We start from the raw sequence: 60948 nt of genomic DNA, 5'->3' as shown, positions 1-60948 counted from the left end.
TTTTCAACATTTAAAGTTATTTACAATAATTTGAGCTTTAACTTTTTTTGAAAGTTTAACAGCGAAAACCGATTTCTATTAACTACCGTCCAAAACTATCATCCATAATTTTGTTTTAAAGTAGCATACATAAAATTATAAACTATAATTAATTAATTAAACATTCCTCACATTATATGTAAACACGATGTTCCACTCTGCTAGGAAAGTGATTAGAAAGGTCGATTGGTATAGCCTATGGTGCTGGCAACTTGTTCTATCTGAATATTTGTCGCGAGAGACACTCTATATGACACTTTCGTAACTAATTGCACGGAATCTGGTAAATTTTCTTCTATTTATAGGTACAATTCATTAGTAATACTTTAACTGTCGTTTTAGTGTCATTGTACGTTGAACAACTTTGGATAAAGCAACGAGTGAAAAAAATGCACAAAGGAAAGTTAAATGAAATCACCGTGTTAAACAAAATGCATATGGAATTTCGGGGTGATAAGATGCTATTTAATTCATATGTCTCATTGTACACTTATCTGCACTAAATGATTCTACAGTAGGTTGTTCTAATGAGACTGTTAAGCTTTTTATGAGTGAAGATAACAAATCTTTTTAGGACTGCGTTAATACATACTACAGGAGGAAATAGTGCTTAGTGAAACCACAATGGCAGTGGATAGCCCGAACAGTGATCATAGGTAAAGTATAATTTTCTATATCCTTGGGCAAGTGTAACACAACTCAGGTATGTTTTTTTTATAAGAAAAGGCGTCTATGAGTACATATGAGATCGCTTCAAACGCTAGTATAAGCTGGGAATTTTTAACAAGTGCCAGATTCCCCGGAGAAGACAGTTGTTGTGGGGTCACGATACTAATATAGGCGCAGAACATAATTACCATTGTGAAAAAAGTATAAAATATATGTTAGCAATTTCACACATACATAGCACAGTTTCCCACGGAGGTCGAAAACTTGGATGTTATAAGTTAATATACAAATTCACAAATTCCAACCGTAATAAAGTTCAACAATTGCATGCTTCATGTTGTAAATGCTACATGTTTTTCATATATTTTAGATATTAAAAATCGTTTAAATACAATAAAAGAAACCCATACTATATTCGTTTGTGTATCAATCGGTTGATGACATAATATACTCGTCGAAGAAGTAAAACTCTCATTTAATAAATTACCATTTTAGAGCTGCTATAATTATTCCCAATTGCTTTAATCTCGACAGGTACACCATTCAGTAATCCCTAACAAAGATAGAAAGCGATCACCAAGCTCTATTGATTATAAACTCTTATATTTATCTTGTGCACTCATGTTGTATATTTAACGCCCTGTAAGACGACAGATATTTAACGTAACACGTCAGATTGCAAATTCAGCAGGTTAAGCTTTAACAAATCATTACGTAATTCTGGAATTTTTAAAACGTATTTAATAAAGGTAAAACGTCATTGAATGGTAAATTAGAATAATTCCCCTACATAATGATTTCATAGGACAAATAGGAAGGAAGATCAACTAAAGGTATGGATTTTTAATATCGATTTTGTAAAAGAAATATAAATTGTTCTTAAATCATAAACATATGATTAAACTTGATCTAGATGAATGTTCCAGGTTTAACCACTGTCTCAGCATATCTCAGAAAATGCTTTCTTTATACTTTTTGGTCTCTTCTTTATTTGAAATCAAAGTTGAGGTGTTTTAGTGTGCGAATGTTGATGGTTATGTAATTGTGGTTCCAATAATTTAGATTTGAGACTTAGTGAAAACATTGACGCGATTGTTAGTTCATTATGTTGATTCTCTATTAAATTTTGTTTTCAATGTAAAATAAATTAGGTCTCATCAGCTAATTTTACATTGGTTCCTGTATTTATTTGCTGGTGGGGCTTAACGTTATTGAACCAGAGTAAAAAAGTGTTTGTGAATTTATCCCTGCAGATCTTGACACCTCAAAACAGCCGGTCGCGAAAACATACCAGAAATATACATATTTATGAAGCAATTATCAGAGTACGACCGCAATAAAAGAAGTACGCTTCTGTAATGATTTTATTTGTGAGTTAGAATATGGTTGTATAGTGGTAGGAATGTGGCGAAGGCTTTATAGAGATCTTAAATATTTATAGAGAAACAGTCAAGGGCGGATCCAGGATTTTTGTGAGGGGGGGGCGGTCTGAGATTTTGGGAGATTTTTTACACATATGATTCATGTTGGTAGTCAAAGCTCTGTAATTTGACATATAATGTTATTATTGTATACTAATGAAAAAAAGGGCTAAAGTGATAAATGAAAACAATGTAATATTTCCAATAAACTGTATATAATCTGACAAAAGTTGTAAAAATACAAAATTTTATCTTTAAAGTACAAAATCGAGTCTTCTGTTTTTTTGGCTTGCAAATCTGTTAATGACTTTTTCGGGGCATACTTCGATGTCCCTGTGCACGTTTAGCAGAGCGAGTCCAGTCAACCTATCCTCTGCCATCCTTGTTCTGATCCATGACTTCAATTTTCTCAGAGTTGAAAAAGATCGTTCTGCCGTTGCTGTTGGAAAAAACAATAAATTCTAACAGATTGGCAAAAAAGGTCAAATGTTTCATACCAATGAAAAAAATACTTTTTACTAACAACCACACGATTTAAGAAAATACTATTAGTTTTACTGGTTTTAGAAATTATCTGCTAATAAATAATTTTGAAAAAATAGTATAAACAAAAATTACTTACCTATTGAAATTGGAAGAGTAAGCAGAATTTGTACCAAAGCCCTTAGAAGAGGGTAGCTGTTTTCATTTAATGCTTCAAAACATTTCATTGCTTTAGTTATAGTCTTAAATTCATTATAATTAGGAATGTTCTTGAGGGAGCATACTTCGTTCATAAGTTTCAGTAGCATCGTGTTTTTGTTCAATGACACTAAACTGCAATACTTCATACATATGGGCTCAAAACTAGATTTCATATCCACTATTTTGTCCAAGTTTGTCGGAACGGTTAGGTTCAGCATATAACACTCCAGTGAATCGCTTGAAAATCTATCTGTCATATCTGCAATAATGTTATCCAGGATTGTTATGTATGCGGATTTTTTCCAATGTTGTATTGTACATTCCCGACTGTCACTGGACGTTGAGGGGTAGTTTGGTCTATTTACTTGCTGTCCCACAATTCTTGGAATACGAACTTCTATGCCCATAGACTCCATAGTCTTTTCAGCAGTATTGAAAATCAGAGAAAAGAATTGATCAGGATTTTGCCTTTTATTCTGAAGTACTTTTATTGTGTGCATTACTTTGTCTCTTGCTGAACACAAGTCTATGGTTTCTGACTGAAGATATTTACTAAGAACACAGGTTGCATCCGTTATATCACTAAGACAATGCATAGTTATTATAAACTCGCAAGTGGAGATAGAGCACAATAAGCAATTTGCTTTGCTTGCTGTTGAGCTATCATTCCACTTTGAGACAATTTTAAGTGCCTCGGCTATTTTTGTTAGGTCTTCTGTAAACTCAAAAATTGATTCATGCCGTTCTACCCAACGGGTCTCACAATATCCTCTCATTTGATGTCCCAGTACTTTTTTCAAAATAGAGTTCCGTTTGGCCGAGGAGGTGAAAAATCTAGAAATCTCTTTTACAGTGCCTACTGCATTTCTCACGCTTTGGACTTTATTGCACTTTGAAATAGCCAAATTCAATGCATGATTACTGCAGCCACATAAGGTGCTGTTTATGGCAATTTTTTTAATTTCTGTCACTGCTCCTCGCATGTCAGACATATTGACAGAGCATCCATCACAACCGATCCCTACACAGTTATTCATGTTCAAACCAAGCTGTTGCATGAATTTCAGCACAGACTGTCCTAAAACTTCCCCCGTGATAACAGGTTCAACTTCTTGATCAGAATAGTTCGTACCCGTACCGTGGAGATCAACAAAACCTACAAAGTCTTCTCTTATAGCATTGTTATACAGGTAACGTAAACTAAGGCTTAGCTGAGAAGTATGAGACGCATCTGTTGATTCGTCAAATATTATGCTATAATATTTAGCTTCTGATACTCGTTGAGTTATCACTTCCAAAATTTCATCAGAACAACATTTTATAAGGCAGTTAGCTGTTGTCTTGCTGATGTAAGTGGCGTTTGCTCCTGCAGACTTCAAATGATCTTCAAGCTGAACATCCCCGCTATCTATTCTAAATCGCAAAAGTGCCCTGAAATTGCCGTCATTTTGTACTGGATCATCTCCAACTTCAATCAAACTGCCATCATCCCTATGACCTCTAAGGGGTATGTTCTGCCTACCATGCAACAAAATAGTTTTAATTATTGGCACAAGCCTTGCACGATTCTGCATGGTTTGGGCCTTCCTATTTTCGTTTAACAAATTAAGAATTTCTCCCTCAGGGTTTTCAAAAACAGATATAAAATGTTTGGCGTCAATTTCAGCATCTTTGTGATATTGTGTCGCTGCGTGACTTTCTAAATCTCCGTCCTTGCCTGAGAGTTTAGCATATTTTTGTAGAGGTTCAGTAACTAATTTCTTTAAAGAAACTGTATGCTGTCCTCCAACTAACTTTTGATGGCATAGTACTGCACAAAATTTACAAAATAGCCCTTGCTTAGCTTCTGAAAAAACTAACCATGGATACTTTTCAAAATGGCCAATATTAGCTTTTCTTTGTTCTTCCCGTCCTCGTTTTACATGAGAGGATGTAGGAAACTTAAATTCCTTTTTAGGCTTCCAATGATTAGTAAAAATACTATACTTAGTATGGTCACTCATCTTAGAGATGTTGTTAATGTGAGACCCGATGTCGAAAGAGCACATGTTTTCGGAGATACTAACTTGTGAATTGGAGGATGATGGCGCCGATTGTGGTGGCAGCGGCACGTCTGTAACCTCATGCTGGGTGGAAACCTCAACATTTGAAGAAGGAACTTCACTGTCTAACTTTGGTCTTTTAACAAGATAACGATCCATATTGCACAAAAGTCTGTTAACACTCAAAAAGCTATTAAACACAAGCGAACGGGTACTTCACGATATTCACGAACGTACGCACTGAATCAACTGAGTGGCCGTAGTAGGCGGTGTGGTGTAGGCCTATCGTTGGGGACGAGCTCCTCACGCCTGGAATTTAATGGGGTGATCAGCCGAGGCGGAGAGAAAGAGTGGGGACAGAGCCGAGCAGAGCCGAGCAGTACCGATAAATCCCGAAAATTCCTGACAAACTCTTTACATGCGGCTGATAGCGACCTCAGTTCGGAACGGTTCTGATTTCTATTATCTTACGAATTAATGAGTCGTTTTATATCCGAATTAATGAGTCGTTTTATATCCGAACATATCTGCAAAACATAGAAATTATATCGAATTAATTATATTAATATAGAACTTTCTTTATAACTCCAAAGACACTTTACACGAACATATCTGCAAAACATAGAAATTATATCGAATTAATTATATTAATATTGAACTTTCTTTATAACTCCAAAGACACTTTACAAAATGTGAGATGGTGCACAACGAATAAAATGTCATAATCTTTTTGTGCTATTGGAATATATTCAAATTAATAGGGCAAAAGCAACATATTATAATGTGGAGTCCTTAATTGGCAGTAAATAAATTAATAATTACACTACAAAATCTGTAATAAGAGTTATGTAATAGCTGTAATAAACTAAGGGTATTAAAAAAGATTAAAAAAGAAACTTTTGTGTGTGTGTGTGTGTGTGTGTGTGTGTGTGTGTGTGTGTGTGTGTGTGTGTGTGTGTAGTACACACACCACACCACTGCTACTGTCCGATGAGACGTTCTGAAAATTATTGATTGTTAGTTCTGAGCTATTATAATTTTGGAGGGAAGACCAGTCCAATTTGGGATGAAACGGAAGTGGATGGATAGTTGATAAGTCAAGCCAGCGTTTCTACGCCAGGTGCAGGGTTGCAGTGTTGGTTGACTCATATCTCCTTTCTGTGGCATGTCCTTTGATATCTTATCGTATTTTCTTTTGAGAACTTTAGTATTTGAAACACTTTGTTAAGTATTCATATTTTAGTAACCTCAAATTATTACGATCAAATTTTAACTTATAGCAATAGCAATATATTTCTCTGTCTGTTTTATAGCTACGCCACTGAATGTAACGAGGTTACTTTGTTACATTAGACTTTCTTACGTCTTTTTGGGTCTTTCGATACTCCGTTGTATTGGTTTATTTGTATGTAGACAAGAGTAATTGCCTGCCATTAATTACGTTGTAAAATCAAGGTTTAATGAAATAAATTTAATTGCGCTGAGTCCTGCAGCATCCAGCTTTAAAAATGTAATATATATATATATATATATATATATATATATATATATATAAATTATATATGTTGTTGTACCAAATTACTGAAATGTGTTTAATTCAGAGTAGAAGCTAAAAACACAGTGGTACATTTTAAGAGGCTTGTCACATTGATTGCCTGCAATAATTAAATTGTGCTGCATCCTGCAACATCCAGCTTTGAAAATGTAATTTAAATATATGTATGCTGTACTAAACTACGGAAAGGGGTTTGAAAATACAGTGATACATTTTAATAGGTTTGCCAGGTGCTGAACTAAATTAAATTCAGATGAGTATAGAGCGAGAACGCGCGGACTGCCCATTCCACTATTCTAATACACGGGCTATCTGTAGTTGGCAGGAGGGGCCCCTCCATCCCCACTCTTTCTCTCCGCCTCGGCTGATCACCCCATTAAATTCCAGGCGTGAGGAGCTCGTATCGTTGGGGCGGGCGGACTAGGACGACTCATGCGCACGCACCGCTCCCCCACCCCTTCCGGTGATCATACGCACTGTTACCACCTCCCCTCTCCTCATACACGAATTAAATCTACAATCTTAAGTACAAAATGTATGTTTGAAACACCGACAGTACCAATTACGAATAGTGTGGCCGATGAAAGCACCCTTTACTAACGAACAATATAGTATTACTTTAAGCTTAAATCTTTTATAAACAAACAAAAATTTGAATTTGTGACTACCGAGGGGGGGGGCGCGCGCCCCTCGCGCCCCCCCTCTGGATCCGCCCTTGGAAACAGTGCAACTTCAATTTTTACCTTCAGGTTCTCCAATAGTGTACAATTTACTAACCACTCAAACATGCAACTTCAATGAATAATTTCTGTACAAAACGTTGTACTGTATGGAGTGAGAATGATTTAAATTAGTAATACCAATATAATTTGCTCTTAGTAGATGGCCATGGTATCTGGATTATTAGAGTTTAGTATTATTCAGTAACTCTAGAGTCTTTGTTGTAAATCGAGTTCGTTAATATACTTAATATACTCATTCTGTAAAATTTATGAAAAACAAATTCTTAAAAAATTCAAAAGGTGATCTTTTGTTTTTTTTACGTAACATTACATAAATATTAGCAGTTACCGGCTTTGAACGCGATTCCTATTTCATATTAGGTATGCCTACACCATAGAAATATAATTTTCAAACGCCACAGTAAGCACTTCTGAAAATAAGTAATGGTCACTGGAAAATATTCCAATCGTCTGATCCATTTCAGAATAATTGGACTATGAGTTTAAAGGGAAATGTTTTGAGGCCTCGAATTCGGAGAGTTATCAATGAAATACACAACTTTCTCTACAGTATTCCATAATATTTGAATGAATAGGCCCAACAATATTACAGTAAGGGAAATGTCCTGCTGTCTTTGATTAATACGAGTACTTTAGCAAAGATATTTGAAAGCTTGATAAAAACTCAATTGTTAAATTATTTTATTAGTAGTTCATTAATTTCATATAATCAATTTGGCTTCCTTCCAAAACAAGGATACGGGTAAGGCTATTAAGGAACATATACAATATATTGCTGAATCTGTTTATAAAAGTAAATATACAATGGTAATTTATATCGATTTTTCAGAAGGACTTCAACCTGGTGTTTATTGAATTATTATTAAGATAGTTATATGGGATAGGAAGTGGGTGGGGGAATGGTTAACCTCATTTTGTAAAGACAGGTGACGATGGTAGTAATGTTTTACAACTGAGATTTGAATCAGAGTGGAATGTTTGGACCTCTACGTATATCATTTATATAAATAATTAATTGAAACTAAAACTAAATTCTAAACGTTTTGCACATGCGGATGATACAGGTCTAGTAAAAGCATTTTGAAAAAACTAGTGTGTAGTGACCTAAAGTACATATTAACAATTATATATTGTTGTTTTATATATTATATATATATATATATATATATATATATATATATATATATATATGTATGTATGTATGTATAACATTAGTTTTTAGTCAAAACAGGTGTTGTTGGTGTAGTTATATATATAAAACTGTTTAATAGAGCATAAACTATAAGTAAATACTGTAGTATATGAATAAATAGTAGTGAAATAAAAACTTGATTTTTTCGACAATTTTTATCATCATACGATACATTTAAAGTCATATATACATGGATGATTACAACAAAACAGTTCATATTTATCATGCAGATTACTGAAAGTTCTAGTTCTATTAAAAAAAGTATACATTTGTATATTATACTCTGTATATATTTGTATTTATATTTTGTATTTATATACAAAAGTATACATTTGTATATAAAAAGTATATATTAACAACAACTATATATTTTTGCTCTATATATATATATATATATATATATATATATATATACATAAAACCAGTTATATATATTACAATTGGTGTTTAGTTTGCAACATGTGCTCTACTTAAAAAATATTTACAACTAGTTCTAAAAAAAGAATCATACAGTATATTTGAAGACTTAACATGCGAAATGAGGACTCGGAGTGTAGACTCTGCAATAAGTCTGAAGAGACTGCAAAACACATAATACTGGACTGTGAGAGACTGGGAGCAAGGAGAAGGGCTCTTTTCGGTGATAAACAACCAGGCGACGAACCAGATGCTAGTATCGGGGAAAAGCTTCTTAGCCTAATTAAGGGCACGAAGATAGGCTTACCCCTCTAACATCAAAGGGGCACACAATAAGCTCAGGTTGACGTGTGAGGATCTATGAATCCACCCCAATATCCCAAAGGAAAAAAAAAATAACATGCGAATCAAAAAATATTGTTTACCAAATTCAGTGCAAGTTATGCCCTAAAGATTATATTGGCTCAACGATAAATTCTCTTAGAACAAGGATGACAGGGCACAGGTATGCATATAAACATAAGAAGACAGAGCAACCTCTAGTGGCACATGGTTTAATACATAATTTAAATTTTGAAGAAACATATTCAGTGAAACCAATTAGAAAAATATCAGAAAATTTAAGTACAAACAGTCTAAGAACCATGGAACAAGCCCATCAACTCGTCACTAAATCAAAATTTTCTAGTGGATTAAATTTGAGGTGTCTTAGTCAACAAAGTGAATTTATAAAATTAAATCATATGTTTACCATTCTACATAATTCATTCTTAATTTTCATTTTCTGTGTTGATGTTTTATTTTTATTATGTTCTTATAGCCCTATTTATATGTTTGTAATTTCCTGAAGACGGCTTAAGCCGAATTATAGAAACTGTTAATACATTTGAAGATTTCTTATTGAAGATTTATATATATATATATATATATATATATATATATATATATATATATATATATAATTGGTTAATAGAGCATAAACTATAAGTAAATACCAACAAATAAATGTATACTTTTTTTAATAGAACTAGAACTTTCAGTAATCTGTAGGATAAATATGAACTGTTTTGTTATAATCATCCATGTATATATGACTTTAAATGTATCGTATAATGATAAAAATAGTCGAAAAAATCAAGTATCTTAGGTTAATTATCGATAGAAATTTAAAATGAGACTGTTATGCGATGGATTTAACTGCAAGATTAAACAAAATAAACTATGCCTTACATCATATGAGGAAATTTCTACAAGGAAAATTAAGCAATTTTATTTTTCATGGTTTGAGGGAACTATGAGACATGGTGTTATCCGCTATGGAGGTACATACAGTTCTATCCTGCAAAAGTGTATTATTATTAATGATTTGCAATGAGAAATATTCGTCATCTAAGAAAATTACATAGGGTAACACATATTTTTAAGGAATGTAATATATTTACTTTCAATCAACTATATGCACTGTACTGTTTATTGTATATTAATAAAAATCTGTACAGATATGTATTTAATGAGTATTCCCAAAATACGAGTACACGCTTGTCTTCCAAATTCACAGTTAAAACTGAAAATCTGAACAATGTAATGGCTATAAAACAGTTTGCTTATGGAGGAATATAAATATTTAATAATTTCATTATTCAAGGCAGCGAAGAGCTATTGTTTGAAAGTAAACTAAAATTTAAGATGAAAGCGAAACAGTATATTCGGCAAATGATAATATAATGAAATACTCCATGATGTGGTTCCTGATTATGGCTTTGCAGTTGAAGAGTTTTATACATTTGATTATATTTATTGAGTTGTGTTACTGGATTTTTTCTTAAAAGTGTTACTATTCTGTTATTGAATTTAGAAGTGTATTATTTGTTATTATTGTTGATCTATGTTGTTGTTATTTATTTATTACGCAATAACCTACACATGTATGTGTACACTCGTGGGAGAGCTTACGTGCACTGGGTGTCTCTTACAGTAGCTTTTAGCCAAAACAGGTGTTGTTGGTGTAGTTGTAAACATTATTTATTATTGAAGACTCTTGGAGCAATTGGAAAATTCTTTAAATATGGAAAAAGTATTGTTTCATTAAAATTTAGTACTATTTAAAGTATTTATTATTTTTTATTAGGATATAGTTTTTTTTAATGGTGTATATACTAGTGTTAAATTATTATTTTTATTATTATTAGTTATAAAAAGTAATTTAATTGTAGAGTATTTTTCCTGGGATAAGATGGGAGGAGTATTTTACTTTGTAGTAGCTTAATGAAAGTACTTAAAAATTGTATTAATAATGAATGTGTTTTCTGAATCGCGCACGTGGCGTGTGAGGCACATGTGATCATGTATAAAGTAACGAATTATTAATAAATAAACGTATTTGAACTGTGTACTGTGTGAACTGCAAACACACACACACACACACACACACACACACACGTAACCATATTTCAGCTTATGTGGTCAGTTTATCTTCATGAAAAATATGTCTGTTGAGAACATATTCCACATGTGGATCATTTTTCACCTTTCAAGGACAGTGAGAAGATAAAGAACAAAATATACTTCTTTTACAGAGTCATTAAAGAATTAAGAGAGTGGAGGCCTTATTACTGTTCTTAGTGCGTACAGACAATCACAAAATTTTGTGTACATTTTTGATTTTGTAGTGGATATCACGTATAGGATATGGTGACAGCTTATGCTACATTCTAGGAGCTCCCCAAGATGGATGTTCTGGAAGAAGAGACGTTACCTGGTAGCATGCCTGGCCTTCCTGGGGTTTTGCAACGTCTACATCATGAGGGTGAATTTGAGTGTAGGCATAGTCGCCATGACTACCAGCTACACAGTCGTCTTGGAGAACGGAACAACTATTGAAGTACTCGTACTATGTTTATTATTACATCTCTCTCCCTGCCATTCTCCTTGTTACTACCACACTAATCTACATTATTACTAATCACGCATTGTTAACTCTTGTACATTGTTTATTTCTAGCAATACCTTTTTTGAGATGTATGGAAAACTAAGTGCATACAGTCAGCTTGCATGTTGTATTCTCTGTATATAACATGAAAAGCTCACTCATACATAACTTATATCTCCCGATACCTCAGAAATATGAAATTTGGTTAACTTATGCCTTAAAATATAAATAGAAAAAGTAGAGTATTCTTCTATAGCTCGACATCCATCAGGGTTGAAATAGATTTGAAACTCATAATGTTTGAATGTTTGTTTAACATTCATGACCAATAAAAATTTATAAAGCATGACATGTTTATTAATAATGTTATTTAACTCAGTTTAATTGTTTATCTTCGTCAGAACTTAAATTTCTAGTGCTTAAATAATAATATTAATATATTGTAAAAAACATAAAGTTCAAAGTTGAACTAACTTAAATGTTTTGTAAAAAGAAAATTACTTTTTTATATACGGTGACGAATAATTAACTAAATAAATATTAAAAATTACAAAAATGTGATAACTATTAGGAAAAGTTTATGATAATAGTTATGGTATACCACTTTTATGAATCTTTTAAAATAGTTTTTTCTCGTTTCCAGATAGAATTTTTGTGTGGTCGTAGTCCATAAATGCATAACAACTAGTAATATGTTTGAAATTTTAGGACCTCAAATAGTCCATCAATTTAGGGAACCATCCTAAAATGTTTATTAGAATTACCCCGATCCCCCTATCAAAGAACTCCTTCTGAGTGGGGAGATAAGAAGCTGATGGAGAGGATAACAGCGATAAATTCTTGCTCAAAAGTACAAGGAGTGTTAGAGATCATAGTATGTCTACCAACTGCATGTGAGGATAATTTAACAGTTATTCAGTACTTTTTTCCTCTTTTTCGTAATTTTGGCAAGTTTTTACCTCTATGGCTTAGATAGTTCGATTTTCGTTTTGTCTTCTTTACTCTCGGTATTCTTTGCCAATACGCATTGTATTTGCGTATCTTGTTATTGTTATGTTTTGTCGACGCCATTCGCCATGTTGTATTCAGGTTTTGATGAGTAGTTTTACCTACGGACTATATGTTGGTTTGATTCTGTCAGATTGGAAAGTTCAGATATTTTGTAGTTTTTTAACTTCGTCATGGAATTTTAAGCTCCTTTTCTTTGTGTAACAAATGTAGTGGCCATTGTTCTCTATATACTCCTCTTCATTAAATATTATGCAAATTGGCCGTTATTTTTTATTTATTTATTTATTTATTGAAGTATTTATTTCTTGCCTTCGGCTATATTAGTTACATTTAGTCTTATTTTATTTTAATTATGTGCTTGCTACTTGTGTAGGCCGGTTGGCCCCCGGGTAGGGCAATTTTCCGACGTTACAACATGTTGGATGAAGTGAGCGCTCACGAGATCTGAGCTTCAATTTAAGTACTATCTCGAGGGTGCTTTTTATGCCAGTAGTGCGGGGTGGCACTGAAGGCCATCCCGTACTACTAATCCAACGTTATTATTTAAGCATTCCTCATTTTTATATCTAAATACTTACACAGCCGCATGTGAAACTGCCTCACTGAATCACTTACTCACTCAGTCAGTCACTTACAGTATTTCCATAAGATTTAGACACAGGTAGAAATGCCACAGGTTGTCTGGAAATCTATTTAATTCATGCATGATTTTGACTCGGGTATCCACAAAATGTGGGTGAACGAATATGTTTCGTAATTTCAACTAAGTAATGAACACAAAAGCTAACTACTTAGGGGTTTTGCTGTATATCTTACGACTTTTACAAAATGGCCATAAACTATAGATTAGAGAGGAAATCCGTACACCCTTCATCTACGAGTATATGAAGCCGAAGTATACAGCCGCATGTGAAACTGACTAACTGACTAATTAACTTATATATAGATACAAATTCTAACATACTTCTCAAAGGGCTATAAACTTGAAATTTGGCACGTAGATGCATTTTGTGTATAACCAACAGAGCAAGTCTGAACACCTGAAGTTTTTACTTTTAAACGTCTCAAAAATATTAACGAAAATTAGCCCATATTTAACCCATACAGGCCTTTCTTTTAAGACTGTTAACGGGTGAACCGTTTGAGCTAGGTCAAATCTCATCAAACATTGTCAGTGAGCAATGAAATTAACAACAACAAAAAGTCCAGTGTCTTTTCGTTTCTTACGGTTAAGTGAAAAAAACTATTGGATATTTGAAATTCCTGCGATTTTCACGTTAAAAATAATGATTTCAGCTTGATAATAGCCAAATCTTTAGTCCAATTTATTGTACTTTTTAGAAAATTATATGATCTGCGAAACTGGCCTGATGGTTATAATTTTATATCATAGTACTTATATTTGTTTTAAATTAATTTATTCTAGTTGCCATCTCAGTTACTCTTAATACCAATGTAAAATGGCTCGGTACCCTCAGTCACATCCATGTGAAGGCAATCACCATTATTGAACATAATGTTTCTCATAACGAAATCAAACTTCCTGCATCTCCACCGGTTAACCAGAATAACGCTCACAAAGTCAAATGTTATGCATATTTTGACAATTTCCCCGTGCCTTTCGTAAAAGACCGATAGGGGCCGAACTAAAGATCAAAGTTCAAATCTGATGGAATAATCAAATACCGGAATGAAGCTGTCTACAAAACGATTTCAGTTACTTTTTTGTATCTTTAATGGTTGAGCCACAAAATGTACCTAAAGACAAAATCTGTAGCAAAACATACTAAGTTATTATTTTAAACCCAGTCATGTTGGTGTCATGTATACTCTACTTCTACTTTTTCTCTCGAGCTCTGTACCGAGCAAACCATAGGTCTTAGCTGAAACCTGACATTGACATTCTTAGATAGTGCAAAACGAGAGGTTATATCTCAAATATGAGGGTAGAATTGAATACCAGAACTAATTTTCTACAAACAGGTCCAGTCACTTTTGGTCGTATCGCCAACTGTAGTAAGCGACAATGCGTCCTTAAAGATAAAACTTTGATTAAATCCAGAAAAATAACAAACTACTGTCTACCTTTAACTCCCTGTAACAAAACGTATCACGGAAATTAACCTATTAACAAATTTTTACTTATTCCCTACTTTGGAATTACCTATATCTGGAGCCTGGGGGCGTCGGCCCCAGCGAGCCGGAGGTAAGTCTATTGTACTATTCTCCTATACCTTTATTTTTTAATTTAGGTTGGAATTTTGACAAATAGTGTGAAGTGGCTAAGTAAATAATTATCAATCTGTACCTATTTATGTGGCAAAACTGTATACAATTGCATCTTATTAGATAAACTTTCATATATATGACAACACTGATATAATTTTTGTGGTTTTGTTTTTTTTTTAATACACTATCTAACTCAGACACAGGACTTTGATTGGGACTTCAAGAAGCAAGGAGTGATCCTCAGTTCCTTCTTCTACGGCTACTTGAGCACTCAACTACTAGGGGGATGGTTGGGCGCCCGTCTGGGTGGCAAGTTCGTGTTAGGGGTTGGAGTGCTCGTCACTGCACTGCTCACCACCCTCACACCACCAATCGCCACTACCAGCTTTTACCTATTCGTCTTCGCTCGGATCATCGAGGGATTGTTTGAGGTTTGAGTCATTATACTTTCGTACTTTGCAGAAAGTACTCGTATTAACGTTTTTAGTTTAACATGTACCGTATGACGATAACACATGGGGGTGGTGACTTCTGAGGTCGTAGTAATAAATACTAGAAATACAAAGTGTACTTATAAGTTCAGTTTAATTACGAAAACTTAAAAGCACCACTTTTAGATGGTAAAGGAAAAGTTATGTACTGCCACGTTGCTGCCAATTAGAATATAATAACTAAAAAGTATATCTTCTAGGTGGGCCTAAAATATCCAATGTTCTATTGAATTATGCGTACGACGTTTTACTTTACAAAACAATAATATTTCACTTCCCTTCGCAATAGGTAGACTCACAACCCGGGTGTCGGCGTCTTGGCACGAGACATTGAAGCTGTAGTCTAAGAACGGTTATTTCTAGAAGAGGAGTAGAAGTTGGGAAATGGTAGCCATCTATTCAAACAACACGTGAGATACATCAGCTACGTAAACTCGCCTAAAACAAATTCGCGACGGTATTAGCCATTTAATGATACAAATTACTATTTATAACAACGTGCTCGTCGCCATAAGGACGACGCCACAACCTTTATCTATCTCAATCAAGCAAATAAAAGATCTTCAAGGGTAAGTTACTTTACTATTCACATCTTTACTTTACGTTACATTCATTTTATACGTTTGGCATCAAAGGGCTAATTTAATAATACGAAAAGATAAATTTTACTTACGGACAAAGCGCGCGAGGTCTGATCGGTTACGTAGTTGGGCTGCTACAAAGGGTTAGAAGAAAAAATTCATACGCGTGCCAATTAGGTAGTTACTCCGCCCAATAATTTAGTTCCGGAACATTGGATGTAAAATAATATTATATTATACTGGCTGATTAGGTTGCGAAATTTACATTGTATGAAATTTAATTAACTAATTTACGGTACAAACATATATGTTTAAATTATTAAAATTATTAATAATAGTGTACAACTACAAGATTTAAAGCTAAGCACTCTATCTTATAAGTATAATAAAACAAATATTTATTTCTTCTCAAATATGTAAACATTCAACCATTGTTAAAAGATGACATTTACATCGTTAGTCATTCTTGAACGATTAAAGCAAAGAATTAACTCTATTTCAGAGAGTATTCATGTTTAATTTTTATTCTTTTAGTTTAGTCATGTTTGTTGCTCCCAGTTTGGTGAGATAGCCATTGCAAATCTCATGAATCTCTATTTCCAGGGAGGGACATATCCCGCTGCCCATGCTCTCTGGGCTCGGTGGGCTCCTCTGCAAGAACGAAGCTTTCTAGTAGGGTTATCACTTTGTGGGACTCCCGTGGGAACGGTATTGGGTCTACAGATGTCCGGAGTGTTGGGTAGTGTCTTGGGCTGGCGGGCTATTTTCTACATCACAGGTGACGTATGTACAGATTAATATCAACATCACAGACAAAATAATTACATGGGATAACAGAATTACGGAAATTTGACATAGTTAAGTGTTACAACAAAAGAAACACGACGTAGAGTTTCGAAGCTAACTTCTGTCTCTTCTTCACGTGAAAAATATAACATATAAGTATGCAAATATATACAATTAAAAGAAAGGAATAGTAAAGTTAATTTAAAGGATTTTACGGGTCAAATATGAAATATAATTTTATATTCTTGTCAAGAATTCTACACGTATCTTTTGCAAAATAACAATTTATTAAAAAAATACATAGTTTACAAGCAAGAAACTTTGATAATGTAAATAATCTTCTGGTTATAGTACTCGCCCAATCTCCACAAATGACAAATGAGTGGTGTGTCCTTTCAGATGAAAAAATAAATGTGATTAAGTTATGTATCCTTAAATAAACTTAAGATTTAATTCATGACCAATAAGCTACTTGGTAATATCAACCCTCACGGTAGAGCATTGACAGCTAAAATTTTATGATAAAGGATCTGAATGTTCATAAACGATTTAAGATTTTTTTTAAACCTGACTCTTTGGTGGTGCATTTTATTTTGGATTATGACATGATGTGTCCAATCTGGTCTATCATAACCAAACACATAGTTTTACAAGGCTTAGCTCATTGAGTCTTTGCTCGTGTTGTACAGTACATTTATTTAATTGAATTCTGAATGAATATATATGTATATAAGTCAATTAGTAGGTATCTAATAAATAAACTTATCAAAAAATTTTCAGGTGTAAAAATGATATGGAATACACTTCGGAACTCGACAAAAAAAGCGCTTTACGTGACCTGGGCTATATGCTTAAAAACTTCTCATTCCCTTTTAATAACGTAAAAGAATAATAACAATTATCACTCTTCTTTGATAATAAAGATAAACAAAACCACACTACTACCATTGGAATCGTAGTCAGGTTAGAATAATTTGTTTAACCATATAATTAATAAATTATATATCTATAAATGTAAAGGAAACATTAAACTGTATGGCAGTAAACTATTTAAAGTCCCCCATTGAAATTGATCAATCAACGAGGGCATGCATTTGACGCATAATCGTAATCGGTAGGCAAGTCACGGATTAGATTTTTTAATCAGAGTTTTACGGGGGTGTCTTCGTAAGATATATCCAAACGATGAATTAACGTGTGTTTTATTTTATTTTACAATAATTTATTACTTAAGCAATAGCTTTATTAACAAATATGTCATTTTCTGAAAAAATTTATAAAAAAATATAATTTCATTAAGTCATAAAACATTAAAAACGTGTCACTTCGTGAAGTTATAATATTTTATTGTATTAGTTATATAACTAATACAGTTAAAGGTTTGAATTACATAGCCTACATTCTGAAAAACTTTCAAATTGTTATCCTCAGCAGTTTTTGTTTGAGCCTGGTTACACAGTTGTTTATCACTAGTGATTATCTTGAGGATGACGGGAATTTTATTGTACAGTAATAAAAATTGTTACCCTTTCTATTGGAATAGTATCTTATCTTATATTCTTATCTACTAACCTTATAATGTATAATCGAAGCTAGTACCTGACGTGCTATAATTATTTGGATTGTATCCTTTTTACGTAAAAAAGAGAACTCCACATTACGAGTTCAATCTTCTTTTTCTTTTTTTTTCTTTTTTTTTTTAAAAAAAAGGAGAAGTCGATCCCCTTTTAAGCTTTATTCTGCCCGTCCTCATGGGCCACTGGCCTGTGCGAGTTCAATCTAAATCTGTCTTAAAATATGTACGGTTTAGGAATAAAGATTCCTCCTGGTTAAAGCGAACAGAGTAGATTTTACGCGGGACTACCATCTGTAAGTTAAAACTAAAAGTGAATTTTTAGTTTAGATGGTTAATTTGATCAACACTGATGGTACGATAACTATGAAGTCATAGTACTTGCAACACTTATAAATATTTAAAACTATATCGTATTGAAACCTTACAATACACAATCTAAGACACATTCATTTGTTTTTAAACACGAGAAATTGATTTAGTTACAATCAATCAAAACTAATTTAACTTATTTACGTATAACTATTCAAATACATACTTTGTATACTTCCAAATCTATTGTACAGGTGATGTTACAAATCCTCATGATATATAAAAAATTACACGTTGTTTAAAATGACCTGAATAAGTAGAATACTCGAATAAACAAACCTCGTTTTCGTTTGGGCCTATAATGGATAACAACTGAGGTATGAATATTAATTATCAAAATTTTATATAGCCATCGTATTACAACTTGGAGAAAAAAAGAGTTATTTTGTTGTGTGTAAGAATAATTAAAATAATGCTTGATATTTAAAAAAACAATTTTTTATATACCTTGTGAAATACCCGAGTATTAAATTTCGCACAAATGCGAATAACTGCATCCTAGAATCCTTTTACCTTTAGACTAGACATATTGGTGAAGAATGTATCCAAGAAGAAATTGATACAGTTACGGCAATACAGTTTAACCACTATTTCTGCAACTTTACTGTATATTATTCATTATTGTACTGTTTAACTCATCTATTTTCCAATTTAAAAATAATTACACTATAATAATAGGTCATTATTAACTACGTTCAAGCGATTCATCAACACTTTTTAAGCGGGTAAAATTTGGTTTATTAATTTGATTTTTTTATAGGTCTCTTGAGTCTTGTGTGGTCCATAGTTTGGTTATTAGTGGTCAAAGACCGCCCAGAGGACGACCCGAACATATCTCCTGAGGAGCTGCAGTATATCAAGGACTCCATAGCCAGTGTCCCTCCTGCAAGCAATCAGGTGAGTGAAATATGATGAAAGTTAATTACAAGAAACAATATCATCAACAGTAGCTTTAAATACATATACACTTTCATTTAATACAAAATCTCCTTACCCCTTATTCGTGGGAGAAATGTATGGCTTTAATGCAGTGGTAGTTCTGTTTCTACGAGTATTATGATTTTTTACTTTAATTAAATTTACACCACTGAGAGAAAGTATTAACTTGTTACAGGTGACACATCCGTGGCTAAAGATCTTAACTTCCCTACCGTTTTGGGCTATTGTAGTTGCCGATTTTGCTGTAGGCTGGGCTCATTACACCATGCTTATTTTGCTCCCTACATTTATGAAAGGTAGATAATATATTTTTGAAATATTTTGTACTGTTAGAAATTGAACCAGTAACCGGTAGGGTGCTGTTAGACTTCCTATATAAACCCCTGGCTTTTATGCGTTACTGTATTTTCAAAATGAAAGCTAAGAATACCCGATCGCATATTTTAGTTCTTTATTCAATGCACTTCATGGAATAAAAAATATCACATGTCAAAATCTTATATTATTGATCTCAGTTGTTTACAAATTTATGTTTATATTTTTTCTCGTTGCCATCATGGCTAACCATAAGCCATATTAACAATATTCACTAACGCTCAGCCAAATATAGCCAAATATCGTTAACAATCAGCCAATATACACGATTGATACACACTCAACTTTGATTCAGTGTGGGCGATCGCGTTTCTGTTCCCTTCGCAATCGTAACCATCTCTTTGCTAGATTATTTCCTGACTTCTAAGTTTTATCCTTTATTATACTAGTTACACAATAGATAAATCATTCCTGTGCACGAGGTGTGCTGAGGTTCAAGGGATTAGTTGTGTAGATCAACACTAGAGCTGCGCCACGACGAGCGTTCACGTATCTTAGAAGCTTAAAAAAAAAACCGCCCTATCTGTTAATAGTATTGAAGTGCCATGCCACGTGATATCGATAGCTTCGCAATCGCCTCCCTCATTGGTAACTAAAATTATCAAAGGTTTCATATACTGTGTTTGCACTAATTTATATGATTGTTTAAATTTAACAATATATTAAATTTTTAATAAAAATGCGGTAAATAGAACATAAATCTATTTTTTTGTTGATAAAAGTAAAAATATGTTAATAATAAAGTTTGCTGCTTTCTCGGGGTGACTCAGTACATAGTACATTGGTTTAATTAGCGTTCGGCTTTAATGCATGAGTCAATTTTTTTTATTTATAACATATATGTGAGACTCATTTGTTGAGAACGTATGGTGTAGATATGAAGAAAAATACTGCCAACTTATTATTACATATTTAGATGTATTCGACTATAACCTGGCTGAAGCAGGGATCATATCTTCACTTCCGTATGTGATGATGGGGCTGTCCACTCAGTTCTTTGGAGGCATCAGTGATTGGCTGCAAAATACAAATGTTCTATCCACTACACAGGTGAGTCATATTACTCTATGACTTTGGTCATTCCTCTCGCAATAAAAAATGTCATTTCATGTTACTGTGTGAATTTAAACTATATACATTTCATTTTTAAAGAATAAAACTAAAGAATAGGTAGCTATAACATAGGCCAACGTTAATAGATATTCCATAAATAAAAACTATGTCTGTAAAATCTTGTAAACACATCTATCTGTTTGGCAAATTCAATATTTACAGATACAGAAATGTGAAATCCACATTCTTGGACAAAACATGTGTTGAAACCAAAGAATACCTTTTTAAAATACCTTAGAAATACTTTGTTGCTAGTATTTTAAACATAATATCTAACAATATCAGTCGTTCACCGATCTCCAAATTCCTAACCACCCCTTCCCAAAACCAACCAGTAGCAACCGTTCAGTAACACATATGAGATTTTAATTTACACCCTACACATTTACACGTAAGGGTCCAAGCTATGTTTTATTTCTTGGTTTTTTTATAAATTATATTGACATTTTTGTAATACTTCACTATTAGTACTAAAGTTTGCATAATTAAACATGAAAACACAAATATGGACTTTTAAAACTAGGCCTGTTTATTCCAATAAGATATTAGACAGTAATAACAATAACTCACAGAAAGATGTGTTATAATCTTTGAAGTCTCTCTTTAAATTTAAAAATTGCAAAATCGTCAAATTACAAAACTTAGTTTCTTGTGATGTATCGTTCAATGCAAAGCATTGCCGAACAAACAGATAATATTTAAATATTCTAAGTTTTCTTATATTAAATATAAGAAAACTGCTTCGTAGTGAACAATTAATTTTAAAACATGCAATTATAGAGCCAAATCCGCACGAGAAATGGTCAAATATATTAAAACAGCAGTTATTACGGCTTCTTCTTGCAGTTCTGTACGCGAACGGAACGCGCATGATCGTGGCAACAAAGTCCTGGGCAACTTTATGGGCTCCATAACATAACCAATGCCGAATTTGCCTCTGAACATATTTCTGAGCTATTGTGATATCTCACGGGATTCTATCCGTTTTTTGGTCGTTATTGATTTATAGCATTTGGATCCCTTGAAAGAATATTCCATGTTCCTCCCTACAGTATGAATTGAGGATTACTATTTACAGCACAAGTGGATTTGCTGCAATATAAAAATATTGTTTTTTTAATAATAAAGACCTTTTAATTAAATTTTGCTTTTGGTAAATTACAAATACTCTCATTTATCTATTTACTATTTCAGATACGCAAAATATTTCTGAGCGGGACTCTGCTGGGCCAGGCGGGTTTCCTGTTCCTGGCAGGACACTTGCGGTCCTCTATTGCCGTAGTCCTGTGTCTCATTGTAGATCTCGGACTGGAGGGCATCACTTTCGCCACTTACTAGTATAATTCATAGTTTCTCATGCATACATTATTTTACATTACATAATTAAGAAAATCCATAAAATGTTGAAAGAATGTTTTGCTCAATCAATCTATGCTAGGTGTACTAATCTGTGTCTGGGAAAACCAGTATCCTAAAATTCAAGGCAAAATCCTTCATCTGGGTTTCAAGATCCACTTTGCTCCTATGCTCGGAAAACGTAAGACTTACTGGAATAATGGGTTACGCCAAATATCTAATCAGAAGTTTTTACCCTTTAATAGTAGTAAACGTAGTAGGCTACAGCAGTTTATGTTCTGAACCCCACCTGATTTTCTATATATATATATATCCTTAGAAACAAAGCTGACAAACACTCGGTCTGAAATCTGTCGAACTCGGTTGCTCCACCGTGCTTTAGGATCGTGCCTGAAACATCATAGTGCACTTGAACGTGCACGTTATGATACAATAAAATATTTATTAATCTAAATTACATGTTATTGTATAGTCTAAATATCTTCGATATCAAAAATGCTAAAAAATCGTTTTGAGATTCATCGTCGCCGACTTTTTTTGGATCTCTTCAGATGGACGTAAACTCCAGATTCCAGGAGTCAAGACTATTACGCCTTCAGATTTCATACGCTACACTAGGCGGTAGGTGAAATGGTAGCTCCATTTCACCTACCGCTGAAATGGAGCTAAACTCAACACTCGTATTTTATTAACCCCTCCCCACCATAACTACTTTATGTGTAAAAATCTCGGTTGCTCCGCTGTGCTTTGGTATCTGATGAATCTGTTTTATTAGCGGAGAATATTTTAAACTTTAGACGCACACATTTAACTGAAAGGACTCCTCAGATATTACAGAATAAGTAATAACCAGTTTATCAGCTATTCAGGGCTAATTAGCCGCTGCCAGGGCTTTCCTAAAATTGTTAGTAAGAATTCAAAATCTACCTCTAATTTCCGAAAGTTTTTAACCAAACTAGAGACAGATTCCACACCACGAACTAGAGTGGAACACCATTCAAAGACTTCAGACACTCGGATCACTTTATATACATGGCAATGATTGCTTTAAAATACTCTAATGTTCGGTTTATGCAAATTAATGACATTAAATATGCGATTTATCGTCTTAAAACAACAGACAAGATTCCTTTGACTACCATATACCTTACCCTCACACACGGTACAAGAGTTCGGTAAAGATGTTTTGCCACAGATAAAAGCCCTAATAATAAAATAAAAGGTGAGCCTCGTTAGTAAAAAACAAAGATAAATTACAGAAACTTGCTTTTGAACAAATGAAAGAAATGGGCATTGTTTCTCAGATGTACTAAATATCTTGATAATATACCTATTCATTATATACCTTAATTCTCCTGAGTTAATATAATATAAGAAATCGTGAAATGTTTTGAATCCTGTAATCTTAAATATTATCATTTTATATCTAATTTTTAAAATTACAAATAGAGGATCTTAAGTGCTGCAATCGGGTTTCCAATGTGTTCATATTGTTTTGATTCCTCAAACAATATTTGTAAAAACTCTTTTGAGATACTTTTAAATGCAAAAAATAGAACATTTGTTTGATAATTCCACGAGGTTTGTAAGGATTTTAAGTAAAATGTTAGAAGCTTCTTGTAATCAGATCCAAAGAAAAACTGTTAAAAGGATATTAATTTTGTATAGAAGGTGTATATAATATAATTAAGACAATTACATTTAAAAAAATAATTTCCAAAAGAAATTAAGTTTTTAATGGCATTTAAAAAGTAAATAAAAAAAATTAATATTTTAGTTACAAAAACATTATATACTTTTTCGAGGCTTATGAATTAAAACGATTTATATAACCCAAAAATCTTCCACCTTAAAAATAACTCATCACTCCGCATCCTATCGGTTAAAGAAAATTTGGTGATGGATATTTTGAAGCCCAAATATGTATCGTAACCTTAGAATGGATAAAAATCCAAATTACTTTCCTCATGATGCAAGTAAGACCATTTATGAATTTTGGACCCTTCCTTCAGGAGAGTAGTGTTTTATTTAATCTTCTACGAACATTTTTTATAATTTAAATTTCTTTTAGTTTGTTCGATTTTGACCTGATTTCAAACATAATCATACCGAAGCCAACGCAATTTATTTTATCCTTTCCTATCTTTGTTTTAAATTGATTATTGTAAGTAAATGTATAGTTTATAAATATTATTATTAAATGCCTTATTGTACATACCTGAAATAATAATAGTCATAAAAAAGATTATGCTGCCATGTATTTGTAAACTACCAAAACAATGATAATATTTGTATATTTTTTAACGTCCAACCAGAGGATAATGTTCTAACTTTTGTTAATTTTCCAGTGTCAACTGCCTCGACATCGCGCCCCAGCACGCCAGTGTGTTATTTGGTATCTCAAACACCTTTGGAAGTTCAGCTGGGGTTATCACTCCCCTGCTTACAAGTTTCATTGTCACCGATAAGGTAACTAACTAATACTGTGTAATTACAAGAAACTAAATATATCGGGTTTTAACGATTGTTTTTTTTTTTCATAAAAAGTACGATTTGTTCGTTGAGTACAGTGTAATCCAAGGCTGTAACAATTTGAGCACTTTATTCTTTCTATCAGCGATAATCCACAAACAACACTAATGAAAATGGACTACTTGCCCAGTTGTTACCCCTAGTTATATTTTTCTCTTCAACATAAATTATTGGACCATTTACAACCAATTATCCGACTGAACAAAAAAAAAAAAAAAAAAAAAAAAAAAAAAAAAAACATAAAATCGTCACTGATTTAGAAAAAATTATAATCTCGAAATTTCTGCAAACACTTTGTTTCGCTTTTGCCTAAAACTACGAGGAAAATTCAAACCCTAATGGTGTTTTCATTTCATTAAAATTTGGAGAAAACTTTGTGTTGAATAAACACTAAGCGTAATTTTACTTACAACCCATAAAATCGGCACTTTAGTTTCGTTGTGAATGGGATGAATGGTTATTGTGGAGGGGACAGCAATATATCATTCATTGATGTATAGGTGACCCTCAAAAACATTGTGCGTAATGTTGAACACTTATACCTGCTTTTATTCAACGTAGAAGTAATAAAGTGTATATTTTGTATTAAAAATCAAGTAATCGCGCGGATTAGTTTCTTTGCCAGTCAAACCATGCTTTTTACAATTCCTATTGATCCAGAACTCAGGAAAGAGAATTTAAGTTTTATATTAACTAATATGTAGTATTAAATTTGCAAATAATTCCAAACAGTTCAAATCTCAATTACCTCCTGGTGTCAATGGCGTTTTATTCTGTAGAAGAGTTCTTGATCATTTTGAAATTATAGTTGATATTAAAAGTAAAACCACAGTACTGATATAAAGCACCATCTATAAAACATGTTTTTTTCGTTGTAATTAGTATTATAGTATTATTTATAATATAATTGACGCACATTATAAAATTCTTTGTTTGAAGTTTGTTTTTTAAGACGGAAGTATTGTGAAGGAAACAGAATTCTTTTGTACATTTGTCTTCGTTCAGTGAAAAAATGTCAGTAATACTAAGTTTCGAGATCTGCAATCTGATCTCTTCCTTACGTGAACTAATCTAACATATAACAACAATCTAGGTTAAAATAAACTAATCATTCCAGGGCGTTGTAATTTTCGTAAGTCAGGAATCACAACGACCACGTCAACTACATGTACAAAAACTCTAAAACAAGCACTTAATTAAAAAAATCATTAAAACTGAATTACAAATTACAGACCACAGTAGGTATGTACTTACCGACCAACCACGAACAACTGACCAGAGGTAAATGACGATCGTCACAGCAGAAACAAGATGCTGGTACAAAGGGGAGTGAACCTTTTTTATTATTGCAATGAAATGGTATGATTTGTCTGCAATAAATAATAATATTATCCAGTTGATTTCAACACATTTGTCTAATTGGGACTTTGTAATTTTGTGTACTTCAATTAATATCTCTTTACCTCTATTTTAGCATGGTTCCGAGCAGTTATCATTATTTATCTAATCGAACCAACCAATTAATAATTTGTCAGTGGAGACGAAGATGCACGGGTAAATGTGTGAACTGTACACCACCCTCATTCAGCTAAGAGAGCTCCTAACTAAACAGACTTAGCGCCTACTAGCCGCTTGATTTGGCTGACAAGACGAAATTGAATCTACTAAATGACGATACCAAACACATCATCTAACAATGACAAAATATTCAAATGTTGAAGTTGTGATAGTACAGAAATAAATACTGTTCTGGTACTGGGAAATTACAGTATGAAAAAGAAGGTTTACATTATCATATTAAGATGGACAATGAATATAGGACATTGGGATGATTTTGGGATGACCTTTCTTCGTCACTGGTTTATGATCCTCTGGAGCAAATTTGGGTCATAGAGGAGAGAGTTGAACAGCTCAATAGTAATGGTAATGCAATTCTGTTTTTGGTTGACATTTAGCAATTTGGGTACGATTTTCGCGGGGACCGGTCTCATGTCCAAATTCTTGATAAAAATCGAATGACAGGAGCAAATCGATATGTTCAGGTCCTTGGCAACTTCTCTAGCGGTGATTCGACGACTAGCCAATACTATTTTCTTTACTTCACCAATGTTTTCTTCTGTTCTTGACGTGCTCGGGTGTCTGGCATGCTGTTCGTCGTTCACATCTTCTCGGCCCTCTGAGAACGTTTTGTACCCCCGATAAACGTTGCTTCAGTCTAAGGTAGCTTCTCCATAAGCCACAGTCAACATTTGAAATGCGTCCGCTAACTTAACTTCGTTTTTAAAACCAAATTTAATACAGATTCACACCCACTAAAAACCCAATCGGCTCAGGCATTACTTCCTCTTGGAACACAAAATTTATTGTGACGTCATTGTATTATAACGTCCTAAATCTAACCTAACCATTCTCGCTGACAATGACAAACTCAAACACACATGACGTCATTCAAACTTCACTCTTACAGTTTACAGATCAAGCAATACGATTTTGTGAAATTTTTGTGCTCTTAATTATCCCAGCGATTCATCATAAACTCGTCAACAGAGTAAATGCTTTTGACACCAAAATGGTTTTCAACTGAGCTTTTAATTTTTTTTCATTTTGTTGTTTAATACCTTCAGGGAGATTTTTGATTAGTCTGACACCAACTTAAGAAGGCAAATTTCTGAAAGCATTTGTTCTGTGTTGTTGGATTCAAAAGTTGCCCCTGCCTCCGGTCCCATGATGGTGAACATCCCCGCATCGAACCAAAACGCACTTTTATCTGGAGTAAAGTATAACCTCGAGAATATAGAGGCAGGGCAAACTCTGTATCCTCAACTCCCTAAAAGCATCTCTGCACGACTCTCCGGCTCTCAAACCCAAAATAACTCTCACGGCTTTTTTTGGAGTCTGAAGACCAGTTCCAATTTGTGTTTTGCAAAGCTACTCCAGAGTTTAATACCATACCCTAGATGAGGGTAGATTAGGCCAAAATAGGCCGTCTTCAATACTCCGATGGAGCAATACTGTGCCAAGTTGTGAAGAGCCAAAATATTTTGCACATGCGTGGTCGATGTGATTATCCCAGGTCAGACCCCGATCTAGGTACACTCCAAGGAATTTTGTAGATTGTGTTTCCTGGAGTAGAACATCATCCACAAACGCTGAAGGTTTTGTTTCAGAAACTTGATTCCGCAACACAAATTTTATGAAATTTGATTTTGATTCGTTTGTTTTCAGGTTTATTTCAGAAAAAAAATTGAATACAGGAATTCAGTTCAGAAAACATTATTTCCAGGTCCTGAACTGTTCTGGCTTTGACGCAGAGAGCCGTATCATCCGAATACTGAACCACTTTTCCATTTTGGATTGATTGGTTCAGATCATTTACGTATATCAAAAAGAGAATTTGACCAGAGGATAATATCCCTGCGGGGCTCCATGGGTTATCAATGGGTTTCGATTTTATTTATTCAGTTATGGTTGAAATTTATTGCATAAAATGGGGTTTTCAGAGTGCGGAGCAGTGGGAGGTTATATTCTACATCGCCAGTTCTCTCATGGCGGTGGGAGCCGTGTTCTGTGGTGTGTTTGCGTCTGGAGATAGGCAGCCCTGGGCGGTGGAGCAACAATCTACTCTACCGTGCAAGAATGGCAACACTGGTTGCTTGAACAATGCATTCAGTGATACCCATGAGGATAAATCCTAACTATAATGACTCTAGATCTTTAATTTATATACTCGAATGTGTTGAATTACTTTCAATCAATATTTACTGTGAATATGTAAATAATAACATTAACAATAACATTTATTTTGTTTATTAATAACAATTGTTTTTGGTTACGATCACCAATTTCTAACCATTGCAATCCAAATTCTCAAATCACAGTGTTTAGATTTTTATAATAATGTAGAAAGATTCTTAAATAAGTACAACTAAGAGTAAGCTATAATGCCTTCTATATTATTTTATTCGTGTTGAAAATAGAAAAATAGATTTTAAAAGTGTCTCAACGTTGCTCTTATCTATAACGTAATATCATATTGGCCTATTTAATTATGTTATTAAGATCCAAAATAAACTTATTATACGTACCTAGAAGAGCATAATCTATAATTTTCGGTTTAAATGATGGTTAAAGTTATTATTTGATGTTTATATTAGTTTTGTGCAATATACGAACTATTAGTCTAGGTCCCGAACCCAATTTATATACAATAAGCACACAATCGTGTCTCGTGAAATCGATATGATAATTTGTCCTTAAGAAAATTGCAAATTTAGCTATCGGCTCTTGGACTGGATTTACTCCCGTACATATTTTAATATTTGTTTGTATGCGCTAATGTTATTTATAATTTATATTTAGTATATTATTATTATACATTATTTTTTAAGTATATATCAAATTTCGTAGCTTTCTTAGTGAAAAAACCTTTAATGTAATACGATAGCGCCCTAGGGTAGTTTAAAAAATATAATTAGGCATATATAATTCATCACGCACCAGGTACTCATTTTTCAGGGTTCATTATTAAGAGGACCAGAGGTTAAGGAAACTTGCGAGTAATTGTTATATCAGGTTTTGCACTTCTAATTAAAAATAATTTTGTTTCCAACGTAAAATTTGTGTTTTGTATATTGGCCCAAGAATGAATATATATATATATATATATATATATATATATATATATACATAAATAATGTCTAATGTAATAATGTCAAGTGCAAGTCCCTTGCGCCTACTTTCGGTTCTTTTAATTTACTTTTAGCTCTAAGATTAAATGCCATAGTGATAGTTTTTTTTATGTTGTTGCACTGACTAAGAAAATAAACAAATATGCGGGTTTTGGAATCCAACATGGATTTCCAAAGAGTTTATTTGCGATCTGCGTTGTTTCAGGTATGAGAGGAATAGTGTGGCACCCCTTTGTTTTTCCTTTGATTACAGTAAAATTGTTAAGGGAGACAACCAGTTTCGATAACCTTATGTTACAATTCATAGCTTTGATCATCAAGGTGGGTTCTAGAACATTGTTTACATATTATTTTCAATGCATTAGATGGTTTGTAAGTGTGGTAGGATCGAAAATAAAAATGGATAGTAACTTTATCTTTGTAATCTGCATAACACTACTGATAAAACAATGAATAATTATGCGATATTGTCTCAAATATAAATGTAAGCAAATGGTTCTGCCTCTTTAGTGAAATTCAGCTGAAAGTGTCAACAGCTGTTTAGGTTCAGTTAACTTTGGATTACTTGGCGTAAATGTTATAATGATTTTCCAGAATTATTAAATGTTCTCAGAAACTTTTCCGATGTTTGTCACCTTTTAAACTTTCTTGCACTTCTAAAAATATTTCAAAACCAAAATTAGCGAAAATCGGTCCAGCCGTCAGTCAGTAGTAACAATGAAAGCGCTAAAAATGTAAAATTCGCATATACCAACTTTTTACGATTAAAATATTGATCTATGATACCTAAAAACCTGCCCTAGTTCATAAAAAAGCCGACAGTAAAACAGTATAAACATCCATTGAGTAATTTAGAAAATATCGATGCACAAACATACCAACACAAAAAGTGATTTTAATTTATTCATGTATTGATTTTCAATTTCGTTTACATTTATTGTGTAACACCTCTAAGGATTACCTTTACTTTTCACACTGATTTTATATTTCAGTGATTAGGTAAGTACTCATCTACCTGAAAAACGTCCTAAAATTTATACTCTTCAGTTTATATATATATATATATATATATATATATATATATATATATATATATTATAATATACATATATTAATTTTACAGAACATTTCTAGCAAATATTTAGTATTAGATGTACAAGTCAATGGCCACTATAAATCTAACATGGAACAACAAATACTAAGAACGAAGTAAATTAGAATTACCATAAATATACACTTTTTTACGTATTTTGTGATCGTAGTAACAAGGCAAACTCAACACGAACTTCAACTGGCGTCGGAAATAGAATTCACTATAAGCAGCAGAGGTCATACACACACATGTAACGCCTACTAAATCGGGAGCAAATCAGCGGAAAACGCCAGCAGTGCAAATATAAAATACAAAGTAGTCTAACTTCTACTATACATTTAAAGAGTTATGAAACATATTTTAGTTTTAATTTGACAGAAGTAGGCTTCTCAGAGCTTTGTATGTATATATTTTTCTTGATCGGGAAAAAGACTAAATCAACTATGGGACAAAAGATACTAAGGCTGGAGTAAATTACAATGACATTACATATACGCTTCTTAACATATTTTCTTGATCTTGGCAACAAGGGAAATTCAACAAGCGTTGGAAATATAATTCACTCGAACCAGCATTGCTCACACATGTGCAAAGCCTACGAAATTGCGGGCGAAGCCGCGGGTAACTACTTGTTATAAAAATACAATTAGTTGTGGATGCAGCTAAGAGACAAGTATAAACATTTCAGTTTATGAAAGCGCATTTGTAGGTGCAACCGTGTTTAAGGAATGCACGTAAGGCCTTGTAGTAAATACTTTGTACAATTGTCCATTCATCACATATTTACTGAGCGTCAGCGAAGCCTATCACCAAGGGGACTTGCAGAATGTCTCTTCTAGTCCCACGGTGTCTTATTAATAAACTAACCTAAATATTTGCAATTTCCCATGAAAATATATAAGCAAAATCTATTTAGATGAAGAAGCATTTCACTCATATGGTTTGGCTGTGCGTTAATTAATATTTTTACACTTGTCTTATGGTTAGCCATGATGGTAGTTAGAAAAACACAGAATAAATAAATTTATAAACAAACTGAATACAACCATGGTATTTTAAAATGTTGCAGTGTCACTAATGTACCCTAACTATCGCAAGAAGAAATATTTCATCTGTTGACTTTAAATTTTGCATGGAACTTAACTTCTAGATAGCCAAGAATTAGTTCTTTGATGGTAAATGTCCATCAAAGATTGTCGCTGATTGTCCCATGGGATTGGGCTGAGCGTCATTGAACTCAGTGGGTTGATACAATTTTTTTTATATCTGCGGGGACGATGGAAAAATCATTCTGCATGCTTTGTCTGTCTGCAGGACATGTCAATACTGAAATATGCCACAGACTTAAAATTTTGCAGGCAACCCCAGCGATGCCTGTTTCGCGACACATTATGTGGAATACTAATTTAATGAGTGCGGAGGTGGGGGACTTCTCCCAGTGACCTACCGGTTATATGAGACGCATCTATTGTCGATTTTCGCCTCTCAGGTATAACGCTTAATCAAGGCTATGTCGGAACTTATGGCATAAGGGCTTGTTACACACTCGACATGTTCCGCCCTTATAAACTCTTTAAATTACAGCAATTGACCTCAGTAACGTTCAAGACAGTCCATGAAAAGAAGCCGATGTGGAGGTTGCGAGATCATAGTCTCTGATGCAACTAAACGGAAAGGGGTCCAGAGATACGCCCTTATCTCATAAACACACGGACCTCGAGAGCTGTTAGGACTATCTCGTCATCCATGTAAGGCGAGACGATAACGGCTCTGCCGCAGTCCGTGAGTTGTAATTCCGGCGTTCAAACTGTCTAGAAGGAGTATATGGGAAAACTTTCACATATAACCATCCCGGTTCTCAAGGTTACTTTACGTTCGAGTAAAAGTTATTGATGATACCTGTCTAAGTTTATTTTAAGTCTGCATACTATTTATCATGTACCAGTAAGTTACGTCTTATCGCATATCAGCTAAACTATAAAACAAGTCGGAGTTGTATTTAACTACATCATACAAAATTAGCACTAACGCCTCGAATGAGATTATTAATTAATGTAACAAATATATTATAAAAGTGCTTATACATTGCCGAAGTTAGTATTGCCAACTAACTCGTATGTCAAAGCTTTCATCATTTATCATTATTACTATCACAATACATTTTTTATATTTAAACATTCTTTTTGAAGACCAAAAATAATAGAAGCGAAGGTCTACAATAAATATAACATTTTCAATCTGTTATCAAAATAATTCTGATACCACGATAATACTTTCATTTGCTTTCATACATTTAACAAGTGCTGATAAAATAGAAAAGTTTTGGACACTTTAGTCCGATTCAAACAACAGAATCCTCTGTTAATTAATTAAATTAACAACTTTGAAGGGATCTGAAGCTACTTAACCAACATATTTGAAGAATTGTGATAATGCGTCCTTTAAAGTTTAATTTCTTCAGCGGATGATATTCTCAATATCTCATCAGATGCACAAGGTGCATTGGTCATGTATATAACAATTAAGCTTGGCAATCGGTAGCATTTTTCAAGTTCGAGCTACGTTTTATTAACATGACTTGGGCGTTCGACCTGAATGCCCATCGATGCAAGAAAAACTAATACAAATTCCGAAGTGGAACGTATTAATTTGTATGGATCTAAATACCTTATTCAAAATACATCTAAAAATGAGAAGGATATACAGACCAATTTTTTTTATTGTTTGATTACATTCATTAATGTAGGAACCCCTCCTCTCTCTCCCGTACGTAAACAATGATAAATCACAGAAAAGACAACACATAGGAAACACTCCGTGGGTACCACATTTTGGACTTTCCGAGATACAATATAAATAGATATATAAGTATCATTAAAAGTTAAGTTAGAACTACGATATTAACGGAAAGTTATACAATTACAATCATGAAGGAGTGTTGAATATTTTATCCACGAGAGGTCGGTCACTTCGTTCACCACGAAATTGTTAAGAAAAGCAAACGAATGTACTTAACTACCTGTCGGTGTACAGCGGTAGCGTCCAAGTAGGGCTACCAAGAACTAACGTTTTCTATCTCCGGGAAGTATAAAGTCGGCATAGACCATAATGATAAGCCTCCTAACCCGACATGCAAGCGTATGTCTAACATTGCAATTTGTCTGATGATTTACATATTTGTAAGGCCTTTATTGCACCATACAATTTTACATGGAGGGTCCGTTCCCTCTAAGTCTTATTCTGCCCATGCTCTTGGACCGCTGGGCTTTGCGAGGATCTGGTCTGTGTTCTAAGACATAAATCATTTATCATATTTTTGATAGAAAATATTACTGAGAAAGTTATATTTAATATACTTGAAATGGTCATATGTATTCCAAGAACTTAATATGAAATGTAAGATAATAGACCCATGTAATAGAACTATTACAGTGTTATACCGGCCTAACAATCCATAAGTAAAAAGGTTTAACATTGTTTATATAATTTAGGACATTTATTATTTCAGAACTTAACCATCTACTTTATACTTTCGATCAAAAATATTATTTTATCACTTAAATTAATGTCACCATTTAAATAGTTAATTGTGTAATCAATCATTAAGGCTGAACATTGAATATGTTAGTGTTTTCGTAAAACAATGGACACCTTTAGCTTTCTAAATTTCCTATTTTATGTTATTTAATTGATTTTAGATTTTATGTCATTTTAAAATTATTGTCTCCATTAGTTAGGACTTAAAGAACGACAGCGAAATTGTGTTGTATCAAAAATTGCCAGGCACTAAAATTGATTTTTTCTGCATAGTTAAACGGCACCAGTGTTCAAATCTCGAAGTTGATGAGAAGTAGCAGAATAAATGGTAAGTCCTTGGATAATGTAGTATCTTGATATCCGGGAACAGTTCTAGAACGAAAGGTCCTCTTTCCATTTGACTCAGGACCACTCCAAGGTTCACCAGCCGAAGACCCTGTGGAGATCACATGTCGCTGTCGACACCTCGCCCCTCCCGACACCGGATACGGCAGCATCGAGCTCAAGGCCGGTGATCATTGTCTGACCGAATTCGGGACACTGAGACACCGCTCAGCCTCCCCAGCAGAGTATCGAGACCAGTGACGGACCTAGCAACTACTGCCTCCTCTCCCTCGAGGATCATTGTCTGACCGAATTCGGGACACTGAGACTCGCCACTCAGCCTCCCCAGCAGAGTATCGAGACCAGTGACGGACCTAACAACTACTGGCTCTCCCCCTCGAGAATTGTTAGGTCACTAGGCCGGTGATCATTGTCTGATCGAATTCGGGACCCTGAGACACCGCTCAGCCTCCCCAGCAGAGTATCGAGACCAGTGACGAACCTAGCAACTACTGCCCCCTCTCCCTCGAGGATCATTGTCTGACCGAATTCGGGACACTGAGACTCGCCACTCAGCCTCCCCAGCAGAGTATCGAGACCAGTGACGGACCTAACAACTACTGGCTCTCCCCCTCGAGAATTGTTAGGTCACTAGGCCGGTGATCATTGTCTGATCGAATTCGGGACACTGAGACACCGCTCAGCCTCCCCAGCAGAGTATCGAGACCAGTGACGGACCTAACAACTGCTGCCCCTCCCCCTCCATAATTTTTAGGGCACTAGGCCGGTGATCATTGTCTGACCGAATTCGGGACACTGAGACTCACCACTCAGCCTCCCCAGCAGAGTATCGAGACCAGTGACGGACCTAGCAGCTTCTGCCCCCTCGAGAATTGTTAAAGCACGAGGCCAGTGATCATTGTCTGATCGAATTTAAGAAACTGAGATTCACCGCTCAGCCTCCCCAGCAGATGTTAGAGACTAGTGACGGATCCAGCAGCTTTTGTCCCTTCCCACAATACATTTTAATTGTGTATTATACGATTTGTGAGTTGAATTCAGTTTTAAGAACATATAATTCAACTGTGATTTAAAATTTAGGTGATCACAGCTACTCTGCTCGGTTAGATAAAATGGACAAATTTTGACCTTTTGAAACGAAGAGAAAAGATACAATAAGTGAAAGGAAACATGTACGATTTACAAATTATTAAAGCTGTTATAAAACATTTACTGGAAATGGGAAACATAAAAGTAAATATGACCGTTTGTGTACGAATTATTACAGATGTGAAAATTACTTGCAACTATTAGTCAATTACTTGGACAAATAAAAGTAAGTTCCCAAATTTTCTGTTTTCTTTGAGTTCCAGTGTAAAGTTTAACATTTATGTGAGTTTGTATTTCGGTATGGTAGTCAAAGGGATTCAAAATCTTTTCGGATCCCATTGAGTTAATTCTTAAAAATCGTTCCATAGGAAATCCATAAAAAATCTCTCTCTCTCTCTTATAAGCACCCACCCCCTCACCAGATAGCCTGCTCCCAAAAACAAAACCCTATAACCGTCACTGACAGACCTTTAGTCTAACATTGCTATTAGTCACCGTTAGACAATATCTGCCCGAGGATATGCTAGGGCGATAAACTAAGTCTAACCGCTGCGCTGGGTCATGCCATGTATTGCCTAAGAGAAATATCGTTTGGTTTTTCGTTGTAGATTTTAACAAGGTCGGAATTCAACAAGTGCTTTTAAAACCGATGTTGTATCTACTATGTCTCCATTACTATGGTAAACTTAAACTTAAACTTTAAAATATATGTGTTATTCACTCCAAATGGTAATTTGGATTTTATACCAAATGGTGTACTTGTTTCAAGTGATCAACATGCATTTTTGGAGGAACCTTCTGGTACCTATCGAATCCTTGCTACTATGAGGATAATTGCAATAGGTTGATTTAGAATGCAAACATATTGGTTATACGATAACTTCTCCGCTTTTACATATATTTTAGGTCTAAAAAAGTAACAGAAAAACCAATCACTATCCCTTTAGAGGTGCATAATGATTTTTTAATTTTAAGAAAACATTTTAACGAATACAGTAATTTCTTTAGTACTTTTGTTTAATCTACTTTGATCATGGGGAATGAGAAAATATAGAAAGTACATCTATCACATTAAATTATTCATGGATTTCTGCAAAATCCAACTTACACATCCAACTTTTCTTAAAGTCTAATACAGTTTGGATATTAGTTATTTGATCTAATTATACATATTCGTCTCAGGTTATTATCAAAAACCTAGTTCTTTCGAACAGACCATTAAAAAAAATTTGTTTACGTTACAAAAAACAATCAATTTAAGAGCGATACAAAAATTATAATTTTCAGTGAATTAATATTGGGAATCGTATAGTTCTGTCTTGAGGTTTTAGCCTTTACAACGCACTCAATGTAATCTACCCGTAAAAATTAGGAAATGCAGTTGTGTGATACAGGGAGGGAAATCATCAATGACGTCATCTTGAGATGATTGTTATAGTTGCTGATTGGCTGCTTAATGTGATGATTTAATTGGACACTGGTGTCGATGTGAGGAGAGACAATAGACTCTGGTTGCGCAAGGGCCCGCCCCCTGACTCTCTCTGGCATGTCGACCGGCTAGGAGATCAATGGTACCGTAACGAGCATGTAGTTACAATTTCTTTGCGGGGTTTCCTGGATGCTAATTACCTATATTTTGATAATTATCTGATGTTGAGGGTTTGAAATATGATTAGCCAACATCCGTGATCTGAACGTTTCACATTTCATTTTGGTACAAACGTTTGTGCACTACATCTATAATCAAAGTGTGTATGTGTTTGTGTGTGTGTGTATTATTATTAATTAAAATATCAGTGTTATGCCCTTGCTCCCTTTTCCCTCAATTACCGCGTTTATTTGGGAGCGAAAACTGATGTCACTAGGATGATTTCCTACGTTTTAAAGGGAAATTTGTACAATGATGCCAAACAAATAGTGCATTACAATAGATAGCTGTGAAATATATAATAGATATATATATATAAATTGCACACATAATACATCATCAAATAAAACTTTAGAAAAATTTATCTCCGTGGAGGATTTTCATCATCCGTTTACAGTATCAAAATCGAGATTTTGAATTTTGAACACAATGTGTATCAGTGGTGAGTGGCTTTGAATTTTAGTGTTAGGAGCCCACTAGCTATCGATCAGAAGACTACAGTTTTTGTCAAAGAAGATAATTTAGCTATTTATCCACACTGTGACCAATATATTGGTTATACAGATCTCGATATCTTTAAACATATCTGATACATTCTGAGTATGCTGTATTAATTAACACTCTATTTCCCTGACGTTTATATCTTATGTTGAGTTAAAAGAACTTACTACATTAGAATACTTAGCAAAATAATGTATTTTCACACTTTATGCCAAAATTGGGATGAACCCCTTTCAAGTTTGCACTGTTACCATTATTCATGAAACCGATTTTTCACTTACACAAATGGATGTCTAGTAGTGGCAAATTTTGAAGTGTTGAGATAAAGTGATAACTAGATCAATTTAGTTTAATGACTGTGGATGATGACTGTTGCAGTGATAATCATCATGCTAACGCTAAAGTGTTAAAGGTATTAGCAAGACCAAACGTGAAAAAGAATCGTCCTGCCCATTTTGACAGGTAGAAGCTGAAGCAGAGTAAAACTCCACCTAATAGAAGTAGGACATGACTGAAATAGTGCCCGCTACCCTTTCTCATAGTGGCTGTAGGCTCCAATTCATGAATATCCTGTATTTCCGGAAGCCACGCAGAAAACCTTATAGGTTTAACTCGCCTTCGGCTCGCTGAAGGCTACGCCCCTAGGCCCCTAACTGGGGTGTTGGCCGAATTCGGGGATAGGAGCGATTTGGTGATTGATTAAATTCGGAGATGACGTTTCCAAATTTCATGTTCACTGCTGTATCCGTTCTAGAAAATAGTGCGGGTCGTATTACTTCGCTATCGCTCAGCCAAATGATGTATGATTTATAAAAATAATCAATGGATTTCGTATAGGTTTAATTACTGAGAGTTTTCCTCGTTATAGTAAACATACAGGTAATGAATAGGATCTTGTCAGAATCACCAGATTATAGCTTGAAGGATCCAGTGACGTCATCACTTGTAAGTTTTATTATCACGTATGGCTGATTGGGTGAACTGTGATATAAATCAGAAGTGTGAATGTATGAATGAAGCGCCAGCGCCCTGCCCACGGCGAGCTGCGGCGGTATCAATGAAACAATGTACGTGTCTACTGGGTCAAGAGCCTGGAAGGTCTATATAAGCGGCCCGGTCCTAGTCCCAGTACCGTCAGTACCCCACAACGTACACTCCGACATGGCCGCCAAGGTAAGTGGGGAACCACGTACAACGAAACCCCAGTACACTATGTATATCGTACTAAATTATTTTAACTTACAGCAAAACGCAATGTTTATTTAAATTCAATAAGCTAAAATCATATGCGTAAAGAGCTATTATTTTCTAAATTATTCTTTTAAGTTAGTATATTCTCAAAATTAACTTTTTCGAAACGTTCGTTCATTGAAAATTGAATTTTACGTATGGATGTTATATGTGACACGTTAGCTACGTTTAACCAAATAAAACTCGTTTATGACCAATAATACTACTTTTTCGTATTGTATATATATTTATATAACAAATTATTAAATTTTATAGTGAACAAAATATTTTGTTCAAACCATATAGATTAATTTGTAATGCTAGGAGTATCATTGAAATGGTAAATCGACTCAGTCAAAATTTTATAGAAGTATATCAATTTAACCAAAAAGGACTTTCCAAAGTGGTGGTGATTATAGAATAGTCTTTTGACGTAGCGAATTCTACCATGTGTTACTTGGTTTGCAAAACGCTCAAATCACAGTTTATTTTCACGTGTGGTGGGATTCAGGATAGCGTTTCCCTATTCTGTATTCTATTATGAATAGGCCTACATTAAAGAACATATAAGTTTTGCTACCTCTGAACGCCTGCTCGGCTGTGCTACAACCCGCACACTAAACTGCAAATGCACACAATTTGTATTAAATATAGTGATCCGCGCAAATTTACAAAGCATGTTATTGATGGAATTAAAAAAATCACCACAATGATTTCAAGAATTTATCAGAAGATCTTTAACTTGGATTTTTGTTAACACCTAATAATTTATTTTAAGAAAATTCAAAATAACTGAACTAGGTATTGCCGTTGGATTTAGTATGAGAAAATAATCAAAGCTCTTAATTGTTCGGCTTGTCCGGTCGATATCACAACTATTAACTAGCCGGGTTTTCTGCTCACACCGCGTCAAAAGATTGTTTACACCATGAAATTTTCGAACATTTTGTCTTTCCTGAATGGAACCATCCTTTTTTAAACGGAACGTTTCAGTGTCAAAATGGAGATCGCTCATCACACCGAGCGCAATATATTTCAAGGATTGAGTCATGTGAAAAGTGTTTGGCGCAGCGTGAACGGAAAGCTTAGATGATAAAGAAGTTACTGACAAAATGCATAATTCTTCTATTGCTGTTGTTGAGTTCATAGATTAATACCTTAGAAACCACGATAGTTACATTGTTATAAATGTCCTAAAACACTTCTCAAATTCAAATTTATCAATTTACGCCAAAACAATAAAAATGGTAAAATTTCAATTTCGTGAAGGTCAAGGTGGAAATTTAATGCAAAATATTTAAACTGTACACCATTTGTTTTAAATAAAAATATATTCTACACATTTGAGATAACAAGAAGTAACGCATTTCAATGTGTAAAACTTCTAGTAGGTAAAATAATTTTGAAAATAAAACTTAAAATGGAATATAATTTTTAAACAGTTTAATAATGTAATCTTAGTGTAATCTAAATATCACCAATCAACCAATACATTAAGTAGTCCAACCTTATTTTTAGTTTTAAATGGGGTATCACTGTTCCAAACATTACTATCAAAACAATCGTAAAATTGCAAATTTACCTAAGCTAAGTTCCAACTTTCGAATCATAAGATTTATCAGAGCAAACTTTAAAACACAGTTCAGCACAAAATATGTTTAGTTAAACGCCATAAACTGAAACTACTGAAATTATTGAAATACCAATTAAAATCAAAACAGCGTCATCAGCAACTAAACAACGCATTTGATTAATTTGTATGAGTGGTTGCTATTTTTACCCATTGTACGTTAAAAAACCAAAGCATTCAAACTGGTAGTAATTTTGGTTAAATACTACTTCAAATAATACTTCAATTTATCTAATAGTTCTTGTTTTTGTTGTACATTGGATTAGATTCGTAATTACACAAGGTACAGTTAATTGGGTTCCTTATCCATTTCTCTTGTGCGAGTTCTCAAAAAGGTGAGTGGAATCACTTGATTATACCGATTGGATTAAGAAATCACCAAACAATATGCGTAATCAAACTGTATAAATTGAATAAAAGTTAATAAACAACACGTATAATTTTTATTTTTTTCGTGATAGACTACATAATTGGAAAACCTTATCCAATCTGTGCTGATACGGTCAAATCCGTATCCAACGCATAGTTGGTTTAAGAAGCATTTGATTTATAAGTTTGTTCTTTTACAGAAAACTACATTAGGCTTGCCTTCTATAACCGTGTAAAAGTATGTGTGTATTCTGATTGTAAGCAAATTTGTGACAAAAAAATCTTACGAATAAAAACGTATCGTAGAGTGGATTCTGTATTTTTCAGGCGTTCTCTCAACGCCAAAGGCATTTTATTTGATGTACCAAACGTGTTTAATAGAAAACGGTCTAAACACACTCGGTTGGGTCACAGCCTAACCCTAGACTACGTTGAAGGTTACATCAAGATTTACTAGGCATCGTGACGTACAACTTTAGAAGCAACAGTAACTTCTCTCGTCGAATTCGGCTTTAAAACACGAAAAATCAAACGATAATTTTGTTTAAGGTGTTGAAAGTAACAGCTATAAATCAGCAGTATCAGCTGATTAATCAGTCACAAATGTAGGGCATGAGACAATGGCACATAGGCATAAACAGCGGGGCGTGGTGTGGCCTGTTGTGTCGGGTCGAGGCGGGGCGGGTTGACCTGTAAACCGTGGTGCAACCTGTTTCACCCGCCCTCCACGAAACTCTGACTTATTTGCATGTTTATTGATTTCAACTTGTACACTATACACTATAATCAAACCTTATGTTTGGTAAATATGCAACATTCAACTCAACCTCATTGTGTTAAGAATATATATTGTGCTAACAATATGCAGTACGTTAGGTTTACGCCATCGTGACACCCACATCAACTACATAACATTGTATTGTGTACTAATCACCTATTATCACTACCAAAAGTATCGGTTCCATTTGAATAATATCTCAACAATAAAATTTGTACAGGACATTGATAAAAGAAGAGAAACTGGGTTTCCATGACAAAAAATGTTTAATTCAGGAAGAATCAAAAGATGGAAAAAGATGGAAGCTGTATGCCTATTTCGTTTCAGTCCGTCTATTCTAAAGTTGTAGAGTATGTGTCAATAGCCGGTTCTTTTTCTTCAGAGAAATAATCCTTTAAGCTCTCAGCAATAAGGTTTCATCAAGTCCAAATCCACCACTTCAGCCATGTCTTTCAATTCATTAACTTTGTCCCTACTTCATTGGACAACAAAATGGTCTCCGTTGGAATATTTTTTGACCTCTGCAAGGCGTTCGATTGCGTAATATACGAAGTCTTGTTCGGAAAACCTGAGCGTTACGGTGTGTGTTGCCCCGCCCTGACTTGGATAAAATCATACATCTCTGGAAGTTGTGCAGCTCGTAAGTGATAAAAATATGTATCAGTCAGGCACTAGAGTTCTTAGTCATGAGTTTTTCAGATTTCAGTTCTTGGCCCAATACTTATTGTTATCTACATGAACGATCTGTCTCTACATATTAAACAGGGTTAAATGGTCATGTACGCTGATGACTGCACGCTTCAGGTATCACAGTCATCATACTCTCTTCAGTCATCCAGTTCGCAAAATTGAGAATAGAGGAGTGCTGCAATTGGTTTACTTATCATTGAACTGTAGCAAAACGTCTTATATACACTTTGGATTTAAGAGTTGATTGCCTTTGAACTCCATTATTCTCCCTAACGATACTCCCTTAAATCATCATTTTTTACCAAACTTCTGGTTCTTTACGTAGACGTCACTCAGTGAGGACTTCCTCGTAGAACACCACGTTCCATGTTTGTCGGCATCTTCGTTCCATGTGCTTTGCTCAATGCCGCCTCTCCCGGGTGTGTAGTCTTCGGGTGCTCCTTACCGCGAACTTCTCCAACGTATAAGTTTGTATAAACACTTGAACTTGTTTACACTTGTCTAAAATAGAAGCCCTCAAATTATACTAATTATAATCTGACAATTTGACACCACTAAAACTACATGTCATGTTTTAACAGTATTAACTACATTATTAGATGATTGAATTGTTGACTATCTTTTTCAAAGACAAGGAAGGAAGTTTCATATGAGTAGAGGAAATTAAGGTATGGATTTTTGCATAAGTCTGTTATTGGTGTGCAGTATCACGATTCAAGTAGATAATTTTATTATTCTAATACCCAAAGAAAATATTTTATACCAATTATTACCTACCACTAACCTTCAAAATCACATCCGTTCAATTAAATATATAATTAAATTTTAACACTACCAAATTATAACTAAACTAGCTAATATATACCTAGGCCGCAACTCCATAAAATACTGTATCACCCTTTTCACATAGTGTTTGCCACGATTTTATTGCTTTGAATGTTCTATCTAAATACACCCCGTGAACTTATATCTACATGAAAATGCAGTCTAATTTTGTACATTTCAAATGATCGGTTATTGTATTAATTGGATATCGTAGTCCTCCATTTCGTAACAAAACCCACATATATGGTTATTAAGTTCGATATACATTTATTATTATTATTTATTCCACATCAAATAAAACAGTCAACTAGTCTGATTATTGAAGGCCATGTGTCTGTATCTTCTTTTATAGTCAACAATACATTTTGGTGTAACTTGTGAAGAGCAGTCACGGATTAATGAAGTAGAATGAAAGCATGGATAATAAACGAACAGTTTTTGATCTCATTCCCCCATAAAGGCTCTTTTAAATAGAGAGTTTGATAACTTCCCCCTCAACTTTCCCGGATATTAAACTTATTTATGTGAATAATTATCTGAAATCATTTGCTCCGAAGGGAGACGCATACAATTATTCAAACCCGTATCGTTATACCATGTGTTAAAACTATGACAGTGTATACTAGTTCTATAGTTTGCTATTGCTAATATAATAATGATTAAACATTTTTATTTTGTTTTAGCTCATTGTTTTCGCCGCCGCTTTGGCTGCTGCCAACGCTGGTCTTCTCGCCGCCCCCGCCTACGCCCCCGCTGCGTACGCCGCCCCCTACGCTCACGCTCCCGCCGCCGTCACCTCATCTTCCGCCAACATCCTGAGGTCTCCCGGTAACCTGGGACAGGTCTCCACCTTCACCAAGACCGTCGACACCCCTTACTCCAGCGTCAGCAAGTCCGACGTCCGTGTGAGCAACCCCGGATACGCCACCTACGCCGCCCCCGCCTACCACGCTCCTGCTGCCTACGCCGCTCCCGCTGTCGTTGCCAGGCCCGCCGTTGCCGCTTACGCCGCTCCTGCCTACGCCGCCCCCGCTTACGCTCCCCGTGCTTACGCCGCCCCCGCCGTCGCTCACGGAGGTCTCCTTGGAGTCGCTTACTCTGCTGCCCCCGCCGTCTCTCACATGTCCTTCGATGGCTATGGCATCAACTACGTCTACTAAGTGCTATACACCCCATCTTTCTTCTACCCTCTTCTCACTTTCCTCTCCACGTTACCAAATCTCAGTTCCTTCTATTTATTTTATTTATAAATAATGTGATAAATAAACTTAATCAGTCTTTGAAAATGTATTATTATTACCTCTACTTGGATACCGGTTAAATGTGATTTAATCATGTTTTATATTTATTTTAAAATTGTATTATACAGAACCGTATGAACACACTATCGATAGTTAATACACATTATTATAACAAGATGAACAATACTAATTGAAAACATTTCTTTTTTGTAACTCTTAGCGCAGTCTAGTATCCTGACAAAAATTGATATTGTTCTCTGTCAGTGCAATTAAGGTTACGTTTTGATAAACTTTCATTAAACATTCACGAAAATATGCATGTAAGTAGATAATTATGCTTATTCAATCGTTTTGGCGTCCTTTTAACACTCTGTCTATCTTTGTCTTGCTTAAACTTGAGGGATCTTAAGCTAAAACCACAGAAATTTAGTAATATATGTGCTTTGCCTTCTTAATGTTAATGCACCTCATCATATTTATGCAGTAATTCAAGCTATCGACTCATTCGTTTTTAAGATCGCAGTACGGTTTGAAACTGATGTCAAGCGATGGAATCTGTTGGCTTTTGGAAAAGAGATGAAACATTGAAGTGTCTTTATAATATAAAAGATATCATTTAGATTTCTTCGTATTTAAGACCTCAACGTGTTTATTTCAATCCGAATAGAAAAATATCTCGGGACTACTTGGCTGTCCACATCGCGCCATCAGATATGAAGAAAACATTCAGAATCGGATTTAGAATGTGGGCAACATTTAGTATATTCCTCCCCAGTGGAGTACCCAGGAGTTTGAAAGAGGGGCCGAGGGTTTTTACATATAGGTAATGGAAACGTTCCGACAAAAACACAAGTATTATGAGTTAAATCAAGTACCTATAAACTAACAGATTAGACATTTTCGGATACTTTAGAAAGGATAATCAATTTTTACCTTTATATTTTCCTCTTCGGTTATATTTTTGGACTCCAAATGAAATCTCATGAGAGGTTCCAACTCCCATAGTATTTATTTGCATCTAATTTAGATTGCTTAATTGAAAAGAAAGTTTAATGTAACACGAAATCTCAGGAATTTCGAACATTAGTATTACACTGATGATATTGTAACTAAGATCCTAGTTTTCCTGTTCACAATCCAACGAAACATTGCCAACTCAGTTGAATTCTTGTAATATTCGGGCTCTCTATGAAGAGAACTCTTCTGAGAACAAAGTTTACACTAAAATATGTTAGTAACAAAGCAAATTTTGTATTTTCATACCAATTTAGTAGAAGCTATATATTTGGTTTTACATTTCAACACTACTAGCTATAGTATTTAATTTTAAAAAATTTTCTACATAATGACACGGTGGCTGGAAGATTATTAGGAGTCACCATACACTGCTTTTGTACCCTTTGGTAGCGAACTTGTTAGTTTTAAAGTGTCTACAAAAACCCTGTTGGATAGTTTTATTACAACCTTTCATTACTTTCCGTCCCTATTCTTGCTATAAAATCCTGTTACTCACGATAGGTATTTTCTGGATAAAGCACAATTTCCTGATCGTCATTATGATGACCTTTTTTGTAAATACAGCCATTAATGGAAAGAGTAGGTTGCTGCAGAGGGGTTTCTTAGTGAAACTTTGCATGGTATAATACGACATTCTATACTTATTTCATTTTTAGAATGTTTTTGAAATCAAGGAGAGTTGGGTAAATTTTGCACGTCATTCCCGATAGCGGTAGCTGTGAACATTCGAGTCAGATGCGGGGACACGGATCAGTTGAGTAGTAGGGTATTTCTCCATACGAATCATGAGTCTCGACAGCGAAGTGAGGTTGGTGTCTCTATTAAGGGTCACGAGGTTTGAAGAACAAAATTATGATACAGGATGGATCCTGATAACAGGATTTCCACTGGCAACCATTAATGATCTTATGAGTGCTTTGGATTATCTCGTCCTTCGATAAGGCATTCGAATATACCCGTCGGAAGCTTTAATTTCGGAATTGGTGCAGAAAACAGTAGTAGGGTTCAGTGGAAGCAATTTTTTCCTACTGCTGTCACACTGATCTCAAGATTTACGAAATCACTGTGATGTGCAGTTCATACCCTGGTAAATTCTGCAACGTCACTAACTCTGAAAGTATTTAAATATTATTAATATAGGCTGCACGAAGTAAATCGGATTGGTCAGGCTTTAAATGTTTATATGTTCTTGACTGACGCAACAAAACAACTTAACTTTGGCACCAAAAACATTCTCTCCATTCATAATTCATACAAACCAAGTTCTTTAATCCGCGTGAAATTGGAAATACTTTGTAGATATCGTGAAGTGTGAAGCTCTTAACTTCCCGCAGGCTGGTACGGGAAAAAGGAACATACTTCTAGTAACACCACTGGTGAATTACTAAATATTGTCCAATATTATTTTTATTTTTCCAAGGCTCATTCATACTGTAATCCAGAATTCATTATGAAGTAATTTCACAAAAATATTTCCAATGTTCCAAGAATCATATACAGTAGTATATAAAATCAAAATGAGTATAATAATAAAATAAAAAAAATAATAATACTATACAATGCCATGAATAAAACTTAGGATATATTATAAATACAATATTTAATAATCCATCTAGTATTAACAGTAAAACAATATCATTATTTTCATGCAATCGCTCTAAATATACAGAGTGTTCCAAATCAACCGTCACAATTCTCAATGATCTAACTGAGTTTGAGAAGAACAAAATCGTCTAACTGAGTTTGAGTTAAAACGGAATTCCCACTAAATTTAATCTAAAGAGTTTTATTAAAATAATGTAAACTCTGGAAAAATTTTGGTCATCCTAAATACAGAGGATCCCATATTCGAATCTCAAAACTTTCAAATGCAATCACACGTCATTTTGTACATACTTTTAAATATATTTGCATCCTAAACGTTTTCGTTTCAAAATAGCGTTTACGGATGGATATATTAAAAAGAAGCGATTTGGTACGAAGGACAAAATGTTCAGCAACTAAGCTGGATAGTAAGTGGTAAGAAAATATTTCATCGGGATTGGTCCGTGAACTTCGCAATTTCTTGTCCCACATATTAAAGCATGTCACTGCTTCCTCACGATCGTAGCCTACTTTGATTAAACTACAAATGTTCGTTTTGGGGTTTAGAGATAGAACTTCCAAAAAAGATTGTCTGTGTATGCTTGCAACATCCAAGTATTACATTATATTAAGCTAGCAGATAATCATAAAAGGGTGGCGTTTTTAATATTATAATAACATCAAATGAGGATGATAATTTCTTAAAAAAAAGCTATTTTTCAGATGAAATGACTGTTCACATTAATTATAATGTTAATCGTAATAGCTGTAGAATTTGGGGCTCAAAACCACCACATGAGATTTACGAGCGCGAGAGCTGGATGTTTGGAACCATTTCTCTTTGCAAAGATATCTGTAACCGGTACTACTTATTGTGATACGATGGATTCTTTTGCAATTTCCAAAATATACGAAATTAAAACTGCGGAACGCCAAATTTACTTCCACCAGGAAGGTGCTCCATCAGATTTCCATAACCACGTTCAACATATTCTGGATGACAAGTTTCAATATCGATGGTTTGAGAAGGGAGGGCCGATACAATGGCCACCAAGGAGTTCAGACTTAACTCCAGTGGATTTTTTTCAGGTTCTATGTCTAGAACATTGTATATTCAGAGGATATAAGAAACCTGAATCACCTACGAGAGAGGATAAGATATGTTATTGTAAGCGTTACTCTAGAACTGTTTGGCGGAAGATTGGATTTCGATTTGATACCTGCAGAAAAAAACTGTGGCAATATCGTGATTTATTGACAACCAATAAAAACTTATTGAGTTTTTTATCTGTGTATTTATACATTTTACCATATAGTTTATATTTTGTTAATACTAATTGAGGTTAAAATGTGTCAGTTCTTTGTGGATCTCCTTTGTTTATGGCAATGATAAAATTTAAGTTCAGAATAGCTAAGACAACAAAGCTCCTGTACATGAATAATTTTCACCATTATTGATTTTTATTGATACATAGGCTTTTATTTTTAAATAGGCATGGGAGTTTGTTGTTACAGTGTATACTCGTTTTCAAACAAAGGATTGTGGCTGTGTTTCTTTGAAGGCAAGGGAGTGTAAGTGTTAAAAACATTCATTAAAGACGAACTTCCCTACTGTCTTTCAGGTACGAAGTTGTAATGTAAACTAGTACAAACAAAAGTTAATCCAGGCATTGATAAATAAGTAGACGGAGTTTTCAGACATGAATTTTGAGTTGTGTTTTTCAGGTCAAACTACCGAGAAGCCTTAGATACTCTGATTCTGACTAAGAACCCAAAATTTGAGCGAGCTAAAATTATTATTAATGGGTCGATAATAAAAAAATGTGATTTTATCATTCTAAGGCTAGATCTTTATAGAAAAGTTTTGAAATTTATAAGTAATTGATACATTTTGTTAAAACAAAGATGAAACCCAGGAGATGTTGCAACACAATCTTTTACTCATAATTCTGGGAGGATAATTGGTTTTCATATTGTCACTAAATAGTTCATAATATTTTAGCAATTATCAGTGGTTTTAAGAACCCAATTAATTTGTTGCGACGATAATACGTCATAATTTAATGAAGAAAATAAAGCTGGTGTCAATACAGCTGATAAAGAAATGTGAGAGTGGCAGTGTAGTAGACGCATGCTCACAAGGCTCTACTGTGATCGCAGGTGAAGGCCTCAGTGTGTATATTTGGAAGCATGAACTTGCGCCTGTCATTGGAGGACATCACAGAAACAATACTGCTCAATGTAGCATTGTCTCAAGTGCAGAATTGGAGAATGCTCTGATCTCATATCACTGAGTATTCTTATTGTTGTGAGTATTTGGTTGGACCTGAGACAGAGATGCCTCTAGCCATTATGTGTGGAAAAGTTGATAACACTAATTGGAGTTAGCAGGAAATCCAGGAGAAAGCTGCTCTACTCGAAACTTAATATTAGTTGTAAACTTTGAAATTATTTACAATTAAAATAGAGTAAAAGAATTTAGTAGAGATGAGCCACAATTGTTCCTAAAAATAAATTGACAATCATAATTTCTACGATGTTGCAGACCTATCCAACCAAATCAGCATGGTTTTTTCCGTAATTAAAATATTATTTCAAATAAGTTATATAACACCATAAACTAATGGAATGGAATTTTAATAATCAGCTTAACTTATGATTATTTGAAGAATTTCTCACTAATCACCTTGGTTGAATGAATCACAAATAATTGTCAGTTACACACACAAACACACACGCACAGTGTGGTTCCCTTAAGTGGTACTTAAACCTTTTTTGGAATCACATAAACTATCGCACACCAATTTAAGTAGCTTCTGAGTAAGGTAGGGTTTCCATAAGAAGACGACGACACAAACAGTCGTAATTAGCGTACCCTCTCTTCACTAAATCATGGGGTTATCTTCCATTCTGAAGTCACCGGCCAGTGCCATGCTCTCCCGACAGATGAAATGGTGGCAAACAAATTATGGATTATGATATACTGCATAGAACAAAACCGGCTCTAATAAGGTACATTGGATTACGCCAGAGTCAGAGCCGCCTAACGCGGCGAATATGCGGACGCAGACCTGAGCCTCGCCCAGTAGATGTGGGTCAAGGGTGGGCCTTGAGTCGGGTAGCGCAGGGCAGGGTGCTGTCGGCCGCGGCCGGCCACAGAGAGATGTCCACTATCCAGATGTAACGGTATCCCCCTAGTCAGGGACTCTTTCTTCCAGTCTTCAATGTATCAAATGTAGTATCTCGTCGAAGTACCCGATCAAAGCACGGTAGATCACCGACTAAAGAGTCTCCGTTGAAAATATTTCATACCGGTAAAGCGTTTATCCAGTTCGTGGGGGGGGGTTTCACCATTCAAAAACTAAGGGTGGGGACAATTATTTCCGAATGTTTTATAATGGTATATGTCAATTAGTGGTGTTGCATTGACAGTACATTTTCACAGTACACACCGCACGTCAGATCAATCCATTTTTTGTAGCGATGTATCGTCAAGGAATTCCGATCCCGGTTAGTGGGATTTGTACCCACTAAAAGCCCCACCGAACCCAGGCATCATCATCTCTCGGAACTGCTTTTCGTAGTCTATTCCTCCAAAAGGGTTTCTAATAAGACAACAGAAGCCATCGGTTGGGCAAAACCTGGGCTATATGAACTTTCTTTTAATTTCTTGTTTTTATCAGCATCCCCTCTACATATGCGGAGACCCAAGTCTTTTTGTCTGAGATCATTTTCCCAACAATGGTGTCCGTTGAGAGTTGGCCTATGACAATCTCAAATCCCTTATTTCGTTTTCCCACCGTTTGCAGAAGAAGTACGTGTGGTTTTTCACATTAATGAATAGACTTACTGAAGGTATTTACAGTTTTAAACAACCAATTCAATTCGAAATTCGTCTCAAACGCCTTTGATAGCTAAAGCTTTTTCTTCTTTTGAAAGGTTAACCATGAGCCATTAGGACCTCTGAAGGGTATTTTTAATATGGTACTACTACCTTACTAGCACAAACTCTATCTCTTTTCTTATTCATTAAAAAAAATTATGCGTCTAATAGTATAACTTTTACAGTACATCCTTGTTTAATCTTTTAATTAAAAAAAGCTGTTTTTTTTTAGATCTAATACCAGTGGTTCGGCAGTAACTCAGGTTGATTACTTTTAGACTTACTTTTGGCAATAATATATGCAATGTATTTGTATATGATCAATAAAGGATTTGAAGTTGGATGTCTTGAATCAACATTATTGCTAGGCAACTATTAGCGATTTGTAACCCTTGATTATTATTTCCTGTAGGCATTCTACTAACCCATACAATATTATTCTTAAAAATCATATAAATGTTTGTTCCTGTATTAGTAGTACACTTTAATACAGATAATAAGGCAGTTCTAATTAGTTAGTTATATTTGGAACATGTTAGAGAGTTTTAGCCAAAAGTTGAAGTCAAAGACAACAATGCCTCATTTACGATAGGACACGTTGTTCACAGGCCTTCTCAAAAACAACAATTAATAATCATTGCATGTATCAGTGTAATAGTTATTTTAGAAGGTTTCACTTCTGGCTGATTTTTACCTACCATTCAAACTTTTAGTAGGTGCATAAAAAAACCAATTTGTCACTTTAATCTGGGTATCACAATGTATTTCTAGGAACAGCACTTTACTAAGAGCTAATGTTGAAATGCTGGAGTAAAAAGGTTGGTGATAGATAGGTCTAGTTTACCGCAGAGGATGACTGTTGGAGTAGGTATACTCCCTTATCGTTAAGGCTTTTTAAAGCCTAAACACAAGGGAGTACCTTCCCCTAGCCGCTTTGGCCGGAAGAGGCTGGAACAGAGCTGATCTCCCTTGTTATAAGGTGGCATGACCGAGATGTCTGTTATCCCTCCTCATGTAATCACGAAAGAAGGAGGCACCTGGCCCAACCTAACTCCACATTCTGATATCCTTTCAATCCAGGAACATCGCAAAGGTTCTTTCAGTAGTACAATGAAAGGTTTCCTCATTGTCTTAACTTTTCACTCGAGGTTTAAACTGTTTGCCAACGTAGCGGGCTTGCTACCTTGTAGCTTATACCACGTATGTCTGTCGACTCCAATGGGATTTTTTTTAACTTCACTTTTTCTTCAAAATGTTATTAAAACCTAATATAAAATAAATATATTAAAGAAATTTAAATAGGATTTTTTTATTATGATGAATATCTTTAAATATTTTTGGTCGGACAAGTAATGGTCCTCAAAAATTACAGTCTTAAGCAATACGTTTTATGAAATATCTCGTCAAGACTATTATTATGGTATATTATAATAAATATATAATATTATATATCAAACTTAAAGCAAGGTTAATAACACGATGTTGATAAATATTAAAAACTTCAGTAAGAGATCAAAACTAAACTTTGTAACAACCTTTTTAGGACATGGATTTTCGAATCCGCGATAAAACAAAAGCGTACCCGCCATCGCTTTACAGTGTTCCATTATTCATGGAGTCAATAATGAAAAAACAGTTGGTTGATTTTTTTTGAGTCCAACAATCTGCTCAGCAACACCCAACATGGCTTCAGAAGTGGACGTTCTACAACCACTGCCTTATTATCCATAGCATCAAAGATAATGGAAGCTTTCGAGGCTGGCGAATCAATGGCTCTTGCGCTCTGTGATCTGAGCCGAGCATTCGATTGTGTCCCGCATAAGATACTACTTAGCAAGCTAAATTCCTATGGGATCGAAGGAACAGTTCACAAAACTATTTCCAGCTATCTCGAAAATAGACAACAGAGGGTATCGCTTGGTGGGGCTACTTCAGGAAGTAGAGAAGTCATGCATGGAGTGCCACAAGGTTCCATCCTGGGACCTTTGCTCTTCTTAATTCTTGTGAATGATTTAAGACTGGGAGGCAGGGCAGTGCTGTTTGCAGATGACACTACGCTCCTGTCCAGAGGAAAGCTGATACACTCAGTGCTTCAGGAAGCCGAGGACTTGTTAGCAGATGCCAAGAGGTGGTTCACCACAAACAAACTAAAATTAAACGGAGAAAAAAAAACTGATATTCTGTACTCTAAAAAAATGGAGATGTCATAGAGGACTGTGATGAGGCCGTTAAATTACTCGGTTTCTGGCTGGACCCGAAGTTAAATTGGAATTGTCACATAGACAAAGTCTGCACAAAACTCTCCAGGGTTATCTTCTTGCTGAGACAACTGAGAAACGTGGTACCAGAGCGGTGCCTGGTAACGGTGTACCACGCACTTTTTCACAGCCACCTAGCCTATGGTATTCTGCTCTGGGGCCATGCATCAGCATGCAGCAGAATACTTGTTCTCCAAAAGAAGGCGCTACGCATCATTACATCTTCAGACCATCTGGAGCATTGTAGGCCTATTTTCAAACGCCTCAGGGTATTAACGGTTCAAGGCCAATATGTAATGAACTCGCTTATATACGTAAAGGAGAATGAATCTCTGTTTGGGATAAGACAAGATGTCCATGGCTACAACACCCGCCATGCAAAAGACCTAAACACCCTAAAATGTAGACTTTCAAAATCGTTGAACAGTTTTCCAATAGCAGCGGTCAAACTATACAACAGCCTACCGGAAAGCATCAGAAATATGAACACTATTAAGTTCAAGGAAGCCATATGGTCCAGACTTACAAGTAGGCCTATCTATGCACTCAAGGAACTTGAAGATGACCCACTGTTCTAGTCCTGCCACCATAAACCTTTGTAAATAGTGTATATAGTTTTAAATACTTGACAAAATTGTTCTGAACAAATTGCAAACCGTTTTTAAAACAAAATTGACACAGTCTATCTGGTTTTATCAGTCAAAGACGAAGACATCAAGTATCAAGTAAGTATCAAGTATTCCCAGTCGCCCATACCAATCCTCACTAAACGGCAGATGTGCCAGGTTAAAAGTAAGAGTGCACGCAAAACATGTTTTCAAAATATCTCTTACAGTTCTTTAAGGTTCTCTTAAGGTTTAAAGCTTATTATTTCCAGTTTAGGGTTGCACTATTTCTGCACCGTGATTTTATACAGTTGTAGTATGAGTAAATCTGCACATTACTTAAAATATGCATCAAATTGCGTTAGAACCTCCTGAGGAGATTTAAGATTAGAGCAATCTCTTAATATATTTTATATGTAAATAAGTAAATTAAAATATAAAACTTAGAAGATAAAGTTAATATGTTATGTTCGTTCAATATATCATTATTTTTATAAGATTTCCTTACAGAAATGTAAGTTATAGTAACTTAGAAGCAGGTTTCACAGAAGTTTGTATTTATATATATATATTTTCTTAATTGGGTAAAAAAGCAAACTCAGCTATGGCACAAAAATACTAAGACATTATAATTGCCATGAATATACACTTTTTGACATATTTTCTTAAACAAGGCAAACTTAACATTGATGTAGGAAATAATTTATTCCAATCAGTGCTCATACACGTGGAAAGCCTAAAATAATTCCCATTACCAATTTTATTGCCAAGTTGTTAACCATGAACACAGACATAATATGTATCTAAAATATACTTACTTTGTGTTCTAAACTACGTAGGGCCCCATCATGTGTTACTTCACACGTGTGTTAACTAAAAGCTACAGACTCAACTTTAGGATTCCTCCTCACTGGCCTAAAATAGTTGGATTGTTATTGGAATCGTTATAGCTATTCAATCAAATAAATCATGAATTATCTGTGTACAAATCTGAGTTAATTCACAGGAGCTGTTAAAAAAACTGTTTCATTCTATGACTTCAGGGCCCCAAACACTGCTCTTTCAACTTAAATCTAAAATGGATTAACAGATTGGAAAATCTTTCAGTGACTATGACTTATACAAGGAGTGTTTAAAATGTCATTTAAAATATTTCTATGGTGTCCCTGTTTATTCAGGAGGAAATTGCGTGCGGAGCCTAGGGTTTGCTAATATTGTGCTATGCAAACTATATTTTCCAATATCCAGGACTCCTGAATATTGTACATAACATTTGAAACACAATGTATCTAGGAAATTTGTATGGTTTCTGATAAACAGAAAAATTTTCTCATTTAAAACTTTAATCTAGCTTTGTATTGCTTGGCTGTTTATTTTGAATGATAATTTCCAAATATCATTCCGATATCATAGAGTAGGGATGTATGAAACAGACACTATAGACAAATATCTACTAACTTTTTTACTGTATATCCATATTTTATGGGATAGCACTTTATAATTCTCTGTGGGAAGAGAATTTTGTACTCTAGAGGTTTCAGATAAAGAGAAACTTGTAGAGTAAACTTTCCGACGAAAGTAAATCTTAAATTTAATTTCTCTACTTTTCAGATCCTTTTTTAATCTATATTTTCAATAGTATAGATCTATTTCTTATTTTTCTCCACCGTGCAGAGTAATAACAGAATGGAATTAAATTAACGATTCCTTAACTTAGATCAAAGTTATAGCAAACATGATCGCTATATTTGCGACCAATAACATACTTACCTGATTTTATATTTTTTAAACAGTCCTGATCTTCATCCCTTCGTGTCAATATTGGAAAATTTTCTGTAAATACATTATCAGAATATATTTTTATATATATTTGTAACTGTTGTTCATGTAGATATTTATGATTTTAATAAGGTCCCATGACGATAGATATACATGTTAAGAAATTGTATGTTTATACATTATGACCAAGTTCGGAACATTGCAGTACCGTATGTCAGTAAATAGAAAAATATTTATTTAATTTCTATAAGTTGTTTTCCGTAATTTTTTGATAGAACTACTTGGAAAAAAGTGCTATTTGAGACATTTTTTATTTTGTATTTAAATCGTTACTATTCAGGGGAAATGTACATTATACATTCCCACACTGCTCTCAAGTTCTGTTTTCATATAATATGACTAGAAAGGGTCTTCAGACACAGATAGGAAAATCTGCATACGATTTTGCGCTGGTACTGCTTTGAGAGAATTATGAAACAAATAACAAACCGGACTGTCAAAGGTAGACTCGTCAAGGCGCGATTGCGCTACGAGGTGGCGGTCAAGCGCACTTGGTCCAGGACCAGGACTGTCAGAGGTAAACTCGTCAAGGCGTGATTGCGCTACGAGGTGGCGGTCAAGCGCACTTGGTCCAGGACCAGGACTGTCAGAGGTAAACTCGTCAAGGCGTGATTGCGCTACGAGGTGGCGGTCAAGCGCACTTGGTCCAGGACCAGAACTGTCAGAGGTAAACTCGTCAAGGCGTGATTGCGCTACGAGGTGGCGGTCAAGCGCACTTGGTCCAGGACCAGAACTGTCAGAGGTAAACTCGTCAAGGCGTGATTGCGCTACGAGATGGCGGTCAAGCGCACTTGGTCCAGGACCAGGACTGTCAGAGGTAAACTCGTCAAGGCGTGATTGCGCTACGAAGTGGCGGTCAAGCGCACTTGGTCCAGGACCAGGACTTTCACACGCCGCGGTTGGCTTTGACCTTCTGCCACCTCAACAATGAACCGTGACCTCCACTAGCCCCAGGGGCACCAGCTCCCCGAGTATTTCATACACAAAACTCCATATTACGTTACTAATGTATTTCTTCTTATTGCATGCGCTTTCATTGAATAATTTCTTACAAAATGCTGATTTATATATTTTGTATTAGATTTCATGCTTAAAATTATAATAAATATGTGTTTCCCATTTACATTCAACAAACGTCAAGTTAAAGCTGTTGAACGTACACCAAAGTAAAATACAAATTTAATACAAATTTGGCACCTTTTCTTATTTGATCGTTTCTAAACTTGTAAAATTACATTTACTTTAAAGTAATGTATTAAGCATATATTATTTCTGTTGCTATGCTATAGAATAAAATATTTTAGCACACAGATTTTACGTAAATAAGTGTCAATCTTGCAAATTAATAATTTGTTTACTTCGATCAAATTAGAGGTACTACTTCTAAAATTCACATGTAATTAAAATATTGGTGTTTCCTGAAATCATAAAAAGAGTAAAAAGTCTGCAGCAATTGGCATTATTGTAATTGTGAGAGCATCAACTTGAATAGAAGAATTTTAAGACTTAAATTTTCTGTTATTGGATAACGGGAAAATGAATGATTTGTTATCAGTTCCAGTATTAAATATGAATGGAGAAACCTGAATCCGGTAAGAAACTATTAGTAAGAAACATATAATTATGTGACATTTTATAGAAGTAAAACCTGAATGTATAAGAATATTGTGAATTTTAACGTAGATTTGAATATGATAGACTGTATCACTAAATATGTTTACCATTAAACAATGACATGTCCTCAATCCTTACCAAACCTACCGTCGAAAGAAACAAACTTTGAACAAATATATCCTTTTTTTTAAACAACTATCCATAATTTGTTCATAGAATCTGAAAAAAGAACACTGTTACTCAATATAATAGTTCTGTTTCATATAACAATATTGAAATATAATAGCTTTACAAAGATAGGTTTGCTGTAGGCTATTTTATTCTTATAGGGCGTGGTACTAAATTATAATGGTATTTATATTCAATCCTTTTTAAAAAAATAACTATCCATAAGTTTGTTTATAGAATCTGAAAAAAGAACACTGTTACTCAATATAATAGTTCTGTTTTATATAATAATATTAAAATACTATAATAGCTTTACAAAGATAGGTTTGCTGTAGGCTATTTTATTCTTATACGGCGTGGTACTAAATTATAATGGTATTTATATTCAAATTCTCTTTTTCGTGGCAAAACAAGTTTAGAGGTTTCTGGTGCCAAGAAACAACAATTTAACATTGGAAATAAATATAAAATATGTTGTCTATACCTGTTTTTTTTAAATATTTTTTTAACTAATATCACAGAAAAATACACTTAACTAGTTAAACAATATTTTCACTAGTTTCTTTTTGTAATCACAATTCAACAGAACAACGAAATCGCAATATTAATATATAAAATACTACAAATAGTAGTATAAATAAATTTAAACAAATATTCATAGGTTTTAGAAAACACTAACAAAAGACAGGATTGAGACCTTTTTTCTTCAGCACTGGGTCAGATGTTAGTTGTTATAAAATTATTAATACTATGTCGTATTTTAAAACATTATTTTTGTGTAATATTAAACGTTTTGAATGTTTTAGTAAATTTATGCCCATTTACACAAGGTCTTACGAGAGCCCCTCAATATTAAATTTTTAAATACTGACATTTCTGTTGTTGGCGAAGCCTCTCACTGAAGGGGTAGAAACGTTTCATTCTAGTTTGTCTGTTCACACAATATCTCGAGTATGAACTGAGATATATACTTGAAATTTTAATTGAAGCTTCATTTCTGTACATGTAACACTGGTTTTGACAATGGTGCATGCCACTCCATGGGATTTGGCTAAGCGTTAGCTATAATTATTAAATGTGTATTGGTAATAACCATAATAGCAACGATAAAATGGTAGAATAAATAATTGTGTATACAAACTAACTCTAATCATAAGAGGTGTTAAAATGTGCCACATTAACTCAAGTACCCTAACTAAACCAACACATACCGTACCATCTTTTTGTGATTTTGTGTAGACTAAAAATTAATATAATTCATAAACTAAAAAAAGTAATAGAATGAAAAGTAAATATTATGAGTCGGTGACAAGATTTAATTTCAGAAAACGTTAGCATTGTAATACCCTCCCTAGCTCACACGAACTTTTATTATTTTAACACTGCTATGAAACCTAACTTAATTTTGGAAAATGTGAATGTATTTGCGGCAATATACCTCGAGAAGTATTTGATCTGTAGACTTTAAATTGCTATATAGAAAATTATGAGTTTTAGAATGGTGCATGTGCATTCATAGATTTGGCTGTAAGTCATTGATGCCTATCATTCACTGGGCTGACACAATTTCTGTTTGTCAGTCAGAAAGGGGATGTTAAATTTCTTTTGTGTTTGATCGTCTGTCTTTATATCTGTCTAATGAACAGCTCGAGAACAAAATGATCTATAGATTTGAAAGTCTGCATGCAATCTAAGCCCAAAGCATGTTAAAAGACGTGTGGTGTGGCGTACCCCTCGTGTTAGAGCAAGGATGTAGCTTGGTAGTCATGGTTGTATTTAGCGCATGTATCTATCTACATGTTTCTGACTAGCAAGCAAGTTAAGCAATTAAATTCAAAATTCTATTTTTTTTCAATCTTTATAAAGGCTAATAATGTTTTTATAAAACCAACACGCCTTGGAAATAGATTGCATGATCACATTTTACTTGCCTTTTGAAGCTTCACCGCTTGGGAATACTTAAAGTTTGAATATTTTGCACACATATTAGTATTTTTTTTAATCTTCGAAAAAGACCTATAACTTAATTTAATTCAGTATATTTTTGTCTTTGAATATTTGAAATAAATTAAGTATTTGTTGCTCTGTGAAGGAATTTATCACAATGCACTCTATCCACTGAATGGGGTGCACCTTCGGAAGATTAACCTCTAGAATCTTAAATATTTAAAAGTGTAGAACAAATTTTGTGGAAATTGTCCAAAAAGTTAATTTGTGTAGAATACCCTTATAACCCTATATAAATAATATAACTGTTTTTCAACCCACGAAACCTTATAAGTTGTCTTCTTGACAAACTATTATATCAGAAAACGGGTCTAATACATTTTTAACGCACGTTCACAGCAAAGTTTTTAATTGGTAATTCACCCTAATTAACTATACATTGCAATAAACAGCACGTTGTCATCTCTTCCATATTTTTATAATACGAACCAACTCACTTTTGAATACAGTATAACTGTAATCATTTTACCGCCGCCACTGTATTTCGGCAGTTATGTAACCCAATACTCTCTATACGAGACGAGAAGGGGTGGAGCCAGCTTCTGTAGTAAGGCCTTGGTCCAGTCCCCCGCCGGGCTCAGCCCTTGTACCCTATATATAAGTGCGGGAGTGTAACACAGAACATTGTCAGACCCAGTCTTACAGTACACACACCACACAATGGCATTCAAGGTAAGCGACCGACAGGCTCTAGGGCTGGGCGGGGCACCGCTAGAACTACTGCTGTAGTCGCCTCGTTTTATAGTTCTAGAGTCACTTAATTTTTCAAAGCCAAGTTTTAATCCAGATTTTTTTTATATTTTATATTATTACACATTATATAGTTCTAAAAATCACTTAAATCTAATTAAATTATGGTTACACGTATGACTATTTTATGACAGGTTTTCTGTTTTATATAAAATTTATTTATTTGCCAATTAAAAATTTAAAACCATACACTACAATAATAATTCAATTTTACCTGTGTGAGGCCTTTCGTTTTCAATCAAAATATCATCAGACCCACATAACTGAAATGTTATTTGTCAATGCTTAAACGATTTCATTCAGAATGTAAATATAAAAAGGAAGGGACAAAACAAAAATTAGAAAATTACTTGCTTGCCAGTTTAAATTAGACTAGATAATATTAATATGTATAACATATATGGATATCAGTTTTTTATTGCAGAAATTATTTGTGAACATCCTCGGATTGAAGGGTTTGAATGTCGAGCTAAATGTTTATTTTAACATTGAATTTATTTTCAACCATTA

At 34.4% G+C, this 60948-nt stretch overlaps 3 protein-coding genes across 3 annotated transcripts in view; all 3 read left to right on the top strand.

Annotated features, from left to right (window-relative positions):
• Nucleotides 1-627: 627 nt before the first annotated feature.
• Nucleotides 628-29665, top strand: LOC124352744 (vesicular glutamate transporter 2.1-like). Its single transcript, XM_046802392.1, has 11 exons — nucleotides 628-695; nucleotides 11478-11643; nucleotides 15129-15362; nucleotides 16607-16781; nucleotides 19495-19631; nucleotides 19849-19969; nucleotides 20965-21098; nucleotides 22356-22498; nucleotides 24866-24986; nucleotides 28550-28821; nucleotides 28857-29665. Exons 1-10 carry the CDS (start codon nucleotides 664-666, stop codon nucleotides 28742-28744), a joined length of 1458 nt encoding a protein of 485 aa, XP_046658348.1. The 5' UTR covers nucleotides 628-663; the 3' UTR covers nucleotides 28745-28821; nucleotides 28857-29665.
• A 9415-nt stretch (nucleotides 29666-39080) lies between these two features.
• On the top strand, nucleotides 39081-44758 carry LOC124355748 (cuticle protein 67-like). The gene is made up of 2 exons (XM_046806906.1): nucleotides 39081-39123; nucleotides 44156-44758. The coding sequence occupies exons 1-2, from the start codon at nucleotides 39112-39114 to the stop codon at nucleotides 44630-44632; spliced, it is 489 nt and encodes a 162-aa protein (XP_046662862.1). The 5' UTR covers nucleotides 39081-39111; the 3' UTR covers nucleotides 44633-44758.
• Nucleotides 44759-60325: 15567 nt separating this feature from the next.
• Nucleotides 60326-60948, top strand: part of LOC124355738 (cuticle protein 76-like) — a 2414-nt gene continuing 1791 nt past the window's right edge. The window contains exon 1 of the mRNA XM_046806899.1: nucleotides 60326-60360. Coding sequence (XP_046662855.1) covers nucleotides 60349-60360 — 12 coding nt within the window. The 5' untranslated portion in view covers nucleotides 60326-60348. The remainder of the gene's footprint in view (nucleotides 60361-60948) is intronic.

This window comes from Homalodisca vitripennis, chromosome 1 (genome assembly GCF_021130785.1).
Source record: "Homalodisca vitripennis isolate AUS2020 chromosome 1, UT_GWSS_2.1, whole genome shotgun sequence".
NCBI lineage: Eukaryota > Metazoa > Arthropoda > Insecta > Hemiptera > Cicadellidae > Homalodisca > Homalodisca vitripennis.
Note: the sequence above shows the minus strand (reverse complement) of the source record. Positions and strands in the feature narration are given on the sequence as shown.

Excerpts from the sequence above, each read along its gene's own strand:
- LOC124352744 (XM_046802392.1), top strand. The coding sequence starts at position 664 with ATGGCAGTGGATAGCCCGAACAGTGATCATAG. Across the intron at positions 16,782-19,494 it reads GGCTATTTTCTACATCACAG|GTCTCTTGAGTCTTGTGTGG; the intron begins GTGACGTATGTA and ends ATTTTTTTATAG. Across the intron at positions 22,499-24,865 it reads ATCACTTTCGCCACTTACTA|TGTCAACTGCCTCGACATCG; the intron begins GTATAATTCATA and ends TTAATTTTCCAG.